Genomic DNA, 72089 nt, shown 5'->3' on the forward strand with positions numbered 1-72089 from the left:
CAGTTTACAATCTCTGTTCAAAACACTGCTTAAATCTTCCTCCTACATTCCCTATTATTGGCAGCAACAACCTAGGATCCCATTGCTGCCCACATTCTTAAGTCTTTCTCCTTCAGACTGTTAGGCTTTTATTGAAAAAACTTTTTTCCTCTAGCTCTTTCTTCTCTATGTGCACAGTAAGATGCACCCAGCCTTAAAGAACAGCTTAATATACTAATGAAGAGCATGAGCTTTGGAGTCAGTGAAATCTGTGTTCAATCCTAGCTCTGCCACCTAGTAGCTATGTCTTTGGGCAAGTTACTTTACCTCTCTGAACCTCAGTTTCCTCATCAATAAAATGGGTACAATAATCTCTAGCTCATAGGCTTGTTCTGAAGCAATATATTTTAAAAACCTGGAGCATAATAGATGTTTAATAAATATTATGGTTCATCCTTACTTCGTAACTAACAAAATCTAACATTTGACATGCTGATACTTAACACGCTGACATCTCTTTTCCCCTTCTTAACATTGAGTTCTTATAGTAGCACTGTTTATACTCACATTGTAAAATTCACAAGCCCCAGCATTTATCTGGGCACTGTCCACTGTCATTTGAGACCCCTGATCCTGACCCTAAACTCCATCCCAAACTATGTGTAATTTTCCCATACATTTTTCATTGTTAAATCCAAGTGACAGTTGTTTGTTTTCATACTTGTCTATATCTCTGAAGCCTCTGATAGAATAAACCTCATATATATCCTAAGCCTCTGATAGAATAAACATCATACATATCTTTGAATGGGCTTCAGGATAACAGTCATCAGGCATCTTGGACCACCCAGTGATCTCTATCTATTCAATTTTGTATCATCCAGTTCCCTCTGACAGCTCTCCTGCTTTTGTCTCTATCCTTTAAGACCTCGATGTAATTCATTCAGCTACATGGAGTCTATTTCATAAACAGTAGAAAGTGTAGAAGATTTTTCATCTAACTGTATTTAGTTCATTTGCAAGCAAGCAAACTCAGGCAGGGTGATACACCATCAGCTTAAGATAAACATGAAAAAAGAGTTATACCTGGGAGATGGTCCCAGAGGCCATAGAGTCTCACCATTTTTAATTAAGTAAGATAGCTCTGTTTACAATATTGGTGTAGGTGATAACCTTGCCAGCTTACCAAGTGATCATCAAAGGTGGTGGCTAAGAAGCCATGAGTCATATTCCAGCCTTAAGAGTCTTCTTACATTGCAACTAGCTATTTCCACTTTCTTTCTTAAAGGAATGGGTACAAGTTGCACCTTTGGCTCTGAAGGCTAGATCAGAAGAGAATATTCAAAGGTATGTTGAGCTTCCTTAAGAATCTATACTCCCAAGATGTCTGCTTTGAAGAGGACAACACTGCTGGGAAATTAAGTTCTGGTATGTTTGTATCATAGCATAGGAACCTGGAATGTTAGGTCCATGAATCAAGGCAAATCGGAAGTGGTCAAACAGGAGATGACAAGAGTGAACATGGACAGTCTAGGAATCAGTGAATTAAAATGGACTGGAATGGGTGAATTTAACTCAGATGACCATTATATCTACTACTGTGGGCAGGAATCCCTCAGAAGAAATGGAGTAGCCATCATAGTCAACAAAAGAGTCTGAATGCAGTACTTGGGTGCAATCTCAAAAACGACAGAATGATCTCTGTTCGTTTCCAAGGCAAACCATTCAATATCACGGTAATTCAAGTCTATGCCCTGACAAGTAACACTGAAGAAGATGAAGGTGAACAGTTCTATGAAGACCTACAAGACCTTCTAGAACTAACACCCAAAAAAGATGTCCTTTTCATTTTAGGGGACTAGAATGCAGAAGTAGGAAGTCAAGAAACACCTGGAGTAACAGGCAAATTTGGCCTTGGAATACAGAATGAAGCAGGGCAAAGGCTAATAGAGTTTTGCCAAGAGAATGCACTGGTCATAACAAACACCCTCTTCCAACAACACAAGAGAAGACTCTATACATGGACATCACCAGATGGTCGACACTGAAATCAGATTGATTATATTCTTTGCAGCCAAAGATGGAGAAGCTCTGTACAGTCAGCAAAAACAAGACCAGGAACTGACTGTGGCTCAGATCATGAACTCCTTATTGCCAAGTTTGCTCTGAAATTGAAGAAAGTGGAGAAAACCACTAGGCAATTCAGGTATGACCTAAATCAAATCCCTTATCACTATACAGTGGAAGTGAGAAATAAATTTAAGGGACTAGATCTGACAGACAGAGTACCTCATGAACTATGGATGGAGGTTCATGACATTGTGAAGGAGACAGGGAGCAAGATCATCCCCAAGAAAAAGAAATGCTAAAAAGCAAAATGGCTGTCTGAGGAGTCCTTACAAATAGCTGTGAAAAGAAGGGAAGCAAAAAGCAAAGAAGAAAAGAAAAGATATACCCATTTGAATGCAGAGTTCCAAAGAATAGCAAGAAGAGATAAGAAAGCCTTCCTCAGCAATCAATGCAAAGAAAATAGAGGAAAACAATAGAATGGGAAAGACTAGAGATCTCTTCAAGAAAATTAGAGATACCAAGGAAACATTTCATGCAAAGATGGGCACAATAAAGGACAGAAATGGTATGGACCTAACAGAAGCAGAAGATAACAAGAAGAGGTGGCAAGGATACAGAGAAGAACTATACAAAAAAGATCTTCATGACCCAGATAATCACGATGGTGTGATCACTCACCTAGAGCCAGACATCCTGGAATGTGAAGTCAAGTGGGCCTTAGAAAGCATCACTACGAACAAAGCTAGTGGAGGTGATGGAATTCCAGTTGATTTATTTCAAATCCTGAAAGATGATGCTGTGAAAGTGCTGCACTCAATATGCCAGCAAATTTGGAAAACTCAGCAGTGGCCACAGGACTGGAAAAGGTCAGTTTTCATTCCAATCCCAAAGAAAGGCAATGCCAAAGAAAGCTCGAACTACCACACAACTGCACTCATCTCACACGCTAGTAAAGTAATGCTAAAAATTCTCCAAGCCAGGCTTTAGCAATACGTGAACCATGAAATTCCAGATGTTCAAGCTGATTTTAGAAAAGGCAGAGGAACCAGAGATCAAATTGCCAACATCTGCTGGATCATTGAAAAAGCAAGAGAGTTCCAGAAAAACATATATTTCTGCTTTATTGACTATGCCAAAGCCTTTGACTGTGTGGATCACAATAAACTGTGGAAATTCTGAAAGAGATGGGAATACCAGACCACCTGACCGACCTCTTGAGAAATCTGCATGCAGGTTATGAAGCAACAGTTAGAACCGGACATGGAACAACAGACTGGTTCCAAATAGGAAAAGGAGTACGTCAAGGCTGTATATTGTCACCCTGCTTATTTAACTTATATGCAGACTACATCATGAGAAATGCTGGGCTGGAAGAAGCACAAGCTGGAATCAAGATTGCTGGGAGAAATATCAAGAACCTCAGATATGCAGATGACACCACCCTTATGGCAGAAAGTGAAGAGGAACTAAAAAGCCTCTTGATGAAAGTGAAAGAGGAGAGTGAAAAAGTTGGCTTAAAGCTCAACATCAGAAAACTAAGATCATGGCATCTGGTCCCATCACTTCATGGCAAATAGACGGGGAAACAGTGGACACAGTGGCTGACTATATTTTTCTGGGCTCTAAAATCACTGCAGATGGTGATTGCAGCCATGAAATTAAAAGACGCTTACTTTCCTTGGAAGGAAAGTTGTGACCAACCTAGACAGCATATTCAAAAGCAGAGACATTATTTTGTCAACAAAGGTCCGTTAAGTCAAAGCTATGGTGTTTCCAGTGGTCATGTATGCATGTGAGTGTTGGACTATAAAGAAGGCTGAGCACCGAGGAATCGACGATTTTGAACTGTGGTGTTGGAGAAGACTCTTGAGAGTCCCTTGGACTGCAAGGAGATCCAATCAGTCCATCCTTAAAGAGATCAGTCCTGGGTGTTCATTGGAGGGACTGATGTTGAAACTGAAACTCCAATACTTTGGCCACCTGATGAGAAGTGCTGACTCATTTGAAAAGACCGTAATGCTGGGAAAGATTAGAGGCAGGAGGAGAAGGGGACAAGAGAGGATGAGATGGTTGGATGGCATCACCGATTCGATGGAAATGGGTTTGGGTGGACTCTGGGAGTTGATGATGGACAGGGAGGCCTTGCCTGCTGCAGTTCATGTGGTCGCAAAGAGTCAGACACGACTGAGCAACTGAACTGACCTGATGTTTGTATCAAAAGAAGTCCCATTCATCACTTTATGGTTATACCTTATGTGTGAAGGCACACCTGTTTCAGGTTCCCTGCAGGCACATCCCACTCCAACCTCAGAACCTTTTCCAATACAATATATTCTCCATGGAATACTTTTCCTTTAGGCAGTCAAAAGGCCTTTCCCATCTTTTAGACAGCTCTGAAATCCCATCAGTCCTCCACACTTCTATGATTGATGGGGCAACTGACAGGTTTTTTGGCTCAGCCTGGACATGAAACACACACATCTTTTCTCCCTTCCCTAATCATATACTTAGCCCTCATTGCCTCACCTGTACTAAAGTACACTTACCTTTCCTTTACATTGGTAGAATTTGTTCTGGCCAAAGATTTAACAGAGAGTAATGTCCGCTGCACAAACAAATAGCTTATAAATCTGAGACTCAGAATTCTATCCATAATGCTATTGCACAATGCATTAATTTAGTAGCTTAAGTAAAATCCTAGGTTTTGGTTATAGATATTAGGGTATAAAAGTGTTGGCAGAGGCCGGTCCCTGTTGTGAAATATAAATTTTAAATGTAGATATGTGTTAGAATGAGGCTTCTCTGGTGGCTCAGCAGTAAAAAAATCCACCTGCAATGTAGGAGACATGGGTTCAATCCCTGGGTCAGGAAGATCCCTTGGAGGAGAGCATGGCAACCCACTCCAATATTCTTGCCTGGAGAATTTCATGAACAGAGGAGCCTGGCAGGCTACGGTCCAAAGGGTTGCAGAGAATCAGACATGACTGAAGCGACTGAGCACACATGCACACACGTGTTAGAATGCGGTAACATTAACTAAGATTTACTAATGATCTCAATGAAGGTAGAACAACATAGTAAAAATTAATAAGATATCACACTTAAAAATATAGGTGAAGCCAGAACTCATGTATTGATCATTGTATTTTTTCATCTGTCACATAGATTAAATAAAGAGTAGGAAAGTAGCTCAAGGAGAAGTAACATGCCCCCAAGTTTGAACAGTAGTTCTACTACTTACTATCTGTTTGAGCTTGATCAAGTTAGTTAACTTCTCTGAGTCTCAGTTTTATAATCTTTAAATGAAGCTAACAATAGTACCTACCTTACAGGGTTAATGGGGGAATCATTAACAAAAAATAGTGTTAATTGACCAAGTATTTGGAATCAGCCATTGTTTTAAGCCCAAATGGATTATCTCATATAATCCTCCCAACCACCTAATAAAACAGGTACTATTATTATCTCCGGTTTATAGGACTACCTACACAAAGAGAAGTTAGGTAACTTGCCCAAAGTCATACAACTGGTAAGTGGTGGCACTAGAGTGTGAATCTAGGCAGTCTTATTTCTTAACCACAACCCTGCAATACTTCCAAAGAGAGTAAAAGATGTAAGGCCTGCAAAGCACTTAATACAGTGCCAAGCACGTAGTAATGCTCAAAAATTGTTAACTACTACTAGTAATATTTACTAGGACATTAAGAATAACCTCTCACAATTTTATTTCAGTATATTTAGCCATCTGTCCCATACAAATATATACTCTTCAGGTCTTTTTAACTTTAGAGTCTTACTCTCAGAAGCCAGGTCCCATAGTGATGTGGCTCCCTTTGTAAATCACCAAGTAGAAGTAGGTCCTTAAAATGCTTTGTGAAAAAGTAGAAGTTAGAGGAGAAGAAGAGAGGGAAGAGAGGGAAAAGTTCTTAATTTTTGAGGCAATGGCTGCAACAATTACATGGGGGTATGTGGGGCTAGGGGTTTCCCAGGTGGTGCTAGTGGTAAAGAACCCACCCGCCAATGCAGGGGACTAGAGTTGCAGGTTCGATCAATCCCTGGGCCAGGAAGATTCCCTGGAGGGGGGCATGGCCATTCACTCCAGTATTCTTGCCTGGAGAATCCCAGAGCAGCCTGGCGGGCTACAGTCCATGGGGTCACAAAGACTTGGGCATGACTGAAGGGATTTAGCACACACGCATGTGGGGCTAGGTTAGACTTCTACTAACCTAGACTCCTATGGGAGTCTTGGGGTTCAGTTTAGTGGTTGTGGATAGGGTAGTGGTGATTTCCTGCCATACCTACACCACACCTCCAGGGTGATTCTCACCCTTCTGTAGAGCCTAGTGAAAGATTTTTGCTGAGCCATGAAAGATGCCGAGATTCTTGGCCTCCAGAGGAGACGAATTCAATCTGGACCCAGTGACGAGGCTTGATTGCTCAGAGCTTTGTGTAATAAAGTTTTATTAAAGTATAAAAGAGATAGATAAATCTTCTGACATAGACATCAGAAGGGGGCAGAAAGAGTGCCCCCTTCTAGTCTTTAACAGGAAGTTATATACCTACTAGCAAGCTGCTAATTAGAGAAAGGAAATGTCTCAAAACTCAGAGAGTGGCACCAGGCCCTTCACCCACAACATGCATTTTGAGATAGCATTGGCACAAGGTGAGTCATCCCGGGCCATAAATCTATTGACATGAATCTTGAAGAAAGGCAGTGTCCAAGCAAATACATAGTCTCATTAACATAGATTAAGAGAACATTTGTATGAGAAAAACTTACTGGTTTGTTGAGTTCTGAGTCCGTTTGTCGGTTATGAGTCTTAAGTGGAACCGACTTGAAGAAAGACAGAGTCTAAGGTAAATACATAGTTCATTAACATAGCCTAAGAAAAGCATTTCCATAAGAAAAATGCATTGGTTAGCTCAATGTTTGAGGAAAGTTAAGTTCAGGTGGAACCAGGTGTCATCACGGCAACACAGAATTTTAAAAGAAACCTCCTTTTAATTTTGTATAGGTAAGGGAAAAAGAATATGAAACTTGTTTGTTTCCTCCTGCAGCTTAAGAGAGAGATAAAAAACGTCTGACACTTGCAGCCTATTTCCTCTGTTTGGGGGCCTCTAGCTTTCCTGCCTGTTACCCTCTCACCAGCATCCCTTATGTCAAGGGAAAGCCTATGGCATGTTGCATTATCACAACATGATATGATCTTTGTTGAAAACAAAAGTGAGCATCAGAAGAACTGGGTGCTCATATCAGTACATTATGAACATGGGAAAGAAAACGTTAATTATTTATATGCTGTATCTTGAGAGACCCAGAAAGCCCAGGGGCCCCAGATTTCTGTTAAACTCCTACCTTTTGAGGGCGATTTCTTTTTAACAAGTTCATTTTCCAAATGTACATTTATTTTGGAAGATAGACACATTAAGCCAGATATCATTCACATCTTAAATCAAGTTAATTTAATCAGAATGTTTCCTCTCTACCACACAGACGATCTCCACTGTGGACAAAATGAGAGATTGTCTCCAGTCATTAGCAGAGAGATTAATCAGAACGTAAGGGCACTGCTCAGAGAAGGTGATGGCACCCCACTCCAGTACTCTTGCCTGGAAAATCCCGTGGATGAAGGAGCCTGGTAGGCTGCAGTCCATGGGGTTGCGACAAGTTGGACACAACTAAGCGACTTCACTTTCACTTTTCACTTTCATGCATTGGAGAAGGAAATGGCAACCCACTCCAGTGTTGTTGCCTGGAGAATCCCAGGGACGGGGGAGCCTGGTGGGCTGCCGTCTATGGGGTCGCACAGAGTCGGACACGACTGAAGCGACTTAGCAGCAGCAGCAGAAGGGCACTGCTTAAGCATGGGGAGGAACATGAATCTGTTCCCAGGCCCTCTTTTAAAATGCCAATACACACGGGAAAGGTTAACCGATGAAGTTTAGGATTGGTTAATCTGATCTGCTTTGCTCCTAGCAGCAGTGAGGAGGGCCTAAGGTAAAGATTGTAAGGTGGAGAGGAGAACAAGAGGAAAGAGATGGTCTTTGTGTGCCTGGTCCCCACACCCAACCTAGAGACTTCAGGTGGTCGATGCTTGATAATAGGCTGTTGACTTGAAATTAAGGAAAGGCAGGAAGAGGAAGGTGAGGATTGTTTGTCCTTAATGCCTCCCTGCCCTCAGTGACAATTCAAGTTTCAGCAGAATGGTTCTGGAGGTTCCCAAGACTCTTCAGAACTGGAGGATATGGGTTCACCTGGTGGGACAGAGCCTTGGTACTCTAATATTACAGGGGTGCCACAAAGCTGGGCTTCCCTGATGGCTCAGTGGGTAAAGAATCCACCTGCAATGCAGGAGACACAGGTTAAATCCCCAGGTTTGGGAAGATCCCCTGAAGGAGGGCATGGCAACCCACTCCAGTATGCTTGCCTGGAGAATCCCACGAACAGAGGAGCCTGGTGGGCTATGGTCCAAAGGGTTGCAAAGAATCAGACACTACTGAGCATGCATGTGTGCATGCTGCTAAGCTATGTCTGCAGCACAGGGAAAAGCCTGACCAGACACAAGACCTAATGGTGGACTTTCAAGTGCCCTGATGGGCCAGTGTGAGAACAATTTCTAGGGGAAGAGGACTTCATGATTATTCTAAGATCAAACCACAAAGGTGCGCACCTGCCCCTCAGTTGGTCTCTGGTGATTCTCCAGCCTGTACATTCTTCCTTTTATATGCTAATGTGCCTCTCCGACACACAGGGGCCCAAATCTGAGCTCATGTGAAATGAGTTCACAATTTGTCTCACAGCCAAGGACTGCTGTCCCACCTGCTTCAGATGTTTTTCTCCCTGATGTTAGTGAAGTGAAAAGCCAGTAAGGCTGTAAATAAAGAAGGAAAGGGAAGAGAGGAGCAGGAACAAAGGAAGCAGGAGAAAGGAAACAGCTAATTGTGAGCCAAGGAGTTATTGGTTCTAACATACACACACTACTCACAAATCCATAAAAGAAAGAAACATAACTAAACCATCTCCACTACATGGACCACCTAAACAAGGATGAAATCAAGGCCAAAGAATTTAAGGTATTGCTGGAAATGGAAAAGTCATGCTTAAAGTGGTCTTCTCAGCCTAGCTGGGGATCATGAACTACAGAAAGCACTGTGATATCCATTCATTCATGCAGATACAGCATATCTCCTTCATACATACAGACGCTCACTCACACATATATACTTTCACTTCATACATACAGCTGCGTAACAAGACTTCACTCAGCACTCACATAGACACACACACAAAGACATATCACCAAACACCAAAATACACACCCATATACCCAGGTAAGTTGTTGTTGTTGCTGTTTGATTGCTAAGTCACATTTGATTGTTTGGGACCCCATGAACTGTGGCCCGCTGTCCATGGGATTTCCCAGGCAAGAATACTGGAGTGCGTTGCCATTTCCTTCTCCAGGGGATCTTGCCAACCCAGGAATCAAGCCCAGGTAAGTACATGGATACAAAGTCAGATACAGACACCTGGAAAATCTAAACCTGAAGCTACATACAAGAATACACAACTACAAACACGATGTCTATGTAAAATGGAATGCATGTGTGCATGCTAAGTCGCCTCAGTCACGTCCGGCTCTTTGTGACCCCAGTGACTATAGCCATCCAGGCTCCTCTGTCCATGGGATTCTCCACGTAAGAATACTGGAGTGGGTTGCCATGTCTTCCTCCAGCAGATCTTCCCAAAGCAGGGATGGAACCCATGTCTCTTATGTCTCCTATATTGGCAGGTGGATTCTTTACCACTAGCACCACCTGGGGAACCCCTCCATTTGGGGGGAGTCTACTATGTGCCCAGCACTTTAAATATGCTGGTTCATTAATCCTCCCAAACACTCCTCTGATAGGGCTGTCATTAAGCTCATTTTACAGCTGAGGAACTAAAACTTAGAGGAGATGGTCACTTACCAACAATCAGGCAGGTAGGGTGGCTTCTAGCAGAACAGAAACTCAAATTAAGTCAGGCTCCCTGCAAGGTTGCAAGTCTCAAACACCTTCATGCTGCAGCTTCTCACGACTGCTCAGAGACAACCACAAATACACACACACACACACACACACACACACATTTTACAGGCACTCATGCTCCCTGGCCAAGAATTTTAAAATATGATTAGCATAGTTCAGGCTCTGTTATCAACATAATCATTTGTTTGAACTAAACAATGTGGAATTCCTTTGGGTCATTAGTACCCATGAGTAAATTATCATGTGTTTAAATTATCTCTGGAGTATTTAAATATAAACACTCTAGCACCTTGGACCAGGGCCAGCCAATATTTTTATATAATAACACTATAATTAAAGCTAGGGTAAGCTTAGGATCTCATTCAAGTTGACAAAAGATTAGTCTTCACAGCAGAATTAAAAACAAGATTCTAATTAATTAATGTGCTAATCGTTCTTCCTTTTTGCAATCAATGTGGCAATTTCATCTGAGAAGATACTGCAAAATATGAACACAAAACCCCAGCTGATGCCCTGGTTTATGCATGGCCCAGGGAGATATATCATCTCCTTGTGCTGTTCTGGGCATCTATGGGCACTCTGTGATGTGTCCAACATGGGCCTAGAGTAGGGCCCTCTACTGTTAATTCACACCATCAAGTTTTGGAGAGCTTTATCTCCAGGACAGGGAAACTAGCTTTTCTAGTTTGCCCAAGACAGTTCAGTTCACTTCTGTTGACTTAATTCACCAAAGAGTACTCTAAAGAGTATCTTGATTTGGATGATAACTTACAGAGGAACCCAATTTCAGATCATTCATGGAGACATGAATCTTTCTAACAGGAAGAGGTGTAGACTATTGACTTTCTCTGTAAGCCTCCACTGTCATTGGTGTCTGGGCCATGGTGTGGATTTCCCAATACCACTTCCTCCTTTATGAAATAATAATCAACCACATATGGCCCCAGTTACTCAGGTCTTCCCTCTACCCTTAGCACAGCCCATATTATAGTGTTTGCTGAGAACTAATTCAGTTCAGCTCAGTTCAGTCACTCAGTCATGTCCAACTCTTTGAGACTCTATGGACTGCAGCACGTCAGGCTTTCCTGTCCATCACCAACTCCCAGAGCTTGCCCAAACTCCTGTCCATTCAAGTATGTGATGCTGTCCAACCATCTCATCCTCTGTCATACCCTTTGTTGACAAAGTAATGTCTCTGCTTTTAAATGTGCTATCTAAGTTGGTCATAACTTTCCTTCCAAGGAGTAAGCATCTTTTTATTTCATGGCTGCAATCACCATCTGCAGTGATTTTGAAGCCCCCAAAAATAAAGTCAGCCACTGTTTCCACTGTTTTCCCATCTACTTGCCATTAAATGATGGGACTGAATGCCATGACCTTAGTTTTCTGAATGTTGAGCTTTAAGCCAACTTTTTCACTCTCCTCTTTCACTTTCATCAAGAGGCTCTTTAGTTCTTCTTCGCTTTCTGCCATAAGGGTGGTGTCATCTGCATATCTAAGGTTCTTGATATTTCTCCCAGGAACCTTGATTCCAGCTTGTGCTTCTTCCAGCACAGCGTTTCTCATGATGTACTCTGCTAGTGTGTGAGATGAGTGCAATTGTGTGGTAGTTTGAGCATTCTTTGGCATTACCTTTCTTTGGAATTGGAATGAAAACTGACCTTTTCCAGTCCTGTGGCCACTGCTGAGTTTTCCAAATTTGCTGGCATATTGAGTGAAGCACTTTCACAGCATCATCTTTTAGGATTTGAAATAGCTCAACTGGAATTCCATCACCTCCACTAGCTTTGTTCATAGTGATGCTTCCTAAAGCCCGCTTGACTTCACATTCCAGGATGTCTGGCTGTAGGTGAGTGATCACACCATCGTGATTATCTGGGTCATGAAGATCTTTTTTGTATAGTTCTCTGTATCCTTGCCACCTTTTCTTAATAGCTTCTGCTTCTGTTAGGTCCATACCATTTCTGTCCTTTATTGTGCCCATCTTTGCATGAAATGTTTCCTTGGTATCTCTAATTTTCTTGAAGAGATCTCTAGTCTTCCATTCTGTTGTTTTCTTCTATTTCTTTGCATTGATCGCTGAAGAAGGCTTTCTTATCTCTCCTTGCTATTCTTTGGAACTCTGCATTCAAATGGGTATATCTTTCCCTTTCTCCTTTGCTTTTTGCTTCCCTTCTTTTCACAGCTATTTGTAAGGCCTCCTCAGACAGCCATTTTGCTTTTTTGCATTTCTTTCCCATGGGGATGGTCTTGATCCCTGTCTCCTGTACAATGTCACAAACCTCCATCCATAGTTCATCAGGTACTCTGTCTATCAGATCTAGTCCCTTAAATCTATTTCTCATTTCCACTGTATAATCATTACAGTGATTGGATAGCCACACATAAATAAATCTAATAATATCACATTTGAGGTAACCAAAGTGGATTAGATTAACTGTGAGCCAATCAATTTGATGATCAGTCCCTTGATACAATCAGATTCCAGCATTTATGTTGAACCACACATTTCTGAGGTTTTAGGTACAGAGAAAGGATTCTCCATTATCAGGATATGGTGGAAGTTCATTTCTAGAGACTTAAACAGGAAGGCAGTCTTATTTAAAAGCCTGCTAGGGTCCCATGAATGAAATTTAAGGTGACCCAAATTGTAGGGGGGAAAAAAAAACATGTTGAGAGGATCATGATGTCACTGAGTTTTTCTCCTGGGGAGTTTAAAGCATATGACATTTTATACTCAATTCTAATGCTTCTTTCCCAAGAGCAGTTTGGAGAGGCAGGACAGTATGTAAGCACCACTCTGTCCTCCCCAATCCTTGCTGTTCCCAGAAAACCCAGGTCTGGCAGCTTTGGACTGTGTGGGCCCATCTTATAGATGCTGTTGGGTGAGGTACTGGAGTTTGCTGGCACTTTCCTTAAGGGCCAATTGTGTTCATCTCTTTTTCAACTCCAGATTTAGCGATGTCATGCTGTTAGCTTGCCTGCAATGGTGAGAGTATTTTCACTATGGAAAATGGCAAATGTGACAAATCAGAGCTTTCTCCCTCCCCCCACCCCCCACAATGCCAGTCGTTAAGCATTTACCAGCACATCTCTGGGCCAGATGATCTGTCATTGCTCAGATATAGCTCCCTTCTATGCTCAGGTAAGATGGGACCATTTCGGGTCTTGGCAAATGTCCAAAGGCTTTTACCAACTAAAGAGCTTCACTGGGCTAGGACTAGACTGCTTTGGTTCAATTTCTCATTTCAGGCTTGTTTGCTGTGACCATCCTAACAGCGTATTCCCAAGGGGCACTGAATTACCCAGCTTCCCTCCACGTAAGAGGTCTCAGCCCATCAGAGAGGAATTTGAGGCCCAAGATGCTGGACACTGCTGTAATGAGCAAATCCAAAGGAAGATAAATGGTAGGAAACTGAATGCAGGGAAGGGAACAGTAACTAGCCTGCTTTCAAGTTTCCGACCATCACTTTGGGGAGTGAGATCGATTCTATTAAAGAAAGAAGGAGATTGTACACAAAGCCAGAATCAATTTGAAATTTAATGACCAAAACAGAGGGAATTGGGTTAAAGCCAATTTATAGAACCAATGAAATGGATGGGAGTTGAAACAATACAGGCACAAAACAAACAGGCTTTAGGCCACGTGTAAATCTAGGCAAATACAAAACACATGGTGTAGCCTCAGCACACAAGCATTGCTCTCTGCTTCTTCCCCCTCCTACTCCTTCCCTTAAACTTGGTCAGTGACCTATTGATAGTACTGGAAGAGCAGAAAGGTGTCTATTGATAGTCTGACCATGTTAGATTCCAAAGAAGAAGACAAGGCCCTAGCTTACCTTCCAAGAATAAGTCTCCATCCAGTTCTATCTCTGGCATGCCCATGGAATCTTCAAGTTTGACTGATAGAAGAATGTTGTCTACTTTAGTCCCCTGCTTTAACAACTTTAGAAGCCGAGGCCCAGAAAAGTGAATTTGCCAGTCTCCAAGCTAGTTAAGTGGCAGATCTGAGCCAAAAGCTCAGAGCAAGTATGTTATTATAAGGCACAAGTCAATGTTTCTTAAGGGTTTCCTCTTGTAAAGAGCCCTGTAAAGATGGAGTATGTTCTTGTTAAGTTGGGAAGACCCCGATCTGCTGGTTATTGCTTTTAGCTTTCCTATTGTAGCCCAAAGTCTGTAGTTTTTTTTTTTTTTCCCCCCAGATCATAGGGGTATTTACAAATTCAACTCACATGCAGTCCAGAAATCTTGGCTTTAAAAATTTATTGATAGCAAATGCTTGACACAAGACCATCTGTGAACCAGGTGAAATTCTACCCATGTGTAGGGGAAAAGGCATGGCTGATGTGGCTTCTCTATATTCATATAAGAACAAGCCTCTACCTCCAGGAGGTACTTATTTCTGTTTTAAGAAACAATATTGATTCAAAATGACTGGGTGGTTGTTGTTGTTTAGTCGCTAAGTCATATCTGACTCTCTGCGCCCCCATGGGCTGCAGCACGCCAGGCTTCCCTGTCCTTCACCATCTCCTGGAACTTGCTCAAAGTCATGACCATTGAGTCGATGATGCCATCCAACCATCTCATCCTCTGTCACCCCCTTCTCCTGCCCTCAATCTTTCCAAGCATCAGGGTCTTTTCCAATGAGTCAGCTCATCTCATCAAGTGGCAAAGTATTGGAGCTTCAGCTTCAGCATCAGTCCTTCCAATAAATATTCTGGGTTGATTTCATTTAGGATTGATTGATTTGATCTCCTTGCAGTCCAAGGGACTCTCAAGAATCTTCTTCAGCACCACAATTTCCCCAAAATTCCATGCAGTATGCAGGAAAACTGAGGCTACTAGAAGTCAAATTAGGTAGTATGTAGCAGAACCAGAGTGAGACTCAAGGTCCATTGGATTTGAAAGTTCATGATATTTCCATAAGATTGATTTGCCTCCATAAAGGGAGCAGACCCCTAATCAAATTCTTGCCACATCCTTTCTAGAAGAAAGAGATCTTCCTGGCTGTGTTTATAGGCTCATTTGCTCAAGCTTGGGCTTGGCAGTTGCCAGCCTAGAAAGGGCATCAAAGGCAGTGAAAAGTGGAAGCATCAGCCCTCAGGTGCAGTACCCAGGCTGAATGGCTTGCTTTGGAACGTTCCCACCTGCCATCTCTTTACCTAGTACAGGTGAATAGCTCCTTGCAGACCTGACTGTCCTCACTGTATCTCCCTGACATAATGACCATTTGCCTCAGAAAATTCTAATTACTCAGGCAACAGAGTAGGCAGTTAAGTCTTATCCAAACTCTTGCTCACGCCCGTGGAAAGGGAAATAAGCAAAACATCATCTCACCTGCCTGGATTACTTTTCTGAGAGCACCAAATCTTAGCATCCACTCATGTAACCCACGAGAATGGATGCATTTATTTATTTAACTTCTGTTTTATTGACTGGGCTTCCCTTGTAGCTCAGTCAGTAAATAATCTGCCTGCAGTGCAGGAGACCCGGGTTCAATCCCTGGGTTGGGAAGATCCCCTGGAGAAGGAAATGGCAACCCACTCCAGTATCCTTGCCTGGAAAATCTCATGGACAGAGGAGCCTGGTGGGCTGCAGTCCATGGGGTCGCAAAGAGTCGGCCATGACTGAGCAACTAACACTTACTTACTTTATTGACTACGCCAAAACCTTTGACTGTGTGGATCACAAAAAACTGTGTAAAATTCTGAAAGAGATGGGAATACCAGACCACCTTAACCGCCTACTGAGAAATCTGTATGCAGGTCAAGAAGCAACAGTTAGAACCAGACATGGAACAACAGACTGGTTCAAAACTGGGAAAAGAGTATGTCAAAGCTGTATATTGTCACCCTGCTTATTGAACTTATATACAGGGTACACCATACAAAATGCCATGCTGGATGAAGCACAAGCTGGAATAAAGATTGCCAGCAGAAATATCAATAACCTCAGATATACAGATGACACCATCCTTATGACAGGAAGCGAGGAAAAACTAAACAGCCTCTTGATGAAAGTGAAAGAGGAGAGTGAAAAAGCTGGTTTAAAACTCAACATTCAGAAAACTAAGATCATGGCATCCGGTCCCATCAGTTCATGGCAAATAGATGGGGAAACAATGGAAACTAAGAGACTTTGTTTTCTTGGGCTCCAAAATCACTGTAGATGGTGACTGTACCCATGAAATTAAAAGACACTTGCTCCTTGGAAGAAAAACTATGACCAACCTAGACAGTGTATTAAAAAGCAGACATTACTTTACCGACAAAGGTCTGTCTCATCAAAGCTATGGTTTTTCCAGTAGTCATGTATGGATGTGAGAGTTGGACTATAAAGAAAGCTGAGCACTGAAGAATTGAATTGTGGAGTTGGAGAAGGCTCTTGAGAGTCCCTTGGACTGCAAGGAGATCCAACCAGTCCATTCTAAAGGAGATTAATCCTGAATTTTCTTTGGAAGGACTGATGCTGAAGCTGAAACTCCAATCCTTTGGCCACCATGTGAAGAACTGACTCATTGGAAAAGACCCTGATCCTGGGAAAGATTAAAGGCAGAAGGAGAAGGGGACAACAGAGGCTGAGATGGTTGGATGGCATCACTGACACAATGGACATAAGTTTGAGCAAGCTCTGGGAGTTGGTGGAGGACAGGGAAGCCTGGTGTGCTGCAATCCATGGGGTCACAAAGAGTCGGACACGACTGAGCGACTGAACTGACATGCAACGCACAATTCATGAGCTCTGGTATATATGTATCCGACTTACTGGTGATGTTTTAAAAAATCATAGATGCCCACCATACTATACTCTAATTCAGTAGGTCAGGAGTAGGGAGAGGCCCTAGAATCAGTATTTTTAATTCTCATTGCTGGTTCTGTCTATGAGTCTCACATGGAGCAAGAATTAGGAAACACTAATCTAGTTTAAAAAAAAGTGCAAGAAGGCAAAAAGCTGAGAAAAGAATTGAAGTGAAAGGTAAAGGAGAAAGGGAAAGATATACCCAACTGAATGCAGAGTTCCAAAGAATAGAAAGGAGAGATAAGAAAACAATAGAATGGGAAACACTTCAAGAAAATTGGAGATATCAAGCGAAAATTTCATGCAAATATGGGTACAATAAAGGACAGAAATGGTAAGGACCTAACAGAAGCATAAGATGTTAAAAAGAGGTGGCAAGAATACATAGACAAACTATACAAAAAAGGTCTTAATGACCCAGATAACCACGATGGTGTGGTCACTCACCTCAAGTCAGGCATCCTGGAGTGTGAAGTCAAGTGGGTCTCGGGAAGCATTACTATGAACAAAGCTAGTGGAGGTGATGGAATTCCTGCTGAACTATTTCAGATCCTAAAAGATGATGCTAATAAGATGCTACACTCAAGATGCCAGCAAATTTGAAAAACTCAACAATGGCCACAGGACTGGAAAAGGTCAGTTTCCATTCCAATCTCTGCACATGTGACCAGGGGAGACTGTGCACATGATCATGGGGAGGGGGTGGTCACCATGATCATGAGTGGGAGTGCATGTGATCACTGGTGGGTGTGCATTTATCACGGGAAGGATCCAAATCCTGCTCAGAAGGCCGTGCTGCGAAGATGAAGGTGTGGACTCCCCAGGAGGCGCCACTAGAAATCTCCCAGCCTAATCTCCACCCCTCTGATTCCTGCAGGCCCGATTCATCTGCCTCGGGCTGCTACGCCCTTCTGTCCCCATAGTCCTCTGGATCCGGCGGGGACACAAGTCCTCACTCGAAAGCTGGAAGATCAGAGAAAGGTAGAGGGCTGCACAGACACCACTTAGCACTCTAGACGAGGTTAGCCTTCCTGCGAGGAACCCCTCAGTTATACGGTGCGTGACAGGCTCCGCCCCAGTCCTCTTTGGTTGGCAAAAAAATCCTAGACCCACCTCCTTGCCCCTCCCACCACTTTAGCCTTGCTGGCCTGAGTCCACTGTCTCTCCTCTACTCAGGACTTCACCCCTGCAACTGGGTGTTAGTAACCTCATACCAGATTCGCCTCCCCAGACTCCATCTAGACACACTCTAATTCCTCCAGGGATTGATGGCTGGCCTACATCCCCTGCTTCTTCCACTACTTTCGTCCTGAGGGTCCACTTCCCTTCCTCCCAAGTTTCCTCACTCCTCCACAATAACAGGGGCCTCTACAACAAGCAGACATATCTTACCCAGTTAGCTTGGAACATCTGAAGCTCTGGGATTCGAGATGAAGGAGCCGTTCAGGTACTCTCGGCATTTTATATCCAGAGGAGCCAAGCTTGTGGTGATGACCAGTGATGCTCACTGTTGTCTGTTGTAATCCTTGACCAGCTGGTGGGGGAGGGGTGCTCATGGAAGGGGTGGGTCGTGCAGGGTCTTTCACTCCCACAACTGGGTGTGTCTGTGACAGTGGTGCTCTCCTATGTAAAAGTCACATTTTCTAATTTCTTAGCCACTGAAGCTGGTAGCAGTGTAATCAGAGGAGAATCTCCTGAGGCTATTCATCTTTATATCTCTAATCCCAAGCACTTTTGTAGCATGCAAGCTTGCACTTCAGATGTGTCCGACTCTTTGCGTCCTTATGGACTGTAGGTCGCCAGGCTCCTCTCTCCATGGGATTCTCAGGGCAAGAATACTGGAGTGTGTTGCCATGTCATCCCAGGGATCAAACTCACATCTCTTATGTCTTCTGCATTGGCAGGCGGTTTCTTTACCACTAGTGCCATGTGGGAAGCCTGTCCTACAGTAGTTGCTTAGATGAATACCCTTCTGTGTACCTACAATGTGGCTAGAAACTACATATCACATTCAGGGTAGGAGTATCCCTTGGAAAGTGAGAGGGGAATGGAAATGGGATGAAAGTTAAGGGGCAAAGTAAATATACCTAAATATTAACAACATCTAACTCTGAGTGGTAGGTGCTCAAATAGTTCTATCTCCTGCCAGGTTGTTAGCAGGGGCACCAGGCATGGAGGACCTCAGCACCTTTTCTATTGTCTCCAAAACTTAGTGTGACCAGATCAGGGTTGTGGGAAAATCTGGAACCAGGAGAGTTTTTATAGCCAGGTGACTCACCTGAAGGTGTCTTCCTCCTCTAAACCCCCAAACTCCTTCTTCACTGCAAAACCAATTAAGCTCTGCTGGTTGGCCAAGTTTGGAGGGAGTCCAGAACTGGTGCTAGAACCAAGGACCCAATGCCACTGGTGTCGATGCATCCAACAGAAGGATCCAGTTTTAGGCTGTTTCTCTCTGGAGTCTAAAGTATCATCATTGTTGGTAGCCCAGTCCAACATAGCAGTCACAGTAGGGCAGACCCAAACTCTTTGTCCCCTAAGTGACTTGCCAATCTCCAGAGGTGGAGAAATAGGGACTTTAGTAAACACCAACAGATCTTCAGTTCAGTTCAGTTCAGTTGCTCAGTCGTGTCTGACTCTTTGCGACCCAATGAATCGCAGCACGCCAGGCCTCCCTGTCCATCACCAACTCCCGGAGTTCACTCAGACTCACGTCCATCGAGTCAGCGATGCCATCCAGCCATCTCATCCTCTGTCGTCCCCTTCTCCTCCTGCCCCCAATCCCTCCCACCATCAGAGTCTTTTCCAATGAGTCAACTCTTCGAATGAGGTGGCCAAAGTACTGGAGTTTCAGCTTTAGCATCATTCCTTCCAAAGAAATCCCAGGGCTGATCTCCTTCAGAATGGACTGGTTGGATCTCCTTGCAGTCCAAGGGACTCTCAAGAGTCTTCTCCAACACCACAGTGCAAAAGTATCAATTCTTTGGCGCTCAGCCTTCTTCACAGTCCAACTCTCACATCCATACATGACCACAGGAAAAACCATAGCGTTGACTAGACGGACCCTTGTTGGCAAAGTAATGTCTCTGCTTTCCAATATGCTATCTAGGTTGGTCATAACTTTCTTTCCAAGGAGTAAGCGTCTTTTAGTTTCATAACTGCAGTCACCATCTGCAGTGATTTTGGAGCCCCAAAAAATAAAGTCTGACACTGTTTCCACTGTTTCCCCATCTATTTCCCATGAAGTAATGGGACGAGATGCCATGGTCTTCATTTTCTGAATGTTGAGCTTTAAGCCAACTTTTTCACTCTCCTCTTTCACTTTCTTCAAGAGGCTTTTTAGTTCCTCTTCACTTTCTGCCATAAGGGTGGTGTCATCTGCATATCTGAGGTTCTTGATATTTCTCCTGGCAATCTTGATTCCAGCTTGTGCTTCTTCCAGTCCAGCGTTTCTCATGATGTACTCTGCATAGAAGTTAAATAAGCAGGGTAACAATATACAGCCTTGACGTACTCCATTTCCTATTTGGAACCACTGTGTTGTTCCATGCCAGTTCTAACTGTTGCTTCCTGACCTGCATACAGATTTCTCAAGAGGCTGGACAGGTGGTCTGGTATTCCCACCTATCTCAGAATTTTCCACAGTTTATTGTAATCCACACCGTCAAAGGCTTTGGCATAGTCAATAAAGCAGAAATAGAAGACAGTAAATGCTGTTGCATCAAGTGTTCTAGAAGCCAGGAGCCAATATGTCTGACTCTTTTAAAATCACAACAAAGGTAAAATGGAGGTGATACAAACAAATGAGAAGATAGGGATAGTAAAAATATTAAGGACTGGATTGCTATGGGTAGAGCCAAATGAACTTGATTTGGTGACAAATTCAGAAGCCAGTGACAGGGAGTCTGGAGGGATGACATAATTGGTGAGCAAACCCTGATGTTATCATATCAGAATCATCTGCTACTCTTGAGTGGATGTCAGGGGACACAGAATCCCCTGGTTTCTGTTAGGGCAAGAAAATAAAAGGCACATTCAGAGGGTGTGAAATTATGAACTATCAGGGCTGTATAGATGGAGAAGTCTTGAGGCTACTGTAAGAATAAGACTGAAAATCAAGGTGAGGGTGGGTAGGTTATGTGGGTGGGTGTGAATGTGATTGAGGGCGGGTGCCCCCATGATCAAGAGGGGTGCTCCCATGATTGACATGCCTGTGTGTGACAATGCATTGTCTCAAGCACACTCTTAGAGGCTTAAGTCCAAAACCTGAGAACACCAGAGAACTCCTGACTCCAGGGAACATTAATCGATAAGAGCTCATCCAAAAACCTCCATACCTACACTGAAACCAAGCACCATCCAAGAGCCAACAAGTTCCAGAGCAAGACATACCACGCAAATTCTCCAGCAATGCAGGAAAATAGCCCTGACCTTCAATATACAGGATGCCCAAAGTCACAACAAACCCATAGACATCTCTACCTAATTCAGATTTATGTCCTGTAACTTTTTGGGGTTTATGCAAAAGTCTTGGCTTAAGTGCAGTTTTGCCCAAATGATGACATCACTGAATGACAGAAGCTGTAGCCACAGTCTCTATAGTAACAGCCAACTGGACTGGCAACTCAGTTAGCCAAATGATAGGACCAAAGTGTGGTGGGGGACCAGCGATGAGCCAATAACAGCTTTCCTGCAATTTTCACCTTGGAGATTGATTAGGAAGCAGTTGTGATGGTTTTCTTGTTGATTTTCTGTTCAAGTGGTTGCTTTTAACCATGGTGATTTAAGTACAGGCATCCAGATCTGGTAGTGGGACATGTCTCTAGTTTCTTGCATCAAAATAAGAGAAGGATGTTCAGCAACTCAGAATTCAGAGGACTCCTTCTTCTAACTCTAGCAATTTGAGTGTTAATGCTTATAATAATATTTATTAAATTTAGTATCCATTGTGTTTCTTGGTGCATTGACCTGTTCTTTCATTTTTCTGTAGGTATGTAGGTGACTTTCAGTGTAGTTGGTGATTTTACAGTTCCTTTTTTTCCCATTAATTTCTAGCTTACTACACCATTGAAGAGAGAATGCACTACATGATTTCAGTCTTTTGTAATTTTCTATGATTTTCATTAAAATTCAGTATTTCATCATATTTTAAACTATACTTTCTTGAACTCTTAGTAAGAATATACTGTAGAGCAAAGGGAACTATAGCAATTATTTTTGTAGTAACTTTGAACAGTTTAATATATAAAATTATTGAACACTGTGTTGTAAACCTGAACTAATATAATATTGTAACTCAGCTAAACTTAAGTGAAAAATTTTTAAATTAAAAAAAATTCTCAGTACTCTTGGATTTGGATGTAGAAACCTGTGAACGATGTCAGTATCAGCCAAACGATGAGAGAAAACTAGAGAAAATGCAGAATTCTAGCCTTTTCTTGAGCCCAAATTTAGTGCTTTGTTAGGTCAGACATGATAGAGTTCTATATGTCTAAATTATTGTTCTAGTAATTTCATTTCCCATTTTGTTCTCATTCTCCCATAACTGTATTATGGAATTCTTCAGAAGTATTTTATGTGTGATATGCAATAGATAAAGTGAAGAAGCAGATACACCCACCCACTACCTCTATTATACTTATCACACATATGCCAGATTAAGCATGCAAGTAATTTTATAAACGGGGATTGATATATAGTACAGGAATGGCAAAACGAACTTTTCACAAAGATTTAACTTTTCTAGTTCCCTGGTTTCTGAAATTCTATTAAACATTCATACAGATGTTTCGAATCAATGTTTTTCTAGCAGAGAATCAGTTGCTCTTGAAAACACAAGCTTCCATGGCCTGCAATTTTACATCTATTAGAGAGTGTCCAGCGAGAGCAGCTCAATCTCCTGTCTCCACTGGTACAACCAATGGTCAACTGGCAAGCTGTGAGCCACAGCCGTTGACTGAAAGTGTGTTTGAGGGACCAGGGCTGAACAGATATAGCTTTTCTATGAAATTCATCCTGAAGATTAAGGGAGAAGGAACTGTGATAGTTTGCCAGTTCATTTTTGGTTCCATATTTCTTTTTAATCATGGGGATAAAATATGAACTCAGATAAGGTCATATCTTCAGCCTCTTGAATCAATTTAGAAAAGGATTATTACTAATATAAATTCTAAGATATCTCCTTTTACCTCAAGACGTTTGAATGTGAAGTTCATGTTAAGGGTCATATATTTTGTATTGTGGTTTTTTCTTGGCCCTTGAAAAATTGTATTTGAATTTTACTTATGACATTTTTCTCTAAGTGTGGAGGTGGGCTGTCCAGTGTCACGTGACATGGGCTGCCATAGTAACAGGCCTCCCTGCCTTGCATCCAATCAGATATGGACAGTGTCTGTGACGTCAGGGAAAGCAGGGCCTATAAATTCGGCCAACTGCGTTCAACCCCCTCACTGTTCTTCTGGGCTGCGCCATGGGGATCGGCGGCTCTATCCTGTCCGAAACATCCTCTGACAGCTATGAGGAAGACGTGATCACCAAAGAAACTGGCATCTCCGAAATTGAGCCCTCTGAAAAGGAAATGGCGGAAGTGGAGACCTCCAAACCAGACCCGTATGATGCGGAACCAATAAAAGTGGAGACCTCCAAACCAGACCCATATGATGCGGAACCAAAAAAAGCGGAGACCTCCAAACCAGACCCATATGATGCGGAACCAAAAAAAGCGGAGACCTCCAAACCAGACCCATATGATGCGGAACCAAAAAAAGCAAAGCAGAAGACAGCTAAGGGCCGCCGTCGTCGCCGCCGGCACTGCCATCATGACAGTTTCTCAAGTTTTGCTACCTATTTCCCTAGGGTGCTGAGGCAAATACATAAAGGCATGAGTCTTTCCCACGACTCCGTGAACATCCTGGATTCGTTTGTGAAAGATACGTTTGAGCGGATTGCCGAAGAGGCCGGACGCCTGGCCGGCGACAACAAGCGCCGCACCATCACGACCGAAGACATCGAGGCAGCTGTGCGTCTTCTGTTGCCTGGGAAGCTCGGCAAGTATGCCGTGTTAAAGGCTACCAAGTCGCTCATCACATACCGCACCTGCAAATGAACTGCCTCAGGACTGTCTGACCATCGCAAACCAGACTTCAGGGTTCTCCCCTTAGGCCCTACATTTAATCTTTAAAACATTTCTACCCCAAAGAAAACATTAAAAACCGCATTAACTTTGCTTCAATATGTGTCGGTTGTGTTATTTGTTCGATGGAAAACCGTGTACTTTTTTCTTAACGTATTGCAACTCGTCCCTTTCCTAAATGGTTATTTCTGTTCGTGGTTTCTCAGTGATTTTAGGGATCTTTATGGTCAAAATTCTTTCCCTAAAAGTTTCATTGGCCTTTTCCATTTTCATTCTCCCATCTATATTTAGGTATCATCCAGAGATTTTTATATGGGGTATAGCAACCGATAAAAAACAGTGTGGTCTTCCCAGGTGGCTCAGCAGAAAAGACCGCCTGCAACGCAAGAGTCGCAGGAGAGGCAGGTTCCATCCCTGGGTCATAAATATCCCCGGGAAGAGGGCATGGAAACCCTCTCCAGCATTCTTTCCTGGCGAATCCCCATGGAGAGAGGAGCCTGGTGGGCTACAGTCCATAGGGTCTGCAAAGAGTCGAGCCCCACTGAAGCAAGGTAGCACGCAGGAACACAAAGAGCAGTGTGTGTGTGTGTGTGTGTGCTCAGTCACTCAGTCATGTCCAACTCTTTCTGACCCCATGGACAGGAGCCCACCAGGCTCCTATCTCCTTGAAATTTTCCAAGCAAGAATACTGAGCTGGGTTGTCATTTCCTACTCCAGGGGATCTTTCTGACCGAGGAATAGAAGCTGTGTCTCTTTCGTCTCCTGCATTGGCAGTCAGATTCTTTACCACTGCACCAGCAGTAGCAGATATAAAAATCACATTCACCCATTCTATTCCTTCAACCCCAATTCACTTCCATGTGTAAAATAGGACTCAAACACAGTGTAAAATAATAAAATTCTAAATTTCTGGAATCCAGCACCATATCTTCTGAAATTACCTTATCCAGATTTCTCTGATCCTATTTTTTGTTTTCAACCTAGAACATTTTGCTTTAAAAAAAAAAAAAGAAAGAAACCAAAAATCCTGACTGAATTGCAAACTTGCAGGGATGATGGGATAATCCAGTGACAGCGAACATAGCCACAGTCTCCACAGTAGCAGCCAATGAGGGACTGGTAGCCCATGAGATAAAGCAATTGGCCAAACGTATGGTAGAATGAGGAGGGCTGAACAAATAACAACCTTCCTGTGACACTCAGCCTAGAGATGGAGCGGGAACGTGGGGTGATAGTTTCCCTGATGTTTTTCCATTCAAGCACCTGCTGTTAACCATGGTGATTTAAGTACAGGCATCCATTTCTTGGGGCTTCCCAGGTGGTGCTAGTGGTAAAGAACCTGCCTTCTTATTAGGGGAACCTAAAAGCCATGGATGCAACCCCTGGATTGGGAAGATGCCCTGGAGAAAGGCATGGCAACCCACTCCAGTATTCTTACTGGAAAGTCCTATGGACAGAGGAGCCTAGCGGGTTACAATCCATAGGGTCTCAAAGAGTCAGACACGACTGAAGCGGCTTAGCATGCGCACATCCATTTCTTGGGTCTTCCCAGGTGGTACCGGTAGTAAAGAACCTGCCTGCAATGCAGGAGACACAGGAGACCCAGGTTCTGTCCCTAGATGGAGAAGGTTCCCTGGAGGAGGGCATGGAAACCCACTCCAGTATTCTTTCCTGGATAATTCCCAGGGACAGAGGAGCCTGGTGGGCCACAGTTCATAGGGTCACAAAGAGTGGGACACAACTGAAGAGACTTAGCGCACATGCATGCATCCATTTCTTGTTGTGGGACATGTCTCTAGCTCCTTGCATCAAAATAAGGAGGAGGAGGATGTTTAGCAATTAAAAGAAATAAGATGACTCCTTCTTCTACCTCACGTATTTGACTGCTATTGCTTATGATAGTATTTACTGAATGTAATGTCCATTATGTTTTCTTCTTGGTGCATTGACATTTTTATTTCTATAAGTATATTGCTGAATTTCAAACCAGTTGGTGATTTTCCTATTCCTTTTATTATTTTTTTTGTTTTGAGATATTTTTTTATTTTTTTAATTAATTAATTTTTTATTGAAGGATTATTGCTTTACAGAATTTTGCTGTTTTCTGTCAAACCTCAACATGAATCAGCCTAGGGTGTACATATATCCCCTCCCTTTTGGAACTCCCTCCCCATCCCAGCCCTCTAGGTTGATACAGAGCCCCTGTTTGAGTTTCCTGAGCCATACACCAAATTCCCATTGGCTATCTACTTTACATATGGTAATGTAAATTTCCATGTTACTCTTTCCATGAATCTCACCCTCTCCTCCCCTTTCCCTCTGTCCATAATTCTATTCTACTATTTCTTTTTTAAAAGATTGATTTCAAGCTTACTACATCCTTGGAGAAAGAGAAAGCACTCTGCATTTCAGTCCTTTTTAATTTACAATGGTTTTCATTAGAACTTAGTATTTCATTGTATTTTAAACTATTCATTTTGAACTTTAAGCAACAAGGATATGCTGTACAGCGCAGAGAAATATACCAATTATCTAATAATAAATGTAAACAGAGTATAATATATAAAACAACTGAAGCAGTATGTTGTAAAGCTGAACAAATATAATATTGCAACTCATGAGTATATCCATAAAAATTTTTTAAAGTTAAAAAGAATTTATCAGTACCACTGTTATTGGATGTAGAAATCTGTGAAGGATGTGACTCTCAGCAAAACAATGAGAGAAAAGCTAGGAGGATCTACAAAATTCCAGCCTCTTGACCCCAGCTGTAGTGTTTTCTCTAGGTCAGTCATGACAGATTTCGGTAAGTTCTGAATTATTTTCCTAGCAATTTCATTTCCCAGTTTATTCTCATTCTCCCAAAGTGTACTATGGAGTGCTTCAGAAGCAGTTTATGTGTGATATGCAACAGATAGAGTGAAGAAACTGATATACCCATCCACTACCTCTATTATACTTTCCCCACGTATCCCAGTTTATTTACATATTTTCCACATATCCTAGTTAATCAAACATTTAAATATATAAATGGGGACTGATATATAGTACAGAACTGGCAAAACAGAAATTTCACACACATTTTAATTTTCTAATTTCCTGGTTTTTGAAATTGTTTTAAAAATTCATACAGAAGAACAAGATGGCAGAGGAATAGGTAGACGTGGAGTACATCTCTCTCCACGGATACATCAGGAATACACCTTCAGACACAGAAGTGCATTCAGAACACCAGCTTAGAGTGGACAGAAGTCATTGACCAGCGGAAAATAATATATAGCCCCACCCAAAGCTTGGTAGGATGAAGGAACTAGGGGGAAAAACAGGAGTGTTAGTAGGACTAGACCTGCCCACGGCAGGTGGGGGAACTGAAGCAAGGGTCGGATCCCCACATCAGGGCAATTGTCTGAGTCAGAGGAGAAACATTTAAGGCTGAGAGTGAAACAGCTGATCTGTGGCAGCCTAAATGGAATGAGAATCAGACAGTCCTTGCAACCATACATACCCAGGACAGGGATGCAGATCCCCTGGAAGGTGCAGCAGCTGGTAGCTGGAGTTTAGGGATTGTGGAGCAATCCCAAAGCGAGGGCTGCTGTTGACTGTGGAGAGACTAATCAAGGGGATGTGAGGGAGGAGACTGTGGTGGGAAATGCCTGTGGAGGAAAGCCAGGCAGCCATGGAAGCTAGGCGATACTGCTGAGTCACGTTTGGGGGTGGAGACATCACCATAGCCTCTCTCTCCCCACAGTGCCAGCATTGGCAGCTGAACAATAGAGAAGCTGGCCCAGCAAGCACCTGACGCACTGAACTACAGAATAGGACCCCACCCAGGGTGCCCCTTTAAGTGCCTGATGTGCCAATCTACAGAGTAGAACCCCAGCCAGGGGGGCCCCTATATGTGCCTGATGTGCCAAACAACAGAGAAGGTCTCCAGGCAAGGAAGCCCTCTAAGTGCCTGAATGGGTGGAGCTACAGAGGAAGACTGTCCAAAGAGGCCTTCTGATCGCCAGCTACAAGAGTCTCGAAAAAAGACTCTGATGGGGCCATAATTCTTGTGGTGGAGGCAGTCCGTGTCCCTGCACACCTGGTGCTGCCAGGGTCCCCACAAGCCAAGCAGCTGTGCCACCTTCACCCTCAACTCTCACTGGGGCAGAGCTGCCACAGGCAAAAAAAGTCTTGCCCCTCTGCATGCGGGGTTGCTTTCGTAGTGTCCTACTCCTTGCAACCTTGGAGACTGTGGCCTGCCAGGCTTCTCTGTCAGGGAGCAGGGTTCTCCAGGCAAGAATACAAGAGCGTGTTGGCCAATACTGGTTTCCATGGCTGTGTGGCACTGGAGCGGCCCTGAGGAGATACCCCACGTCCAAGGTCAGAGAAGCCCAGCAAGATGCTGGTGCTGGAGCGACTTTGAGGAGATACCCTACGTCCAAGGGCAGAGAAGCCCCAGCAAGATGGTAGGAGGAGCGAATTTGCCTTTAGAGTCACACCCCATCTCCACCAGAGACACTCAGAGGGCTCAAACAAACCTTGTGTGCACCAGGACCCAGAGACCCCACATAGACTGAGACAGAACTGGGTTTGAGTGTCTCCTGTGTAGGTACGGGTCAGCAATGGACTGCCGCAGGGGCAGGGGCCCTGGGTGCAGCAGACTTGGGTATGGCACAAGCCCTCTCGGAGGAAGGCACTATTAACCCCACCATAGAGCGGCCAGAACTTATACAGGACTGGGAAATAGACTCTTGAAGGGCACAAACAGAACCTTGTGTGCACCAGGACCCAGGAGAAAGGAGCAGTGACCCCACAAGAGACTGACCCAGACTTGCCTTGGAGTGTCCAGGAGTTTCCAGTGGAGATGTAGGTCGGTGGTGGCCTGCTGCAGGGTTGGGGGCACGGAGTGTAGCAGTGCATGCATGGGGCCTTTTGAAGGAGGTCGCCATTATCTTCATTACATCCACCATAGTTTGGCCGCAGGTAAATAAGAGGAAGGGAACACAGCTCCACTCATCAACAGAAAATTGGATTAAAGATTTATTGAGCATGGCCTCATCCATCATAACAAGACCCAGTTTCCCCCTGAGTTAGTCTCTCCCATCAGGAAGCTTTCATAAGCCTCTTATCCTTCTCCATCAGAGGGCATACAGACTGAAACCACAGTCACAGAAAACGAACCAACCTGATCACACGGACCACACAACCCCATGGACTGTAGCCTATCAGGCTCCTCTGTCCATGGGATTTTCCAGACAAGAGTGCTGGAGTGGATTGCCATTTCCTTCTCCAGGGGATCTTCCCAACCCAGGGATCGAACCTGGGTCTCCCACATTGCAGGCAGGTCCTTTACCATCTGAGCCACCAGGGAAGCCCCACATGGACCACAGCCTTGTCCAACTCAGTGAAACTATGAGCCATGCTGTGTAGGGCCACCCAAGATGGACAGGTCATGATGGAGTGTTCAGACAAAATGTGGTCCACTGGAGAAGGGAATGGGAAACTACTTCAGTATTCTTGCCTTGAGAACCCCATGAACAGTATGAAAAGGCAAAAACATAGGACATTGAAAGATGAAGTCCCCAGGTGGGTAGGTGCCCAATATGCTACTGGAGATCAGTGGAGAAATAACTCCAGAAATAATGAAGAGATGGAGCCAAAGCAAAAACAACACCCAGTTGTGGATGTGACTGGTGATGGAAGAAAAGTCTGATGCTGTAAAGAGCAATATTGCATAGGAACCTGGCATGTTAGCTCCATGAATCAAGGCAAATTGGAAGTGGTCAAACAGGAGATGACAAGTGTGAACGTCAACATTTTAGGAATCAGCAAACTAAAGTGGTCTGGAGTGGTTGAATTTAACTCAGATGACCATTATATCTACTATCGTGGACAAGAATCCCTTAGAAGAAATGGAGTAACCATCATAGTCAACAAAGAGTCTGAAATGCAGTACTTGGATGCTGAATGATCTCTGTTTGTTTCCAAGGCAACCATTCAATATCAGAGCAATCCAAGTCTATGCTCTGACCACTAATGCTGAAGAAGCTGAAGTTGAACGGTTCTGTAAAGATCTACAAGACCTTCTAGAACTAACACCCAAAAAATACGTCCTTTTCATTATAGGGGACTGAAATGCAATAGTAGGAAGTCAAGAGATACCTGGAGTAACAGGTAAATTTGGCCTTGAAGTGCAGCATGAAGCAGGGCAAAGGCTAATAGAGTTTTGCAAAGAGACTGCACTGGTCATAGCAAACACCATCTTCCAACAACACAACAGAAGACTCTACACATGGACATCACCAGATGGTCAACACCAAAATCAGACTGATTATAGTCTTTGCAGACAAAGACGGAGAAGCTCTATCAGTTCAGCTCAGTTCAGTTCAGTCACTCAATCGTGTCAGACTCTTTGCGACCCCTTGAACTGCAGCACTCCAGGCCTCCCTGTCCATCACCAACTCCCAGAGTTCACTCAGACTCACGTCCATCGAGTCAGTGATGCCATCCAGCCATCTCATCCTCTGTCGTCCCCTTCTCCTCCTGCCCCAAATCCCTCCCACTATCAGAGTCTTTTCCAATGAGTCAACACTTCGCATGAGGCAGCCAAAGTACTGGAGTTTCAGCTTTAGCATCATTCCTTCCAAAGAACACCAAGGACTCAGCTCCTTTAGAATGGACTGGTTGGATGTCCTTGCAGTCCAAGGGACTCTCAAGAGTCTTCTCCAACACCACAGTTCTAAGCATCAATTCTTCGGCACTCAGCTTTCTTCACAGGCTAACTATCACATCCATACATGACCATGGGAAAAACCATAGTCTTGACTAGACGAACCTTGTTGGCAAAGTAATGTCTCTGCTTTCCAATATGCTATCTAGGTTGGTCATAACTTTCCTTCTAAGGAGTAAGCGTCTTTTAATTTCATGGCTGCAATCACCATCTGCAATGATTTTGGAGCCCTTAAAAAATAAAGGCTGACACTGTTTCCACTGTTTCCCCATCTATTTCCCATGAAGTGATGGGACCAGATGCCACGATCTTCGTTTTCTGAATGTTGAGCTTTAAGCCAACTTTTTCACTCTCCACTTTCACTTTCATCAAGAGGCTCTTTAGTTCCTTTTCACTTTCTGCCATAAGGGTGGTGTCATCTGCATATCTGAGGTTCTTGATATTTCTCCCGGCAATCTGGATTCCAGCTTGTGCTTCTTCCAGTCCAGCGTTTCTCATGATGTACTCTGCATATAAGTTAAATAAGTATGCTGACAGTATACCGCCTTGACGTACTCCTTTTCCTATTTGGAACCAGGCTGTTGTTCCATGTCCAATTCTAACTGTTGCGTCCTGACCTGCATACAGATTTCTCAAGAGGCAGGTAAGGTGGTCTGGTATTCCCATCTCTTGAATTTTCCACAGTTTATTGTGATCCGCACAGTCAAAGGCTTTGGCATAGTCAATAAATCAGAAATAGAGGTTTTTCTGGAACTCTCTTGCTTTTTCCATGATCCAGCAAATGTTAGCAATTTGATCTCTGCTTCCTCTGCCTTTTCTAAAACCAGCTTGAACATCTGGAAGTTCATGGTTCACGTATTGCTGAAGCCTGGCTTGGAGAATTTTGGGCATTTTTTTACTAGTGTGTGAGATGAGTGCAATTGTGCAGTAGTTTGAGCATTCTTTGGCATTGCCTTTCTTTGGGATTGGAATGAAAACTGACCTTTTCCAGTCCTGTGGCCACTGCTGAGTTTTCCAAATTTGCTGGCATATTGAGTGCAGCACTTTCACAGCATCATCTTTCAGGATTTGAAATAGCTCAACTGGAATTCCATCTATACAGTCTGCAAAAACCAGACCAGGAGCTGACTGTGGCTCAGATCATGAACTCTTTATTGCCAAATTCAGACTTATATTGAAGAAAGTAGGGAAAACCATTAGACCATTCAGGTATGACCTAAATCAAATCCCTTATGATTATGCAGTAGAAGTGAGAAATAGATTTAAGGGACTAGATCTGATGGATAGAGTGCTTGATGAAGTATGGACTGAGGTTAGTGACATTGTACAGAAGACAGGGATCAAGACCATCCCCATGGGAAAGAAATGCAAAAAAGAAAAATGGCTGTCTGGGGAGGCCTTACAAATAGCTGTGAAAAGAAGAGAAGTGAAAAGCAAAGGAGAAAAGGAAAGATATAAGCATCTGAATGCAGAGTTCCAAAGAATAACAAGGAGAGATAAGAAAGCCTTCCTCAGCGATCAATGCAAAGAAATTGAGGAAAACAACAGACTGGGAAAGACTAGAGATCTCTTCAAGAAAATTAGAGATATGAAGGAAACATTTCATGCAAAGATGTACTAGATAAAGGACAGAAATGGTATGGACCTAAGAGAAGCAGAAGATATCAAGAAGAGGTGGCAAGAATACACAGAAGAACTGTACAAAAAAGATCTTCACGACCCCAGATAATCATGATGGTCTGATCACTGACCTAGAGCCAGACATCCTGGAATGTGAAGTCAAATGGGCCTTAGAAAGCATCACTAGGAACAAAGCTAGTGGAGGTGATGGAATTCCAGTTGAGCTATTTCAAATCCTGAAAGATGATGCTGTGAAAGTGCTGCACTCAATATGCCAGCAATTTGGAAAACTCATCAGTGGCCACAGGACTGGAAAAGGTCAGTTTTCATTCCAATCCCAAAGAAAGGCAATGCCAAAGAATGCTCAAACTACTGCACAATTGCACTCATCTCACATGCTAGTAAAGTAATGCTCAAAATTCTCCAAGCCAGGCTTCAGCAATATGTGAACCGTGAAATTTCTGATGTTCAAGCTGGTTTTAGAAAAGGCAGAGGAACCAGAGATCAATTTGCCAATATCTGCTGGATCATGGAAAAAGCAAGAGAGTTCCAGAAAAACCTCTATTTCTGATTTATTGAGTATGCCAAAGCCTTTGACTGTGTGGATCACAATGAACTGTGGAAAATTCTGAAATAGATGGGAATACCATGCCACCTGACCAGCCTCTTGAGAAATCTGTATGCAGGTCAGGAAGCAACAGTTAGAACTGGACAGGGAACAACAGCCTGGTTCCAAATAGCATAAGAGTATGTCAAGGCTGTATATTGTCACCCTGCTGATTTAACTTATATGTAGAGTACATCATGAGAAACGCTGGACTGGAAGAAGCACAAGCTGGAATCAAGATTGCCAGGAGAAATATCAAGAACCTCAGATATGCAGATGACACCACCCTTATGGCAGAAAGTGAAGAGGAACTAAAAAGCCTCTTGATGAAAGTGAAAGAGGAGAGTGAAAAAGTTGGCTTAAAGCTCAACATTCAGAAAACGAAGATCTTGGCATCCGGTCCCATCACTTCATGGGAAATAGATGGGGAAACAGTGGAAACAGTGTCAGCCTTTATTTTTTTAGGCTCTAAAATCACTGCAGATGGTGATTGCAGCCATGAAATTAAAAGACGCTTACTCCTTGGAAGGAAAGTTAGGGCCAACCTAGATAGCATATTCAAAAGCAGAGACATTACTTTGCCAATAAAGGTCTGTCTTGTCAGGGCTATGGTTTTTCCTGTGTCATGTATGAATGTGAGAGTTGGACTGTGAAGAAGGCTGAGTGCCGAAGAATTGATGCTTAGAACTGTGGTGTTGGAGAAGACTCTTGAGAGTCCCTTGGGCTGCAAGGAGATCCAACCAGTCCATTCTGAAGGAGATCAGCCCTGGGATTTCTTTGGAAGGAATGATGCTAAAACTGAAACTCCAGTACTTTGGCCACCTCATGCGAAGTGTTGACTCATTGGAAAAGACTCTGATGGTGGGAGGGATTGGGGGCAGGAGGAGAAGGGGACGACAGAGGATGAGATGGCTGGATGGCATCACTGACTCGATGGACATGAGTCTGAGTGAACTCTGGGAGTTGGTGATGGACAGGGAGGCCTGACGTGCTGTGATTCATGGGGTCGCAAAGAGTCGAACACTACTGAGCGACTGAACTGAACTAAACTGAGTCATGTACAGATGTGAGAGTGGACCGTAAAGAAGGCTGAGCACCAAAGAACTGACGCTTTTGAACTGTGGTGTTGAAGAAGACTCTTGAGAGTCCCTTGGACTACAAGGAGGCCAAACCAGTCAATGCTTAAGAAAATCAACCCTGAATATTCATTGGCAGGACTAATGCTGAAGCTGAAGCTCCATTACTTTGGCCACCTGGTGCAAAGAGCTGACTCATTGGAAAAGACCACCATTCTGGGAAAGATTGAAGGCAAAAGGAGAAGGGGGTGACAGAAAATGAGATGGTTGGGTGTCATCACTGACTCGATGGACTTGAGTTTGAGCAAACTCCAGGAGGTGGTGAGGGACAGGGAAGCCTGATGTACTGCCTGCCATCCATGGGGTTGCAAAGAGTCAGACATTACTTAGTGACTGGATCTAGTTAGTCCACCCCCCTCATTTCACAAATGAAACTGAGGCCTAAATAAGGCAACTGATTTTATCAGATCACAACTCAGTTAAAGAACCATAGTTAAGCCTCAGAACTAGACCCCAGGCCCACTGACTTCTCATCTAGAATTCCTCTTCCTTTCCACTGCTTCTTCAAACACTGTCATTAATGTCCACTAAATGTTGTCTGTTCCTAACGGGAGACAAAGGAAGCAGAGGTATTGCAAAATCAATGTTTATCAATAGATGAATGGATAAAGAAATTGTAATGTGTACACACACACACACACACACACACACACACACACACAGAGTGGAATATTATTCGGCCATAAAAATGAGTGAAATCTTGTTATTTGAAGCATGGACCTGGAGTGTATTTTGTAGTAAAATAAGTGAAATAAAGACAAATACCATATGATTTCACTTATATGTGGTGTCTACAAAACAAAACAAACAAACAAAACAGAAACAGACTCAAAGATACAGAGACAAACTGGTGGTTGACAGCAGGGAGTGGGATAGGGAGACAAATGATATAGGTGAATGGGGATTAAGAGATAAAAACTTCCATTCATACAATAAATAGGCCATGAGGATGTAAGTTGCAACATGAGGAATATAGTCAATAATATTGCAACAACTTTGCATGGTGACAGTTGATAAATGGACTTATTGTGGTGATTATTTCTGAAAGTATAAAAATGTTAAATCACTATGTTGTACACCTAAAACTAATATAATATTGTATGCTAATTTTAACTAAATTTTTTTTAAAAAATTAAAAATTCCATTCCTCTGTTGATGGTCATTTAAGTTCTTCCCATGGCTATTGTAAATAGTGCTGCAATAAACATTGGGGTATGTGAGTCTGTTTGAGTTATGGTTTTCTCTGGGTATATCTCCACTAGCAGGACTTCTGGGTCAATGGTACTCCTATTTTTTTTTTTTTTTTTAAGGAACCTCCATGCTGTTCTCCATAGTGGCCATATCTATTTATATTCTCACCAACAGTGGAAGAGGTTTCCCTTTTCTCCACAGTCTCTCCAGCATTTATTATTTGTAGATATTGTGATGATAGCCATTCCAACAAGAGTGAGGTGATATCTCACTTTAGTTTTGATTTGCCTTCTCTAATAATTAGTGATGTTGAGCATCTTTTCATGTGTTTGTTGGCCATCTGTATGCGTTCTTTGGAGAAATTTCTGCTCAGGTCTTCTGCCCATTTTTTGATTGGCTTGTTTGGTTTTTTGATATTGAGCAGCATGAGCTGTTTGTGTATTTTGGAGATTAATCTTTTGTCAGTTGCTTCATTTGCAAATATTTTCTCCTACTCTGAGGATTATATTTTTGTCTTGTTTATGATTTCCTTTGCTATGCTGAAGCTTTCAAATTTAATTGAGTCCCATTTGTTTATTTTTGAGTGAAGTAAGTCAGAAAGAGAAAAACAAATATTATATATAATGCCTATATGTAGAATCTGAAAAATTGGTATAGAAGATTTTATTTACAAAGCAGAAAAAGAGACACGGACATAGAGAACAAATGTATGAATACCAAAGGGGAAAGGAGGAGTGGAAGAAATTGGAAGACTGGGACTGATGTATACACTACTGATACTATGTATAAAATTGATAACTAATGAGAACCTACTGTATATCACAGGGAACCCCACTCAGTGCTCTTTGGTGACCTAAATGGGAAGCAAATCCAAAGAAAAGGGTATATATGTATGTGTATAGCTGATCCACTTTGCTGTACATTAGAAACTAATACAACATTGTAAAGCAAAATATGCTCAAATAAATTTGTTTTTAATAATTTAAAAAATGTTTTAAAAGCAAAATTAAATAGACTCTCACAACTCCAAAAATGTTATGAGTTACTGGCCTTGAAGATAGATAGCCCTCTGGTAGGAATGCTGATTCTGGTCCCTATCATCAACTGTAAGAGATGTTGCAATTAAAAGCAGGCTGACCTGAGGGAAATCCATATCTCAACTCAATTCAGCAAAGAATATTGCAGGCAAAAGTACTAGAGGCTAATAGCTTCAGGTGCATTTTGAAATAAAAATGAGCAAGCAGAGACCATCTTAAACAGTATGGCAAGGAGTCTGTATTCTGCTTTGGGTCAGTTACAGCACTAAGATCCCCCCATGACTGCCCAGTGCTGCCAGCAGGCCACCTGAGAAGGAAACCCTCTGCATCCAAAGATGTAAAGGATACCTTCTGAGTAGGATACATAGACTTGGCACAAAATACCATATAGGAGCCAAGAGTTATCAGAAGAGTTTAGGAAACACCTCACTTCCCAGTTTTTAGTAGAATACTCTTGGATGAATTAGGATGAGGCAGCCTCTTGCTGGGTTTGGGGACTCCCAGAAGCCTTTGAAATCGGTGGGGAAAAAAAACAACACACACACGGCTGTGTTCTTGACCAAAGGCCAGGGCCAGAAAATTTACTGCCTCCAGAAGTCAGCTTGAATTCTAATATTGTCATATTTCAGAAAAAAAAATGCACCCTTCACTGCTTAGAAGAAGAAATCTGGAAAGGGCAAGGCATGAAGCAATCTTTGCAGGCTGCCCAGCCTACTGTGGGCTATGGCCACACATAGCCCAGGGCCGAAGCAGATGGAAAAATTAATATGTTCATTTGACAACTCCACCCACCAAAGGCTAGGCCCTCTAATTCATTTTTTAAGCCCCTAAGTTATTCATCAGCAAGTGTGAAGAGGGCCCAAGGGACACCGCTGGATCAAATTTACCTTTACAGTTAAAATGATTTGTTAGGATTTATGAGTAATTTCTTTAACACCAGTTGATTATTGGGTTGTCTTAGAAAAAAGAGAAAAGCTCATTTCCAATAGCTTATGCTTGCCAATTTCCCCACCTGGGATCAGTCAACAAGATGTGCAATGTTTTGAGTGCTTACTATGTGCCCTCTGCTGTGCTGCACATGATAGAAAATAAAGGATAAAAAAGATGGGATGGGATATCATCCTCATTCTTAGAGAACTTACAAATAAATTCTACATACTTGGAACAAAGGACAGTTACATACTAAGCTGCATGCATTCAGAGATCAGAAAAGAAATGGAGTTACCTGAAAAGAAAGGCTTCATGGAAAATGAGGAACTGGAGTGAGACTGTATAGGAGGAGGTGCCTTTATACTTTCCCAAATCATAAACCATTTCTAAAGCAGGTGGTAACCTACATGAGATCATTTGTTTAAAACATGGTGTCCAATCACCTAGTTGGGATCTATATAGCTTTTTTCAAGTGTTATGACATTCATCCATTCAACAAATATTTATTGGCCACATTGGTCTAGGAGCTAAATGTACACCAATAAACAAGGCAAGAAAGTCCTGAAGAGTTCACTCTAACTGGGGAAAGACACAATAAGCATATATTCAAATAATTATGAAACAGGATGAGAGGATAGACAGTGACAGAGGGTCTGACTTTGTATAGAAAGAGCCAGGGAAGATCTCTCAGAGGAGATGACATCATTAAAAACCCAACACTAAAACTATTTCAGATGCTATTAATAATACAGGTTATTATTATTTAGACAGAGATATTATTATTTAGACATTATTATAGAGGGAGAGGCCAGGTGGATATCTGGGGAGAGATTATAGATTCGTTTCCCTGGCCTACCTTGCCTTGCATTGGCATCAGTAAGCCTTCACATTTCATCTGCTCCACTAATCCAGTGCACCTGCTTCTGAGTTAAAAAAAGAAAAAAAAGAAAAGAGCGATGGTGCTCCTTTGAGCTGGTGGATTCTAGTTACCAGCAAACATATTGGAAATTTTGATGGGAGTTGGGTGATCATTTTAACTAATGTCAACTTTAAAGTAATGCTTTAGTAATGCTTTTAAAGATATAAATGGCTTATTTTTGACCCAGGCATTTTCATAACCACCATATTTTTTATTTTTGCCAATCATTTAAAAATCAGAACTAAAACTATTTTAGACACTACTATTAATCCAACTATATTATTAGATTGATAATTTCTTTGATGAAAACAACTGGAAAATGTTTCCAAAACTTAAGCTCAAAAAAACCTTCTAACTTCTGTTTTGGTCTTGATAGTTTATTTTTAAGAGCATGTTATATGGACTTTACTCTGTGAGTCTTATGAAGGCTTCAGACCAAAAGCAATAAAATTCTGAACTGACCTAAATGCCTTCCTTCCCCATCTACCTCTCCAATTCCTTTCCATGCCAAATCCTCATAAATCCATGAAGCCTGCCCAACCAGTCTCATATAACGTTTGCTTCCTCAATAGACTATCCCAAGATGGGGACTTCTCTTACATGTTGTGCCACTCTACTGTACCTAGAAGAATGCTTTGCCTCCAGGTACTATATAAATGCTTATTTTTTGAGCAGCAAAATGTAAGGACTGATTGAGGTAAGCTTAGACAGAAGTCACAGTGCTATAGAAACTGTCTTTCCAAGTTCTTTGTTAGTAAATTCAGTGATACACCCTCTGAAAACTGGAGTCTTAGGGACAAAGGGAATGACTGACCCCATCAAAAAGGGTAGCTTCCTGGTCAGACACTGAGTCTCTGTATGGTAATCTCTCTGCCTAGGAAGCCAAGTCATCTTTTATATACACAGATTGCTGCAGAGATGTTCAATTTTCCTTCTGGGAAATGAAGAGGCACTTGTCTAGGAAATGGAGTGATCATATCAATATCCTATCTCTAACACAGGATTCAGTGTACTCCTAATTCTTTGGAGCAGTGTCTAAGTTGACTTGGGTATTTCATATAGAACTATCATTCATCATGAATGGAGAAAAATTTACCCTTTGATTAGATTGATGGAGGAGGGTACAGAGGTTGATGACAGAAGAAGTTTTGAGAGAACGGATTAGGTAATTGATAGACTATATGGATAAGGCATATGTTAAGTGATATGCTTCTGATGTGGGGCCTGGGAGAATGGTGACATCTTCCTTTACCTTAAGCACTGCCATCAGTTGTCAACTTTAAAGCTAAAAGACCAGCCAAGCATGTGTCTCTTCTCAAGTTACTGCCATCACCTCCGATGTTGGCCCCCAAGAAGGCTGCATTTAATGACTTCTCTACCATCCTCCTGTTTATTTGTTTGAAAGTTAAGCCTTGTTTAGGTATCATTGATTTATTGTGGGACTGTCAGGTGTGATTTATCAGTAGCTTGTTCATGGTGACCTTTAAAATACAACCATGTTATTGCAGCCATGATGTTTTCTCAGTATCAGAGAAATGATTCAGTTGACCTAGTCATGCTCTTATACAACTTACTAAATGCATGGGGGTTCTGTTTGGTCCTGTTTCATTAAAACTTGGTCACATATTAGCTAGACATTAATTAGCATTTACTCTGAAAGTTAATATGAACATTTTAATTAGTCAAAATATCCCTAACCAAATTTCTCCAACAGGGCTACAATGAATGGAATGAGTATGCCTACTGGAATATTTGGCAAGTTGCTATTTGCAAGAATGATTTTCATTCTTCGGGCTAGTCTGCTTTATTCTCAAAGGCAACTGCTTCTTGAATGAGAAATCTAATTTGGTAATGTGATTTTCTTTTCTGATTTTTTAAACCATGTTAACCTTTTTTTTTGTTTGTTTTTGCTTTTACTTAAGAGTAATAGGGTGTTTATCTTCTGCACAGGGAATTTTCTTGAGGGTATTTTGAAAAACAGGTCGATTAAGGGTCCACTGGGGCTCAACTGGTGAACCAGAAGAATGTCATAGTTTACTGATCCCTGCCAGCAGACATGATCTTCACCTTTAGTGGATTCAAATTAGAATTTTCCCAATAAACTTCCAGTATGGATCCAGATGTTGATATCTTCCCAAATGATATTGGGAAGAATGTAATTAAATTGATGAAGCTTGTACAAAGAGAAAGCTGGTGACAATATGATATTTTTTTTAATCTGTCATATTGGCAAGAGTTTTAAAGACTGATAAAAGTCAGTGGTGTGGGGTAACAGGCACTCACATACTCCACTGATGGGCATATATATGCCTTTTGGAGAGTAATTTGATGATATGGATTATGAATGCATGTATCATTTGATCCAGCAACTTCTTTTCTGACAGTTAGACTAAAGATATATTTACAAAATTTGGCAGAGGTATGGTACCACTATATTCACTGCAAAATTATTGTTTATCACTGAAAAAGCTGGAAGTGAATTAGTTTCCATTAACCAGTTGAATAAATGTTAGTATATCTTAATACAGAATACCATACCACAGTTACAAATAATAGAGTAAATCTTTTTGACTGCTTTGAAACATGCACAAATATTGAGGGTAGGAGGAGAAGGGGGCGACAGAGGATGAGATGGTTGGATGCCATCATCAACTCAATGGACGTGAGTTTGAGCAAACTCTGGGAGATAGTGAAGGACAGGGAAGCCTGGCATGCTACAGTCCATGGAATTGCAAAGAGTCAGACACAACTGAGCAACTGAACAATAACAACAAGGCATTTTTAAAAAGCAAGGTGCATTATAGTTTCCTTTGTTGTGCAGAAGCTTTTAAGTTTAATTAGGTCCCATTTGTTTATTTTTGCTTTTATTTCCAATATTCTGGGAGGTGGGTCATAGAGGATCCTGCTGTGATGTATGTTGGAGAGTGTTTTGCCTATGTTCTCCTCTAGGAGTTTTATAGTTTCTGGTCTTATGTTTAGATCTTTAATCCATTTTGAGTTTATTTTTGTGTATGGTCTTAGAAAGTGTTCTAGTTTCATTCTTTTACAAGTGGTTGATCAGTTTTCCCAGCACCACTTGTTAAAGAGATTGTCTTTAATCCATTGTATATTCTTGCCTCCTTTGTCAAAGATAAGGTGTCCATAGGTGCGTGGATTTATCTCTGGGCTTTCTATTTTTTCCATTGATCTATATTTCTGTCTTTGTGCCAGTACCATACTGTCTTGATGACTGTGGCTTTGTAGTAGAGCCTGAAGTCAGGCAAGTTGATTCCTCCAGTTCCATTCTTCTTTCTGAAGATCGCTTTGGCTATTCGAGGTTTTTTGTATTTCCATACAAATTGTGAAATTATTTGTTCTAGCTCTGTGAAGAATACCGTTGGTAGCTTGATAGGGATTGCATTGAATCTATAAATTGCTTTGGGTAGTATACTCATTTTCACTATGTTGATTCTTCCAATCCATGAACATGGTATTTTCTCCATCTATTAGTGTCCTCTTTGATTTATTTCACCAGTGTTTTATAGTTTTCTATATATAGGTCTTTAGTTTCTTTAGGTAGATATATTCCTAAGTATTTTATTCTTTTTGTTGCAATGGTGAATGGAATTATTTCCTTAATTTATCTTTCTATTTTTTCATTATTAGTGTATAGGAATGCAAGGGATTTCTGTGTGTTGATTTTATATACTGCAACTTTATTATATTCACTGGTTAGTTCTAGTAATTTTCTGGTGGAGTCTTTAGGGTTTTCTATGTAGAGGATCATGTCATATGCAAAGCTTCTGCACAACAAAGGAAACTATAAGCAAGGTGAAAAGACAGCCTTCAGAATGGAAGAAAATAATAGCAAATGAAGCAACTGACAAACAACTAATCTCAAAAATATACAAGCAACTCCTTAAGCTCAATTCCAGAAAAATAAATGACCCAATCAAAAAGTGGGCCAAAGAACTAAATAGACATTTCTCCAAAGAAGACATACAGATGGCTAACAAACACATGAAAAGATGCTCAACATCACTCATTATCAGAGAAATGAAAATCAAAACCACAATGAGGTACAATTTCATGCCAGTCAGAATGGCTGCAATCCAAAAGTATACAAGCAATAAATGCTGGAGAGGGTGTGGAGAAAAGGGAACCCTCTTACACTGTTGGTGGGAATGCAAACTAGTACAGCCACTATGGAGAACAGTGTGGAGATTCCTTAAAAAACTGGAAATAGAACTGCCTTACGACACAGCAATCCCACTGCTGGGCATACACACGGAGGAAACCAGAATTGAAAGAGACACGTGTACCCTAATGTTCATCACAGCACTGTTTATAATAGCCAGGACATGGAAGCAACCTAGATGTCCATCAGCAGATGAATGGATAAGAAAGCTGTGGTACATATACACAATGGAGTATTACTCAGCCATTAAAAAGAATACATTGAATCAGTTCTAATGAGGTGGATGAAACTGGAGCCTATTATACAGAGTGAAGTAAGCCAGGAAGAAAAACACCAATACAGTATACTAATGCATATATATGGAATTTAGAAAGATGGTAACAATAACCCTGTATATGAGACAGCAAAAGAGACACTGATGATGAACAGTCTTTTGGACTCTGTGGGAGAGGCAGAGGGTGGGATGATTTGGGAGAATGGCATTGAAACATGTATAATATATATGAAATGAGTTGCCAGTCCAGGTTCGATGCACGATACTGGATGCTTGGGGCTGGTGCACTGGGACAACCCAGAGGAATGGTACGGGGAGGGAGGAGGGAAGAGGGTTCAGGATGGGGAACATGTGTCTACCTGTGGTGGTTTCATGTTGATATATGGCAAAACCAATACAATATTGTAAAGTTAAAAAGTAAAATTTTTTTAAAAAAGCAAGTTGCAATATAGTATGTGTGCTAGTCAAGATTCTGCAGAGAAACAGAACAGGGTATATATGTATATGCACATCAAACACACACATATAAAGAAATTTGTTTTAGGGAATTGGCCTGATTGATTACAGAGCCTGAGAAATCCCAAGATCTGCAGACAGTAAGCTAGAGACCCAGAAGAGCCAATGGTGTATGTTCCTGCCCCAAAGCTGGAAAAGTTGAGATCCAAGAATGGCTGATGTTTCAGTTCAAGTCCAAAGGCTGGAAAAGAATTCTGAGAACAGAATCTTGGGCAACAATGATATTAAAAGATTTGGTTGAGGAAGAGGAGCCTGTAGAGAAGACTAAGAAAGAGTAATACTAACAGTAGTGGGAAGAAAAAAAAAAAAACAAGAATACTACCACAGAAGTCAAGAAAGAAGAAAGATTTAATTAAAAGGGAGTAGCAAACAGTATCAATGGCACAGAAAATGAAATTGTGTAGTAATTTAGATGTGTAAATTGAATTTGACAATTAAGAAAGGACCTCAAAGTAGTTTCAGCCAGATTGCAACAGGTTGTAATGGACTGAGGAGTTCATATGGCAGTGAGATAATAAATGCATATGATGATCAAAGACATGTTTTTTTGAGGATTTTTCATTGGCTTTTTAAAAATTTTTCCTGTTGTAATTAGAATGAGCCTTGGCCATCTTTAAATGGTAACTCCAGTATTCTTGCCTAGGAAATTCCATGGACAGAGGAGCCTGGTCATGGGGTCACAGTCCATGGGGTCACAAAAAAGTCAGACATGACTTAGCAACTAAACAACATCTTTAAATACTAAGGGTAAGGAACTAGGATACTGGGAAAGATGAAAGGTAGATTGGAGCAAGCAGAAAATAAGTGACAATTTCAGAGCACATGTGAGGGGGTAAAACACAGATCACAGGTTGAAGGGAAGAAGACAAGGATAAGTCTAGATGTATATTTGTCACCATGCCAAGGCAGAAAATTCGCGGTACTCCCTCTTCCATATGGCCTCTATTATTTTAGTGACAGAGGAAGCAAGCAATCTACTGTAAGAGTAAGGGGTTGATGAGGTAGAGAAGGAATCTGAGAGGTTAAAGTTTGAAATAGGCATTAAAGGGATGGGGAATATTACTGACTGAGACAGTATGGAGGGACTTCTAGATAGTGTTGTGGTTCTAGATTTTAAGATCAAGCTTTTATAGGAGCCCCAGTGTGGTTTTGTGATTATTTATTTCTAAGTTGAGCAACCTGGGCATAGAAGAAGAGATATGATGACCTGAAATATTAATACAACTTTATTCAATGAATAAAATTTGATAGACTACTGGAGAAAAATGAAGTCTCATAACCCAATCTGTTATCTGATCACTAAAAATGATATGGTTCACTCTATGCTCCTGTTGTGTTTGACACATAGCTGCACCATTTTTAGCCATGCCAGTCACATTCCAGCAACAGGATAGTGAAGGTGGGAATAAACAAATTTGGTTTTATAGGGTACCTTAAAATCTGCTGGCTGCTTTCATCTGTGACAAAGTGGATATTGTCACTATTTATGACTACCTCAGCTATATCAATTGCACATATGATTCTACCAAAGAAAAATTTAGTAGCACTGTCAAGGCAAATAACAAGAATCTTATCAATGATAAGAAGCCCATGTCCATCTTCTATGAGTTAGATATTGCCAACATCAACTGAAATGATGTTGGTGTTTAATATGTTGGGAAGTCCACTACATATTCTTGCTCTAGGAGAAGGCTGGAGCTTAGTTGAAGACTGGACATTTATCATTTCTTTCCCTTCTGCAGATATCCTCATGTTTATGAGGGAAGGGAACCATGAGAAGTATGATCACTGCCTAAATATTACCAACACTGCCTCCTGTACCACAAACTACTAGATACCCTGGTCAAAGGTATTTACCCCTAACACTGTAGGGATGATAAAGAAACTCATGATCATACCATTAATTCTACCTCGAAGGCTCCTGTTGATCATGATGTTGCTCAGATAATCACCCCTACAAACATTGACACCACTAAGGTTGTGGGCAACGTTGTGAGCTGAATGGGAATCTCACTGGCTTCTGAGTCTCTGCTCCTAACATGTTTCTCATAGATCTGACCTGCATTCTGGGGAAAGCAGAAAAATATGATGACATCCAGAAGGTATTAAGTCAGGCATTGGACAGCCCCTTGAAGGACATCCTGGCCTACACAGAGGACCAAGCTGTCTCTTGTGAGTTTAACAGTGATACCCAGGTGGTACAGTGGTAAAGAAAACACTTGCCAATGCAGGAGATACAAGAGATACAGGTTTGACCCCTGAGTGGGGAAGATCCCCTGGAGGATGGCATGGCAACCCACTCCAGTATTCTTGTCTGGAGAAATCTATGCACAGAGGAGCCTGGCAGGCTAGAGTCCACAGGGCCACAGAGAATCGGACACGACTGAGCACAGCAGCACAGCATAGTACCTATTCCCCTATCTTGGTTGCTTGGGCCAGCATTGCCCTTAACGACCATGTTGTCAAGCTCATTTACTGGTATGACAATAAATTTGGCTATAGGAACCACATTGTGGACCCTACCTTCACATGGGCTCAAAGGAGTAAGAGCCCTGAACCAAGTACTCCCGACAATAGCACAAGAGGAAGAGCAACACCCTGGGGAGTACTGTCGCAAATCTACTCCTCAGTATATTGAGACACTTCATCCTCAACACGATTCCCATCCCATGTTCCCTAGAAGAAAAATACCATCAACATAATACCCTATATTTGGCCAAGGAAAAAAATAAGATGGTTTGCTATGAGTACAATTTTAAAGCCAACTGCCAAAGAGTATGAGGCATTGTAAACAATAGGTTTAGTGCAGACATCATCTGGATATGGGGTAGAAATGGCCCTTAGCTCACAGCCTCCAGGCATGGCTGTTAAGGTCCTACGGGATACAGTGAGATACTTTCCCCTTTCCTTCTTTATGTCATTCTATGCCATATTTTTTCCCTCTACTCACCTACTCACGGGGGTTAAAGCTGGCTGTACATGTCTCTTTAGCCACTAGAACCTCTGCAGCTATGACATCATGAGTGTCACCTGTTAACTGAGGAGTCCTTGATATACATCAAAAGGTGTAAAACCTAGTTACTCTAACAAACTTAATAGAGGCAACTGGCCCCTTCAGGCAGAAGGAGGCTATTTCCCATGTAAACTCTGAATGCTACAGGGGAAGCTTTTTTACATATGCGTGTATAGAGGCAGGGGACTTCCTGTGGGCTCCAAGGGTGGTCTTGAGGTCTGGGGACCCTCAGGCCATATTTCTGTCCATGCTTTTATTTGTGCATCCATTAAGAACAGATCTGAGTATGACCTAAGAGGCATTGGCTCTGTGGGAGGTCTATAGCCAAGAACAAAACTCCTTCCCAAGTTGGAGTTTAGGAGACCCTGTGAGTATAACTTGGGAGGCCAAAGAAATGTGAGTCACATGTTAGAGGCTTTGGAGTTAGTCACCCAGGCTATGGGCTCTGGGGATCATGAAGATAATCCTTAAGTCCTCGAATAACTCCCCATTTGTCACTAGGCTCTATTCTTTGGGATTAAGCATGTGCCTGTCTATCTCTCTGTGTCTCTATCTCTGTGTGTCTGTCTGTGTCGCTTCTGTTGGAGGAAATGCTGTGTTCAAAAATATAGCTAGAACAGGAAGGAAATAAGTGGGAGTGCTGGAAGCTTGGGAGAGAGCCAGAAAAATGTAAGTTCGGGCTGATGAGGTCAAAACTACCAACTCTGGGAAGGGCTGGTTCCCAGCTTTCTTGTTTGCTTGCTCTCTGTACTCAGTGAGAGGGCTTAGGACAGAGAGCCTCTGTCAAACTCAAGAAGGCATAGAACCACAAACGCCCTTATACTTGTCTCTTTCAGATGAAGTTGCGTATTTGTTGAGCAAGAAGCAGCTTACATAGAAAGAAGTAATTTAGGATTCCTCTTAGAGAAGAAGACAAGACTTGGGTAAGCTATGGGCTTCTGCTGGTCTGAACTGCAAATATCTTTGGGCTTTTAGCACGGTGAAAGGAGGGGAGCTCCTGACAGGGGAGTGGGGAAAAGGAGGGGAGATTGTATGTTGTTAATTAGAAAAGAAGGAATGAGAAGAATGCCGCGCTTTAGTTGCAGCACTCCTTGTAGGTTGATGCCAAGCCACATGTAAAGTTTAACACGGGTATTTTCGAATTCATCCTTCTGCCCCACTGGAGCAGCTCCAGCTGTATGGGAAAGAAGCATATGTGGCAAAAGAATAAGGTTTTTCAGGCTTTGAGTTTCAAAAGGCCAAATAGAAGTGGAGATCTGGTCCTTTGGTCTTCTGAACACTAAAGATTGAAGGGTTTGTGGCTCTCTGGGGCTATATATCTCAGCCCAAGTAAGGGCCCTGTTTTTTCAGGTGTGACTGTAGGACAGGGAAAAAAAAGAAAGAAATCAGGTTGAGTGGGCCCTGTGAGGGGAGAATATCGCCTTTCTCAGGTACAAAGGCAGAGATAAGTGGCCATTTTTGGGTCTGCTAAGAATCCTTGGGTAGTTCACTGAAACTGTCGCTTAAGATTCCCAAATGGGACAATCTGCAAGTCTCCAAACAGAGAGAAGGTGTCTTCATACATTGAAACCTGCTAGATTCCTAGATCTTCTGTGGATAGAGGGAAGAGGGAAGATGCTTGACTGGATATGCCTTTGCCTTGGGAGAATATAAGGAATTTTAATGACTTCCTGTGTAAAGTCTTCAGGGGCCTTGTGTAGCCAGTATAAACAGGAGGGATTTCAGTTGATTGGATTTATGTTTCTGAAATCAGGAAACAGGCCAACATGGGCCTCTGTTTAACTCCATTCCATGGAATTGAAGTTGATATGCAAAGAGATGCTGCCTTGGATTTCATCCTATAATCAGTGGCTACTCTTACTGATTTTTATCTCAGCTACTTAAAAATATGTGTGTGTGTGTATATGTGTAAGTATATATATTTGTGTGTATGTGTTTGAAAGTGAAGGTGTGAGTTGCTCAGTTGTGTCTAACTCTTTGGCAGCCTATGGACTGTAGCCTGCCAGGTTCCTCTGTCCATGGGATTCTCCAGGCAAGAATACTGGAGTGGGTAGCCATTCCCATTCTCCAGGGAATCTTCTTGACCCAGGAATAAAACCCGGGTCTCCTGCATTTCAGGCAGATTCTTCACCATCTGAGCCATCAGGGAAGCCCAATAAGTGTTTACAGCTATTTACCTATCTATCTATCTAGTTGCCTCCATTCTCAGAGAGGTTGGGGACTGTAAGAGGGTCTGGCTTCCATGGTTGTAATGACCAAGTCACAGAAGGATCTCCTTCAAGCCTTAGACGATATTTATGTAAGGGGACCAAATGGTCTTTAACACCCATTTCAGAAGATCCCTTGTGTAAGAAATGCAAAGGTCATTCAGAAGCTTCTGTACTCCATTTGTTAGCCAAATCTCTAGAGCTTAGGCCACTTTATCTCACGCTCATTTCCACCTTGTCTTGTGCAAAGAATTTGACACTTAAAGTTATCCCTGGGTTCCACCTTGGACTTTGCCACCAGCTACCTGTATAAACTAAACAATTCACTAAATAAGAATAGCCACCATTGATTGAATATCCCCTATGCTAAGTACCTTACATAGATGATAACCTTTCATCCTCACAATAACCCTGGGAAGTAGAAACTATTATTTTCCTCACTTGAGGAGGATATTGTTCCTCAGTTGAGAAAACTGAAGTTTAGTAATTGATTTAAGATTAATAGTTCATCAGTGGAAAGTCGAAATTGAAATCTAGAACCATCTCCAAAGCCCATGGTCCTAAATACTACTGTAGACTGCTTCCATCCCCATATACACTGTACTCTTTGTGTCCTGGGTTCTTGTAAAATAGGAATAACATCTTGACTAATACCTCATCTGACTTCTTTACAAGGCATGTTTCAAGGACGAAGTGAAAGGATAGCTGAACATATATTGAGTGTTGTGGGTGAGGCATTGTTCTAGGGTTTGAATATTCAAAACTAAATCAAATGGGGTTCCTTCATTCTAGGAGATACCATCTGATACAAAATTGCCTTGAAAAACATAAAGCATTATGTGTGTGTATGTATGTGTTTAGTTGCTAAGTTTTGTCCAGCTGTTTGCGATCCCATGGACCATAGCCCGCCAGGCTCCTCTGTCCATGGGACTTCCCAGGAAAGAATACTGAAGTGGATTGCCGTTTCCTTCTCCAGAGGATCTTCTTGTCCCAGGGACCGAACCCAAACCCTCATCTCCTGCATTGTAGGAGGATTCTTTACCACTTGAGCCACATGGGCCTGAGGCATAAAGTATTATACAAGTGTGAATTTTGTATGATACAATTTTATTGCATGTACAGTGAAGGAAAACTAATAGCCATAGGTACAGAACAAGGTAGGGTAAAAATCCCACATGGCTTTCAGCTGCTCCCTACAAAACTTGGCAACTAGATGTTGCCAATCCCCCTTGAGAATGAGAGGGGAGGAAATAGGCAATAATTTGAAATATGACCATAATGTAATGTGACTGTTGCTTTTTCACAAGTATATTAGGACACGCACATCCAAGGAAATAGTGTCCCCTTTGGACTAGCACCTTGGGAGGCTAAATCCCTGTACATTTGTTGCAGTGATGTTGCCATTGCTCATAACATTTTTTGGAACTCCTCTTTAGTAATTGAATTCAGAGCCTGTGGCACATTCTTCTGAATATCTTCAGTGGTGATACATCTTTGTCCTTTGAGGGTGGATTTTATTTTAGAAAACAGCTAAAAGTCACTCAGAGTCAAGTCTAGAGAATATGGTGGTGATCAAGCTCAGTGATAGTTTTTAACTAAAAAACAACCCACTCCCTCTCTTCTCCATTCCTTTCCCCACCCTACTTCATTCTACCTGCCCTTTCTCCCTCTCTCCTGCCCTTCCTTCCAAGTATAACTGTGAAACCATTAAGACCATTTTTCTTGCGTGGTTCATAACCTAGTGCAAACAGGGATTAAATGGCTACTGCCAAGGTCGAAAGTTTAGGTAAGAGGTGAGCTAGGATTAGACCCCATGTCTCCTGCAAATCATAGCATGAAAAACTTCAGCTAACAGAGAAACTAAATGATGACAAAGGGGTCGAATTAACGGAAATAGATGAGCACAGGACCATAGGCTCTCCATTCCTATATTCATGCATGTGTGCTAAGTCACTAAGTCATATTTGACTCTGTGCAACCCTATGGAATGTACCCCACCAGGCTCCCCAATCTATGGGATTCTCCAGGCAAGAATACTTGAGTGGGTTGCCATTTCCTTCTCCCGGGGATCTTCCTGACCCCAGGGATTGAATCCACATTTCTTGTATCTCCTGCCTTGGCAGGCAGGTTCTTTACCACTAGCGCCACCTGGGAAGCCTCTCCATTCCTATAGGTCTTTCCAAAGCCCTTACAGAGAACATAAATATAGTGCTGCCTGATGGAAGCAAGAGGGCTGTGTGATTTGGTGCTTCTCTTCATGCAAATCCAACTGGGGATGGGCCTACATCTCTGGACATTGACTTTGCAAATAAGGTATAATTCGAAGGAGGTAAGAACTCTCTGGGCTTCCCAGGCAGCACAGTGGTAAAGAATCCAACTACAGTGCAGGAGACACAAGAGATGCGGATTTGATCCCTAGGTCAGGAAGATCCTCTAGAGGAGGGCACTGCAACCCACTCCAGTACTCCTGCCTGGAGAATCCCATGGACAGAGGAGCCTGGCGGGCTAGAGTCCATGAGGTCGCAAAGAGTTGGACACAAATGAGCATGCACACACACAAACTCTCTCAGAGGTGCTTTCCCTCAAGTATTGACCACCATCTAAAGAGCTGAACCTTGAATCCCAGAATTTCAGAACAGCCAAAGCCATTAAAAGAGGAGGTGGTTCCCTCATTTTGAATCCTAGGGCCCAGGGTAGGTGGGAGAAAGAAGCAGGGTGAAGAGGAGCCTGCTCCCAGATCACACAAGGAATGTATGGCTCCATCGGGGTTACAGCCCAGGTCCCTAGATTCCTACCACACCAGAGCTGTCTACAATGAACACCTGCCCTTTCCTGGGCCTCCTCTGGCCAGCAGTTGTTGGCAGAAATGCCCAGCTTGTCATTCAGTGTCCCCTGGAGGCTTTTTGAAGTGGATCCCAGGCTAGTTTCCTCTTGCTCTTCATACAAGAAGCTCCTGTATTTCTCAGGGGAGGAGAGAGAAATGTCAGAATCCTGTGCCCTTTGCAGCTTCTCCCCTCAGAGAGGCAGCTTTTCCCCTTCAGAGGATAAGTGATCCCCTTGGGAACCCAGGGGCATTGCTTTTAAGCCCAGGCAGCCAGCATCCATTCCATACCACCTTGAGTTTGTATTTGCTTTTGAATCCCCAAGATGAACTATCAGAGAAAGTACTCCACCAGTTATGTCTCCATGGGGCCTAGAGCACGTGGTCTTGATTAGAAGGAGCCAGAGCACAACATATTTCCCTCTGTGAAGGTCTGAATGCAACTTGAAATCCAGCCAATGTTGTTCTCGCAGCCAATGCCTGGCTTCCAGCTGCTGCTGGAATTTTCCAAGTTCAAGGAGATGATACCTGGAAGGGTAGCTGGAGACGTAGAAGGCTGGGCTAGGGAGGAAAAGAACCACAGGAGGACTGTAGTTAGAAGAGTTCTACATGATGGTTTCACCCCCACCCACCTCCCCCCCATCCCAACTCCAAACCCCAACCCATGTGATAACCAACCCATCTTAGTGGGTGGCTCCATGGTGAGCATCGCTGGATACTAGGTCAGTGCTCACCTCATATACAAAGTCTTCCCAGACTCTTCTGGCTCACCTGGAAGCTTCCATTGCCTCTCAGCTCTTTCAGCAAGAATGAGGTTGCTTCCAATTCTCTCCACCATTATACCCAGTTTTTCTATCTCTCATGTGTCTGCTGCTTCCTCCCCAGTTCTATTGTAAGATTCTTGAGCTCAGAACCTATCCCCTCCTTCTTTGCACCAGCCACCATGCCTCTTTCAGTGAAAGCCCGGTGGGTGATCGATCACAGAGGAGAGTCTGGACAAGGCACAGAAGCACAAACAGCCCTCCCAGCTTTTGCTGATGTTTTCCATCCAGGTTTGCACCCTGACCTGCACAGCTGCACCAGGCAGGAGGAACTAGAGGAAAGGCCAGCCTCTGCAGGAACCACCAGAGAGAAAGCAGGTGGAGGACAGGTGATTGCTGTGGTGGGGTGTGGCAGTGAGGTCAGGCAAGTCAGGAAATGAGGAAGAACATTAACAAGAGGAACCTAATACCCCTATTTTTATCTAGGGATTACTTTGCCTGGAAGAACATCTGTGCAAGAGCAGTGGAGTTAAGAAGACTCTAGCTTCTTTAATGCTGAGGTTTGCTATTCCAGATGTGAGCCCAAGAGCTCTTATTTGGGTCCATCTCAGAGGCCAAGCCAAGCTTTGCTGCTGTGGCTGTTTCTGCGTGTGTGTGTGGGAGGGGTGCTAAGGAGGAGAGGTTAGAAAAGCCCAGAACCTTATGGATCGGTGTGTGTGTGTGTGTGTCTAGATATTTACACTTTCTTTTGTTTTCACAGTATGTCCCAGCTTGGATGCTGCTAGACAAACTAATGCTCCCATCACCCCTTCTCAGAAATGTTACTAGCAGGTCCCAATCCACACAGCTTTCACCATCAGTAAGATGGCATGAGAATCATAGGTTGACTGCCACATGCTAAGTGGAAACACATGGCATATCATTCAAACAAGAATCCACATTTTCTCTAAGATGCAGAGCATTTATAGAAAGGGAGCCCCAAGCCACATGCAGAGAACTGAAAATAAGCCATAAGGAAGCACAAGCTGGAATCAAGATTGCCGGGAGAAATATCAATAACTTCAGATATGCAGATGACACCACCCTTATGGCAGAAAGTGAAGAGAAACTAAAAAGCCTCTTGATGAAGGTGAAAGACGAGAGTGAAAAGTTGGCTTAAAGCTCAACATTCAGAAAACGAAGATCATGGCATCTGGTCCCATCACTTCATGGGAAATAGATGGGGAAACGGTGGAAACAGTGTCAGACTTTATTTTGGGGGGCTCCAAAATCACTGCAGATAGTGATTGCAGCCATAAAATTAAAAGACGCTTACTCCTTGGAAGGAAAGTTATGACTAACCTCGATAGCATATTAAAAAATAGAGATATCACTTTGCCAACAAAGGTCCGTCTAGTCAAAGCTATGGTTTTTCCAGTAGTCATGTATGGATGTGAGAGTTGGATAAAGAAAGCTGAGCACCGAAGAATTGATGCTTTTGAACCATGGTGCTGGAGAAGACTCTTGAGAGTCCCTTGGACTGCAAGGAGATCCAACCAGTCCATCCTAAAGGAGATCACTCCTGGGTGTTCATTAGAAGTACTGATGCTGAAGCTGAAACTCCAATACTTTGGCCACCTCATGCGAAGAGTTGACTCATTGGAAAAGACCCTGATGCTGGGAGGGATTGGGGGCAGAAGGAGAACAGGACGACAGAGGATGAGATGGCTGGATGGCATCACCAACTCGATGCACATGATTTTGGGTGATCCGGGAGTTGGTGATGGACAGGGAGGCCTGGCATGCTGCGATTCATGGGGTTGCAAAGAGTCAGACACAACTGAGCAACTGAACTGAACTGAACAAACAAGGTGGAGAAAGTGGCCGCTTTCTGGTTTGGTTTTTTCTTTAGCGATGCCAAGAATCTCTAAAGTATCCAGGAAATGAAGAAATGCTCTGAATCTTGAGGACTCCTGTAGGACTACTCAGAAATAGGGAGAATGAAGATGGTTCTGAACACTTCCTGGGCATGTGTCACACACCTCAGGGGATCCCCTTCCTAGTTCTTATTAGCCTGGCCTGTCATTCCATCAGACTGGGGCTCTGAGCTGTCCAAAATGCACGCAGATTCTCCATCAAATAGAGAAGGTGACCACATCTCAGAGGATTTCCTTTTTGTATACCCCATAGTGCCTCACCCAGGACAGCCCGCTCATTATCAACTACATCATCACCCACAAACCAAGAGGTCATTAGCATGAGGAATAGAAGTCAACCAAAGAGGAGCACTTACAAACAATAATTAAGGGTATTTCTCAAGACATTTTAAAAATAGGGGTGCTGTGACATCTGTCTGAGGTGGTTTAAATACAACTCAGTTTTTCAAAGTCATTGCCCTCTTTCATTCATTCTGTTTTGCTCACTTGTTTATTTCAGACACTTTCAGTCTGAAAGTGGCTTTGTTGACAGTGCTTATAAAAGAAGGAAAGCAACATAAGGAGCAATTTCAAGTGTGTACTGTTCGCCCTGGCTTCAGGAATCCCTAGAGTTTGAGCCTATCTCAGTGAGTGGGTTGAAGGGGGTTGGGATGAGGGTCACCTTTAGGTGGGTCTCTATAAATCTTCATGTATCTTTTTTCTTTGGAAAGAAATAGACACAATTTATAGAGACATGCCCATGTGCCGGCGCGCACACACACACACACACACACACACACACAGCCTTCTCAAACAGACTACTACCGGGAAGCTAAATAGTGGAAATATGCCCTTATCGTGCAGGGCACGAGGTTAAGGAAGCCAAGTTTAAGTTTTTCTAAATAAAATAGTTTTTAAATGATAGCATTAATCATAGAATTTCAGAGCTGAAAGGGATCTAAGGGAAAAACCCACACCTGCTCCACCTCCCCTGCCCTCAGGTCTTCAGAGAATGTGTTTATTTCATCTCTAACCATTGAAGATGTACCTGCTACTTCCTTTCAGTGACACCACAACCAACACAGTTCTTCATCACGTAGGCCTTAAAGTCTCCCCTGCTGTATTGTGTGGTGGATCGTGAATTGCTGGAGTCTGGTGTTTTTCCTGAAACCTCAATGAGATATCAGAGCTCCACAAAGCTGCTCCAGAGGAAGAAGACTGTGGCTGGCCCCAAGGTGGAGCCCGATAGCAATTTGGGCCAATAGGAAGAACAGTGGGACTTGAAGAAATCCAGGGTTCCATGCCTGGGTTGGGGTACTAACCTACATGAAGGAAATTACCTAAGTCTTTCTTTACATCCACTTGGATTCTGTGACTTCATAGCTGTTATGTTTCCTTGGAACTGTCCTAAAGTCCTTTTGTGTATGTTTAGATAGCAGGAAAATGCATACCAGGGTAGGGAGAGCCTGCCTGGTTCTTAAGTTCCTGCCATAGTTCCAAAGCTCCAAATTAACCATGTACACACATCCTTGTTGCCTAGCTATGTGCAGATATGGTCCCAACACGGCTCATTGTCATGGCCCAGAAACATTCAGAGGCAAGGTTTACTCCCTTTTATTTCATTTCGCCTTCCCTACCCGCTACTCTCTCTCTCTCATTTCTCTCTGCCCATCTCCCTTTCTCATTTTTTCACTCTTTCTATTTAATTTCAGCACCTCTTTTAGGATATGAAACTAAGGCAATTCTTGGAGGGCCACTCTGCATTGAGCATGGCTGCATGGAAACTAGTGTACTCACTTGGCTGCAATGACTCCTGCGTGGCACAGAGCTGCCTGGCCTGAGGCCTGGTCACCTGACTTGTCAAGTCAGGGAAGCCCTGTCGTTCCATTGCACTCTGCCCTCCATTGCTCTGACTCTGCTGGTGGCAGAGCTCAGTGGTTGGCCTTGTGTACTTTGGCAAGGCAGTGTGGTTGTAGTAGGCCCTGATGAGGTTTTCCTCAAGCCACTGTACAGTCCACTGGGAGACTGTGGATAGCCGAACCTAGCTGAGAATTCACTTCCTCTTCAGATTTCGTCAAGAAGGTGTAAAATGTTCAATGACTTCCTTAGACATTGGAAGGAATACAGCTGTTGTCAGGCTCAGAATACTCACCAAGGGAGGCTTTCCAAAAAGGGAAGTTTTCCTAGGTTAATGAAAGGCAGTTAACTGAGCAGTCTAGGGAAGAAGCAAAGCTTGGTGGAGGCAATTAGCCAGAATGGGTTATAGGCATTCCCCATTTCTACTGACAACAGCACAAAAGGAAATGCTCTGAAACGGCAGCACATGGGCTTTAGGGGAACTTTAAAGGGACAGCCTGGATTGTTGGCAGACAATGGCCCAGGCTGAGAGGAAGACACAGACAGCTGCTCCAGAGTAGATCTTTGGCAGTTTGAGGGTTAGATGTGCATACCTGGCATGGCATGTAGAAACCACTTTCTGATGTAACATTTGGGACCTCTGATCAAGATAACAAGCTGAATGAGTTAGTTCATGGGGCCCAGCCAGATGAGACATCTTTTTGTCTATTCTTAGGTATGGATCTAACAGAAGCAGAAGATATTGAGAAGAGGTGGCAAGAATACACAGAAGAACTGTACAAAAAAGATCTTCATGATTATCATGATGGTGTGATCACTCACCAAGAGCCAGACATCTTGGAATGTAAAGTCAAGTGGGCCTTAGGAAGCATCACTACGAACAAAGTTAGTGGAGATGATGGAATTCCAGTTGAGCTATTTCAAATCCTAAAAAATGATACTGTCAAAGTGTTGCACTCAATATGCCAGCAAATTTGGAAAACTCATCAGTGGCCACAGGACTGGAAAAGATCAGTTTTCATTCCAATCCCAAAGAAAGGCAATGCCAAAGAATGCTCAAACTACCGCACAATTGCACTCATTTCACACGCTAGTAAAGTGATGCTCAAAGTTCTCCAAGCCAGACTTCAGCAATACGTGAACCATGAACTTCCAGATGTTCAAGCTGGTTTTAGAAAAGGTAGAGGAACCAGAGATCAAATCGCCAACATCTGCTGGATCATTAAAAAAGCAAGAGAGTTCCAGAAAAACATCTATTTCTGCTTTATTGATTATGCCAAAGCCTTTGACTGTGTAGATCACAATAAACTGTGGAAAATTCTGAAAGAGATGGGAATACCAGACCACCTGACCTGTCTCTTGAGAAACCTGTATGCAGGTCAGGGAGCAACAGTTAGAACTGGACATGGAACAACAGACTGGTTCCAAATAGGGAAAGGGATATGTCAAGGCTGTATATTGTCACCCTGCTTATTTAACTTACATGCAGAGTACATCATGAGAAACGCTGGGCTGGAAGAAGCACAAGCTGGAATCAAGATTGCTGGGAGAAATATCAATAACTTCAGATATGCAGATGACACCACCCTTATGGCAGAAAGTGAAGAACTATAGAGCCTCTTGATGAAAGTGAAAGTGGAGAGTGAAAAAGTTGGCTTAAAACTCAACATTCAAAAAAAAAAAAAAAAAACTCAACATTCAGAAAATTAAGATCATGGCATCTGGTCCCATCACTTCATGGCAAGTAGATGGGGAAACAGTGGAAACAGTGGCTGACTTTATTCTTTTGGGCTCCAAAATCACTGCAGATGGTGATTGCAGCCATGAAATTAAAAGACGCTTACTCCTTGGAAGGAAAGTTAGGACCAACCTAGACAGCATATTCAAAAGCAGAGACATTACTTTGCCAACAAAGGTCCGTCTAGTCAAGGCTATGGTTTTTCCAGTAGTCATGTATGGATGTGAGAGTTGGACTATAAAGAAAGCTGAGCACCAAAGAATTGATGCTTTTGAACTGTGGTGTTGGAGAAGACTCTTGAGAGTCCCATGGAATGCAAGGAGATCCCACAAGTTCATCCTAAAGGAAATCAGTCCTGAATATTCATTGGAAGGACTGATGCTAAAGCTGAAGCTCCAATACTTTGGCCACCTGATTCAAATAACTGACTCATTGGAAAAGACTCTGATGCTGAGAAAGATTGAAGGTGGGTGGAGAAGGGAACGACAGAGGATGAGATGGTTGGATGGCATCCCCAACTCGATGGGCATGAGTTTGAGTAAGCTCTGGGAGTTGGTGATGGACAAGCCTGGCGTGCTGCAGTCCATGGGGTCACAAAGTGTCAGACACAACTGAGCAACTGAACTGAAACTGAGGACATAAAACTGAAAAATTCCTTTCTCCTAAGGAAGATTTAAGGGCAAATACACTAAATGATCTGCAAAATGGCTTTTAGCTCAAGGGGTTGCCCAATATCAGCATCTGCTCAACTAGAACGCAATTAACACATAAGCCTAATCTGAGAAATTGGGAACTTTCTCTCCCAGCATTGCTCTGTCTTTCTGGATGGGGGAGCAGCTTCAGTAAGAGCTAAAGATGAGGTTTCTTCTTACCTGAAACAGGAATCTTAGCAGGTCAGGTGTCCTCAGGTTGTTGTGATCTTCACAAACCCTGGGCACTTGCTCCCCAACCTGTATTACATGTCTCATCCATGTTGTCATTCATCTATTCCCCCACATGTGACAGGCCAGACCATTTCCCCTGTCACCTCTTTCTTTACCTACTCTTTATTTTCTAACTATATATGATTGATATATACATTAGTCAGGATAAGATCAGCTATGAGACAATAACAAATAGACTCTGGCATCTCAATGACTTGGCACAACTAAGTTCATATCATATGGACATAAAATCTGATGAGAGTCGTCAGGCATTCTTCTCCAACTTGGGCAACTTGAGAATCCAAGCTCTTTTCATTTTGTGACGGCAACATCTCAACATGAGTCTCCAAAGCTCTCTACGACAGGGGAAGACAGGGCTGAAGATTCCCGTGAACTATTTTAAGGACCAGTCTAGTGAGCAGTTTCCATCATTTCTTCTGTATCCATTGACAAAAAAAGCAGTCACATGGGTGCCATCTAACTGCAGGAAGGGTGGGAGATGTAACCTTACTGTGAGCCCCAAAAGAGGAAAATTAAACAGGATTTGGTAAATACAAAACATTGTCTCTACCAGTGTTTATGTCTGTAGTTTTGTGCCTCTTTATTCTTGGGGCTTCTTTGATAGCTCATCTGGTAAAGAATCTGCCTGCCATGCAGCAGACGCCAGTTTGATTCCTGGGTCAGGAAGATCCCCTTGAAAAGGGATAGGCTACCCAATCCAGTATTCTTGGGCTTCCCTGTTGGCTCAGAAGGTAAATAATCCAACTGCAATGTGGGAGACCTGGGTTTGATCCCTGGGTTGGGAAGATCCCCTGGAGGAGGGCATGGCAACCCAGTCCAGTATTCTTGCCTGGAGAATCCCCATGGACAGAGGAGCCTGGTGGGCTATAGTCCGTGGGGTTACAAAGAGTCGAACACAACTGAGTGACTAAGCACAGCACAGCACAGCAAAGCAAAGCATTCATCTTGGAGTTTTGCCCATAGAGAAGTACCTTACCTCCTGATCCACACACATGCAAGGGTGGATATAACTAGATATGGTGGACATGAACCTTATCACAAAGCTAATGTAATAGGTAGAGCATGGCATCAATAAGGTCACAGTAGCATATGAAACTAATCTGTGCCTCTTTCTCTAATGGTAAACTGGGGGTGTAATGCTTATCTTACACTACTGTCAGGATTAAAATATGCCATATTTGAAAGTTGCTAAGAGAGTAGAACTCGGAGAAGGCAATGGCACCCCACTCCAGTACTCTTCCCTGGAAAATCCCATGGATGGAAGAGCCTGGTGGGCTGCAGTCCATGGGGTCGCGAAGAGTCAGACATAACTGAGCGACTTCACTTTCACAAAGTTTTCACTTTCATGCATTGGAGAAGGAAATGGCAACCCACTCCAGTGTTCTTGCCTGGAGAATCCCAGGGATGGGGGAGCCTGGTGGGCTGCCGTCTATGGGGTCACACAGAGTCGGACACGACTGAAGCAACCTAGCAGCAGCAGCAGCAGCAGCAGCAAGAGAGTAGATCTTAAAAGTTCTCATCACAAGAAAAAATTTTGTGAGTACGTCAAGGCTGTATATTGTCACCCTGCTTATTTAGCTTATATGCAGAGTACATCATGAGAAACGCTGGGCTGGAAGAAGCACAAGCTGGAATTAAGATTGCCGGGAGAAATATCAATAACCTCAGATATGCAGATGACAGCACCCTTATGGCAGAAAGTGAAGAGGAACTAAAAAGCCTCTTGATGAAAGTGAAAGAGGAGAGTGAAAAAGTTGGCTTAAAGCTCAACATTCAGAAAATGAAGGTCATGGCATCTGGTCCCATCACTTCATGGGAAATATATGGGGAAACAGTGGAAACAATGTCAGACTTTATTTTTTTGGGCTCCAAAATCACTGAAGATGGTGATTGCAGCCATGAAATTAAAAGACGCTTACTCCTTGGAAGGAAAGTTATGACCAACCTAGATAGCATATTCAAAAGCAGAGATATTACTTTGCCAACAAAGGTCCGTCTAGTCAAGGCTATGGTTTTTCCAGTGGTCATGTATGGATGCGAGAGTTGGACTGTGAAGAAAGCTGAGTGCTGAAGAAATGATGCTTTTGAACTGTGGTGTTGGAGAAGACTCTTGAGAGTCCCTTGGACTGCAAGGAGATCCAACCAGTCCATTCTAAAGGAGATCAGTCCTGGGTGTTAATTGGAAGGACTGATGCTAAAGCTGAAACTCCAGTAATGTGGCCACCTCATGCAAAGATTTCACTCATTGGAAAAGACTGATGCTGGGAGGGATTGGGGGCAGGAGGAGAAGGGGACAACAGAGGATGAGATGGCTGGATGGCATCACCGACTCGATGGACATGAGTTTGAGTAAACTCCGGGAGATGGTGATGGACAGGGAAGCCTGGCGTGCTATGATTCGTGGGGTCGCAAAGAGTAGGACACGACTGAGCGACTGAACTGACTAACTGACTGACTGTGTATGGTGATGGATGTTAACTAGATTTATTGTGGTGATCACTTCATAATACATGCAAATATTGATCATTATGTTGTATACCTGAAACTAATATAATGTATGACAATTATACCCTGATATAAAATTAATTATTTTTTAAAACACCATATGCCAGATATAGGTAAGAAACAGATACACTTGTGATCTTCGCTTTGCCCTAGTGAAGATGCATATTCCCCAAAGTGGTTTCAGAAGCTTTCAGCCTGGCTTCCCCAGGATGCAGTGTGGCCTAGAGCATCTTACAGTGAGCTCTTCTCTATGTAGGCTGAAGATGGCTGCCTGCCTGTCATTGGCAGCCTGGGTATATAGATATTTCACCTCCCTAAAGATACTGGCTTGTTTTCTGATAGGCATGCCTAGCTAAGAAGATTATCCAACTATGCCCAACAGGGCAGTAAGGGTTTCATTAAATAGCAAAAGAGAGCTCCACAGAGTTACTTTAAGGAATTGCAATACGTTTGCGCATGCTCAGTTGCTTCAGCCGTGTCCAACTCTTTGTGACCCTATGTACTGCAGCCCAGCAGGCTCCTCTGTCCATGGGGATTCTCCAGGCAAGAATATTGGAGTGGGTTGCCGTGCCCTCTTCCCCGACCCAGGGATCAAACCTGTGTCTCCTGCATTGCAGACGAATTCTTTACCACTGAGCCACCAGGGAAGCCCAAGGGATTGCAGTAACTACCATTTATTGAATGCTACTTTATCTGTATGTTCTCATCTAATGTACATAAGCATCCTCCCAAATTTAAAACTGTAGGAAACCAAAGTTCAGAAGGGTTAAGAAAATTGCTCAAAGGTCATGCAACTAATAAGTGACAGATATGGGGTGTGAATTCAGGTCTGTCTAGCCCACAGTGCTGCTTGGTGGGGGTACAGAGTGAGGGGGAGAGAATGCTTGGAAGAGTGGGCCCTTCTGCATCAACCACGTTTTTTCCTTCCAATGCTCTGGCTCTTTCCTCTGTTTGAACTCCCCCTTTCTCTCCTCCTTTTGACCTTGATACTGCAGCTACAGCAATATCTAATGGAGGACAGCAATTATGTTTAGAAGCAGCCTCCGGACCATAGATACATCCACTCTGAAAGGGTTTCTGGATCAAGGGCAATCTTGTTTATGACAAATGGACAAATTGGTCTATTAGAGAAAAAGCATATAGCTAGAGAGCCATGGACAATCAGTGAAGTGACCTAGGGTTCTTGCTAACAGACCCTAGTGTGAAGCACTCCTTGGTGATATTCATGTAATATAATGCACAGCTGTAGGGAAAACACAGTCCTGAGCTAATCTTGCCGAACCAGTGACCAGACAGGGAAGAGGGAACAGGGTGAACCGGAACAGGGTAAGAAGATCTCCACCATCAATAAACTTGCTGGTAAAAAAGGAATGAGCTACCAGAAAAGACTTCATCAACCTCAGATGAAGCAGCAGCCATAGAGTAAACAGAGACCCTCTTGGGTGTGGGGTGGGGTTGTGTGAGGAGGACGACAAAGTTACATGGGCCTATAGACCTGTCTGGGCTTCCTAGGTGGTGCTACTGGTAAAGAATCTGCCTGCCAATGTAGGCGACAGGTTCAATCCATGAGTCGGGAAGATCTCCTGGAGGAGGGCATGGCAACCCATTTTAGTATTCTTGCCTTGAGAATCCCCATGGACAGAGGAGCCTGGGGGGTTACAGTCCATAGGATCACAAAGAATCAGACACAACTGAGTGACTGAGCACACATGCACACATGCCCCATAAAGATACTGAAAGATACCATCGTTCTGGGACTTCCCTGGTGATCCAGTGGCTAAGACTCTGCACTCCCATTGCAGGGGGCCTGGTTTCATCCATGGTGGGGGAACTAGATCCTGCAGACCACAACTAAGATCTTGCATAGCTAAATATGATAAAATAAAAATAAATATTAAAAGAATCATCCTTCCATCTTCCTACTTATTTGGCCCAGAACTTTGCTACCCTTCCTCATATCTGTCTGTTCTTCTGGAAAATTAACCGGTATCTCTCCACACTGGCATTGTAGATGCCTCCATAAGGCTGAGATTGTTAGCTTTCACACGGATGAGAATTTTCCAAAAGCCAATGTGCAGACCACTTCCAGATCATGTTCCTACCAGGCTGTGTTGAAGTGAGATGAATCAAGGCAATGCAGTGAGTTCCTCATGAATTGAATTCAGTCTAAATGTATTCTGTTCTTCCTACCTTTTTGGAGTTAAAGTGTCACTGTTTAATGAAGTGGTAGAGATTTTTGCATGCAGAGGTATTTTTTTTTAACAAAATAAAAGCTGACCACCCTATGCCATTCGCAAATTAAATGATTTGTACTCTTCTACGAAATTCTAAATTCTGGACAGCACTGATATAAGTAACTCAAACTGTTTCTAATAATACATCTAGCCCCTCTCTGGGCCTTATTATCTCTGCTTGTTGCATATTTTTTTGACTTTGCTTCATGTCATGAAAGGTAAATCTTCAGATGCCAGGAACACAGCCAGTGTCAGGTATTAGTAATATTAATGCTAATAACAGCTCTATCAAACACTTAATGAGATGTCTAGAGGAAGGCACACACACCAGGCCTGTTTGTTAATGGCACTGAAGGTAGCCACAGTGTTATTAATAAATTAATCGCCTCATGATGTGAACCTTACACATACTCAGGCTCATCTTCTTAGCAATTAACAAGATTAAAATGATTTGTTCCACTGGGGACACATCAAAAGGGAATTTGATAACGGCAAAGGGTGCAGTTAGAAAGTTGCTCAGGTTTTCTACTCCCACCTCAATGTTGTAATCTGAATAAAAGTACTTTCTTCTCATGATAGAACTGGGAAGCAAGACAAATACAAAACTCCTGGAGGAATGAAAACCTGAAAGCTGCAAGGCAAGAGAAGGACCTTTTCTAATGACTCAAAGTCTTCTGATCTTCTGATAGGCCAGTGGTAGCCACAGGAGCTAAAGAACCTCTTGATTGAGGGTGAAAGAGGAGAGTAAAGAAGCTGGCTTGAAAATCAACATTAAAAAAAATAACATCAGTTGCCTCCAGTCCCATCACATCATGGCAAATAGAAGAGGAAAAAGTGGAAGCAGTGATAGGTATTATTTTCTTGGACTCCAAAAATCACTGTGGATGGTGACTGCAGCCAGGAAATTAAAAGACACTTGCTCCTTGAAAGGAAAGCTATGACAAACCTAGACAGCATATTAAAAAGCAGAGACATCACTTTGCCAGCAAAGGTCCATATAGTCAAAGCTATAATTTTTCCAGTAGTATTGTATGAATGTGAGAGTTGGTCCATAAAGAAGACTGAGCACTGAAGAATTGATGCTCTCAAACTGTGATACTTGAGAAGACTCTCAAGAGTCCCTTGGACTGCAAGCAGATCAAACCAGTCAATCCTAAAGAAAATCAACCCTGAATATTCACTGGAAAGACTGATGCTAAATCTGAAGCTCCAATACTTTGGCCACCTAATTGGAAAAAACCCTGATGCTGGGAAAGATCCAAGGCAGGAGGAGAAGGGGGTGACAGAGGATGAGATGGTTGGATGGCATCACTGATTCAATGGACATGAGTTTAAGCAAGCTCCAGGAGATGGTAAAGGACAGGGAAGCCTAGCGTGCTGCAGTCCATGGGGTCACAGAGTTGGACATGACTGAGTGACTGAACAACAACAACAAGCCACAGGAGGAGATGGATGACATGCCCATGGTCTGATGAGACCATGTGCTTTGGTGTTCTCAGGTCTAGGGTAAAATTAGGGATATTACATTATTTTTGGCTCCTCCCAGCTCTGCCAGTCAGTGGATCTATACATCATCAACTGCAACCTGCAGTGATCTTTGGAACTTCTGATTAGACTAGGATTTCCAGGAACAAGGGAAAATTCGTATTACTGGGAAAACAATAGCTTTGACTATATGGACCTTTGCTGGCAGTGATGTCTCTGCTTTTAATCTGTTTGCAGAACTGGACATGGAACAACAGACTGGTTCCAAATTGGGAAAGGAGTACGTCAAGGCTGTATATTGTCACCCTGCTTATTTAACTTGTATGCAGTGTACATCATGTGAAATGCTAGGCTGGAAGAAGCACAAGTCAGAATCAAGATTGCTGGCAGAAATATCAATACCTCAGATATGCAGATGACACCACACTTATCACAGAAAGCAAACAGGAACTAAAGAGCCTCTTGAGAAAGTGAGAGAGTAAAAAGGCTGGCTTAAAACTCAACATTCAAAAAACTAAGATCATGGCATCTGGTCCCATCACTTCATAGCAAATAGATGGGGAAACAATGGAAACAATGATAGACTTTATTTGCTTGGGCTCCAAAATCACTGCAGATGGTGACTGCAGCCATGAAATTAAAAGACGCTTGCTCCTTAGAAGAAAAGCTATAACCAACCTAGACAGCATAGTAAATAGCAGAGACATTACTTTGCCAACAAAGGTCCATCTAGTCAAAGCTATGGTTTTTCCAGTAGTCATGTATGGATGTGAGAGTTGGACCATAAAGAAAGCTGAGCACCTAAGAATTGATGCTTTTTTTAACTGTGGTGCTGGGGAAGACTCCTGAGAGTCCCTTGGACTGCAAGGAGATCAAACCAGTCAATCCTAGAGATCGGTCCTGAATGTTCATTCGAAGGACTGATCCTGAAGCTGAAACTCCAATACTTTGGCCACCTGATGCAAAGAACTGACTCATTAGAAAAGATCCTGTTGCTAAGAGAGATTAAAGGCAGGAGGAGAAGGAGATGGTTGGATGGCATGGAAGCCTGGAGTGCTGCAGTCCATGGGATCACAAAGAGTCGGATATGACTGCACAACTGAACTAACTGAACTCCCTGAACAAGACAACATACTTCTTAAAGCAGTGAGTTTTCTAACCTCCTAAGTTTTACAAACCCTAAGCCTAACCCTACCGGGCTGCTTGGTGGTTATTTAGATTGGAGAAAGAGGTGTCACTTCCCATTGTGCAGAATTTTTAAGATAGAACACTTGTCATAACTAACTTCCTCAGGTCCTTGGTAAAATGAAGTGGGGAGTGAACAATTGAATGCTGGGAAGCAAGCTAAAAGTTTGACTCTACTGAACACAGTTCTGAGAAGCATACATCAGGGTGTGCAACTCTTGGCTTCCACTATTTCTTTCTCCCATTGCTGAAGGTTTCCACAGTCTTTATCGCAGTCTAAGTACCTGACCTCTACCCTTTCTCTGCTTCTTCACTGGTGACTCAAAGAGGACAACAGCTTGTGACATCTGTAAGGAGGTGGCAGGGCAAAGAGCTTAATGGTGAAAGGCTGTAGGATACTCTGGATGAATGACTGAGTGTAAAGATTTTAGGCATTCCAAAAACCTCTGACTCACGTATCTTAATCCCTTCCACAGTAAAAACTCTTAGTTAACCCCTAACCATGAACCCATTATGTAGGTATGTCACTTTTCTTGGTTGCATCTAAGGCTCATCTACTAAGAGCTTTCTCTTGACTAAGTTGACTAACTTGACTAAGGCTTTTGATTTCTGGGAGAGGGGCCAAAGTAGAGTAAGTAGCAGTGTAGGAGGCACCCATTTAAAAAATCAATATTTCACTAAAGACATTGGCCTTTTACATTTACCAAGACGTCTTCTCTCTCAGGCTGGCATGGATGTGGCTTCAGCCGCAACCCAGAGTTTGCCAAGTAAGCTAAGAATACTCAGCCTAGGCTCTAGGCTGCTTCAATACAGCTTCCTGAGGTATAGGTGCCATATATGTCTCAGTGTGTGTGTGCTCAGTCGCATTCAACTCTTTGTGACCCCCATGGACTGTAGCCTGCTAGGCTCCTCTGTCCATGGAATATTCCTGGCAAGAATACCAGAGGAGGTTGCCATTTCCTACTCCAGGGGATTTTCCTGACCAGGGATCGAACCCAGGTCTCTTTCATCTCATGCATTGACAGGTGGATTCTTTACCTCTGTGCCACTTGGGAAGCTCTTATGTCTAAGAACCTCATTCATGAACAAACAACTAGCTATCCAACACATGCATTGCCACCCACCAGTAGGGGTCTCAAAGCCATGCCATGCCATCCAGGACTTTTTCACCTCCCTTAATTATCCCCGTGGTCTGTAGCATCTGACATTACCAGAATTCAAAATTGAATTTCCCCGGAAATTTTAATGATCTGGTTGAATTGCTTGGACATTGAGTACATAGAAAATTGTCTGGAACTAAACATACCAAACCACTTATGGCATTAACCCCTGAAGTGGTGACTGCGGAATTAAAGGGAACATTTTCCATTCTAGATTACACACTGTCAGTATTGGTTGACAATTTGTCAACAGGCATGCTTGTCTCTTGTAATTTAAAATATTTAAAGCAACCTAACCTGTGAATGTAAATTTGGTGCCAATTTAAACTGGGGTTGAAGGAGGAGGGCAGGCTTAGGCCATAAGACTCCTGAGAGGGAGAGGTGCCAAAAGTATTTAGATCCCTGAGCCAGGCATGAGTGTGGTCAGCCAGAAGCAGAGCAATAAGGGCCCCTCCCAGGCTTAGCAGGGGCTTAAAGTTGCAGTTGACTCCTAGGGACAGTAATGGACTTGTTTCACCATCACCGCCCTACTCCCACCATCCCCAGAAACAAAAGATCAAAGGGATGAATGGTTGAGGCAGAGCTGGAATGGAGTGGACTGTAAGCAGAGAAAATGAGGAGGTCCATTTCCTGTTCCCTGTCCCCTATCTCAGAACTTACCCTTAAATTATCACAGAGGCCTCAGGGATTAGAAAACTCTTTAGATGTTCTTTTTTTCTCTTTTATTTAGAAGGTAGTCTCAGCTTTTACTCACCCTGTCCACCCTCACTGCCTTTAAAATCTCTCGCAGCATGAAGTTTTAAGTCTCATTTGGGGCATTAGCCAATGGCTGTGCAGTCGATTCATTTGAAACTTTGGGGGAAAGCAGATTTGTTTTCCTACTTCATCAAAGTAGCCATGCCAGCCTGCAATCCCTAAAGGCATGCCCAGGTGATGGATGGAAAATGAATAAGAATCTTTGTATGTACAGACTATAGCACCTTTCACATAAATTTAATTCAGAGACTTCATCAACAGCTTGTTGTTTAGCTGTATTGGATTTGGGCTTGGAGCTGGCGAATACCTGCCAGGACACCAAGATATCCAGTGACTTCTGATGACTTGTTCAGTGTATGTCCATGGCAAGCCAGAGGAGGGCAGAACAGGATGCCAGGAAAGAGGTCAACTGCTTACTTCCTTGGGTCTGGTTGTCACAGGCCATTTGAGAGACTGATAATTGCCTAAATCCAGAAGGATTAAGGGGCCTCCAGCCTGGTCCACGAGCTGGCTGGACCAAATAGGTCATTGCTTTGAGTCCCTGTTTCAAATGTGCAGCTCATTTCCAGGACCAGTGCAAGTTTTGGCAGAGAGAATCCATTTGGATTCCGGCTTCAGTTAGACTGGATTTTAGGCACACTCTGCCAAGGAGTAAGCCTGACCATGCCCATTGACTAGAAAGTTACTTTCTTTTTGTCCCCTGGAACTTAGTTCAGCAATATAAGAAGACAGCATGACAACTGCAAGAGGTTAAACAAGAGATCAAACTGTCAACATCCGCTGGATCATCAAAAAAGCAAGAGAGTTCCAGAAAAACATCTATTTCTGCTTTATTGATTATACCAAAGCCTTTGATTATGTAGATCACAATAAACTGTGGAAAATTCTGAAAGAGATGGGAATACCAGACCACCTGACCTGCCTCTTGAGAAACCTATATGCAGGTCAGGAAGCAACAGTTAGAACTGGACATGGAACAACAGACTGGTTCCAAATAGGAAAAGGAGTACGTCAAGGCTGTATATTGTCAGCCTGCTTATTTAACTTCTATGCAGAGTACATCATGAGAAACACTGGGCTGGAAGAAGCACAAGCTGGAATCAAGATTGCCGGGAGAAATATCAATAACCTCAGATATGCAGATGACACTGCCCTTATGGCATAAAGTGAAGAGGAACTAAAAAGCCTCTTGATGAAAGTGACAGAGTGAAAAAGTTGGCTTAAAGCTCAACATTCAGAAAACGAAGATCATGGCATCTGGTCCCACCACTTCATGGGAAATAGATGGGGAAACAGTGGAAACAGTGTCAGACTTTATTTTGGGGGGCTCCAAAATCACTGCAGATGGTGATTGCAGCCATAAAATTAAAAGACACTTACTCCTTGGAAGGAAAGTTATGACCAACCTAGATAGCATATTGGAAAGCAGAGACATTACTTTGCCAACAAAGGTCCATCTAGTCAAGGCTATGGTTTTTCCAGTGGTCATGTATGGATGCGAGAGTTGGACTGTGAAGAAAGCTGAGCACCAAAGAATTGATGCTTTTGAACTGTGGTGTTGGAAAAGTCCCTTGGACTGCAAGGAGATGCAACCAGTTAATTCTAAAGGAGATCAGTCCTGGGTGTTCATTGGAAGGACTGATGCTAAAGCTGAAACTCCAATACTTTGGCCACCTCATGCAAAGAGTTCACTCATTGGAAAAGACTCTGATGCTGGGAGGGATTGGGGGCAGGAGGAGAAGGGGACGATAGAGGATGAGATGGCTGGATGGCATCACTGACTCGATGGACATGAGTTTGAGCGAACTCCAGGAGTTGGTGATGGACAGGGAGGCCTGGCGTGCTTCAGTTCATGGGGTCACAAAGAGTCAGACACGACTGAGCGACTGAACTGAACTGAACTGAAACAAGTGCAAGAGCTTCCCAGTTAACACTAACAGTAAAGAACCACCTGCCAATGCAGGAGACATGGGATGTGGGTTTGATCCCTGGGTTGGCAGGATTCCCTGGAGGAGGGCATTGCAACCCACTCCAGTATTCTTGCCTGGAGAATCTCATGGACATAGGAGCCTGGCAGGCTACAGCCCACGGGATCACAAAGAGTCAGACACGACTGAAGTGACTTAGCACAGATGAATGCACACGAACAAGTGAAAACAGCTTCTTGTAAGAAGACCTGACCTCAGGAGTCTGAAGAGAAACACACAAATCTAGTACCTTATACTTTTCCAAGGACTTGCATATATATATTTATATATATTTATCTTGCATATTTATATGTATTTATATATATTTATCTTGCATATTTAACTTGCATATTTATCTTGAATCTCACAACATCCCCATGAACTAGGTAAAGAAAAACCAAACAGTCCCATTCTACCAGTGAGGAAACTCAGCTCCAGAGAGGATACATGATTCATCCCAGACCACAAGTTAATGACAGAGCTTGAATTAAATCTGAGGTCTTCTGACTCCCAGAGTTATGTTCATTGGATTATGCCATATTATCTTAGGTCATATCTCTTTTTTTCCCCAAATATTTATTGAACACTTACCACATTCTAGGCACTATTCAAAGAACTTTGGATAGGGCAGTGAACAAAACAATGTTTCCTCTCATAGAGTTTATATTCTAGTGGTGGGAGAAAACAAATAAGTAAAAGTTAGTCACTGTTGTTCAGTTTCTAAGTCATGTCTGACTCCTTATGACTCCATGGACTGCAGAAATCCAGACTTCCCTGTTCTTCACTATCTCCCAGACTTTGCTCAAACTCATGTCCATTGAGTCAGTGATGCCATCCAACCATTTCATCCTCTGTCACCCCCTTCTCCTCCTGCCCTCAATCTTCCTAGCATCAGAGTCTTTTCCAATAATCTGACTCTTCACATCAAGTGGCTAAGGTATTGGAGCTTCAGTTTTAGCATCAGTCCTTCCAATGAATAATCAGGACTGATTTTCTTTAGGATTGACTGGTTTGATTTGCTTGCAGTCCAGCAGACTCTCAAGAGTCTTCTCCAACACCACAATTTGAAAGCATCAATTCTTCAGTGCTCAGTCTTCTTTATGGACCAACTTTCACATTCATACAATACTACTGGAAAAATGATAGCTTTGACTATATGGATCTTTGCTGGCAACATGATGTCTCTGCTTTTTAATACGCCATCTAGGTTTGTCATAGCTTTCCTTCCAAGGAGCACACGTCTTTTATTTTCCTGGCTGCAGTCACCATCCATAGTGATTTTGGAGTCTAAGAAAATAAAATCTGCCATAAATAAAAATAAAAGTATAATTTTTCAAGTGGTGTTGGATGCTATAATAAATAAAGATGAAGAGGAAAAGTATGATGGGTGTTATTTTTGATAAGGTAGTCATAGAAAACATTCTCCATTAAGGTCACATTTGAGTAGAGACCTGAAAAAAGGGAGAGAGCAAATTATTTGGAGGTAAAGTCTTTCTCTCAGGCAGAGGAAACAGCATGTGCAAAGACCAAGGGAAGTTTATACGTGATGTGTTTAAGAAACAGCATGGTGCGTGCATATATTATAGTGACATCTGTGTGCATCCTATTGTATTCGAAAGCAGACAACACTTGCACCTCAGTCTGTTGCTCATACTCTCTCAGACTGTGGGTGAGTTAAGGGGTAATGTGATGCAAGGGTCTTGACTGAACTGCTCAGCCAAAGCAGAGATGAGCTCTCTGAGCACAGAGTAGGGCTCTAACTCTGCAACCTCAGTGGCATTATCAATCAAGGCCTGAAATTGACCGGACTAACATGTATATCAATTAAGTTAGGCTTAATAGTAAGATTATATATTTTGAAGTTTGGTGTTAGTTTGGGTTCAACCATTTCAGAAAATATACAACATTGGTTTCAGTTTGAATCAATTCACTGTTTAAGAAAAAAAAAAAAACAATAACAACAAACTTTGGTTCAGGTCACAGTTCAGTGAGAATATTTTGCTTCAGTTGATGAAGTATGGCTTAGCGAATGAATATGGCCAGTCTTGGTATTTGGCTCTTGGTTTGGTTTCATCCAAATTCCAGTATTCAACATCCATCAGATGGCCCTTCTATAAGCAAAGGTCTTGAAGCATTGATAGTTTCAGTGATATGAAACTTTTTTAAAAAATTTGATTCAGTAGATAGTTTTTCCTTTGACCAATGTTTTAAAACAAAATCTCTCTAACGGCTGAAATTTCAGTTAAGAGCAAAGTGATTTAATGGTTTGTATTTGCTTATTTTGTTTCACATTTTTAAGGAAGTCATTTCTACCTACCCAGCCAGACAAAACACAAGGAGCACACACTCTGAATATGCTTGCCCCCCACCCTTGCGTGTTCTCTAGTAGCTGCCTCATCCATCAACTGTCTGTTGAACCAAGCCTCAAACTTAGG

The sequence above is a fragment of the Bos indicus genome, chromosome X (assembly GCF_029378745.1).
Source record: "Bos indicus isolate NIAB-ARS_2022 breed Sahiwal x Tharparkar chromosome X, NIAB-ARS_B.indTharparkar_mat_pri_1.0, whole genome shotgun sequence".
NCBI lineage: Eukaryota > Metazoa > Chordata > Mammalia > Artiodactyla > Bovidae > Bos > Bos indicus.